Source organism: Miscanthus floridulus, chromosome 12 (genome assembly GCF_019320115.1).
Source record: "Miscanthus floridulus cultivar M001 chromosome 12, ASM1932011v1, whole genome shotgun sequence".
In the NCBI taxonomy this organism is placed as follows: Eukaryota; Viridiplantae; Streptophyta; class Magnoliopsida; order Poales; family Poaceae; genus Miscanthus; species Miscanthus floridulus.
Window position 1 is genome coordinate 73,329,435 of NC_089591.1, and position 64,123 is coordinate 73,393,557.

General features: G+C 45.6%; 3 protein-coding genes, 1 long non-coding RNA gene and 1 pseudogene across 12 annotated transcripts; 3 read left to right on the plus strand and 2 right to left on the minus strand.

Annotated features, from left to right (window-relative positions):
- Nucleotides 1–11,907: 11,907 nt before the first annotated feature.
- On the minus strand, nt 11,908–16,537 carry LOC136496810 (T-complex protein 1 subunit theta-like). The gene is made up of 13 exons (XM_066492567.1): nt 16,239–16,537; nt 15,528–15,790; nt 15,289–15,435; nt 15,026–15,187; nt 14,163–14,240; nt 13,739–13,872; nt 13,473–13,545; nt 13,306–13,383; nt 13,094–13,216; nt 12,883–12,977; nt 12,522–12,731; nt 12,236–12,293; nt 11,908–12,144 (listed from the first exon to the last, which is right to left on the minus strand). Exons 1-13 carry the CDS (start codon nt 16,390–16,392, stop codon nt 12,073–12,075), a joined length of 1,647 nt encoding a protein of 548 aa, XP_066348664.1. The 5' UTR covers nt 16,393–16,537; the 3' UTR covers nt 11,908–12,072.
- Nucleotides 16,538–20,004: 3,467 nt separating this feature from the next.
- LOC136497970 (uncharacterized) lies at nt 20,005–23,876 on the plus strand. Of its 7 annotated transcripts, none has more exons than XR_010769475.1 (8): nt 20,005–20,304; nt 20,621–20,978; nt 21,397–21,472; nt 21,887–22,060; nt 22,148–22,195; nt 22,333–22,426; nt 22,923–22,972; nt 23,636–23,876. It is a non-coding gene; the product is annotated as an uncharacterized lncRNA (long non-coding RNA). The 7 variants fall into 7 exon arrangements; XR_010769478.1 differs by having other exon boundaries at nt 20,621–20,956; XR_010769481.1 differs by having other exon boundaries at nt 20,006–20,304; nt 20,621–20,857.
- Nucleotides 23,877–30,409: 6,533 nt separating this feature from the next.
- On the plus strand, nt 30,410–41,048 carry LOC136497499 (uncharacterized). 3 transcript variants are annotated; one of them, XM_066493322.1, is made up of 20 exons: nt 30,410–30,788; nt 33,931–34,058; nt 34,142–34,245; nt 34,358–34,444; nt 34,537–34,612; nt 34,730–34,804; nt 34,919–34,972; nt 35,267–35,326; nt 35,569–35,685; nt 36,272–36,366; nt 36,487–36,689; nt 36,807–36,904; nt 37,159–37,262; nt 37,326–37,491; nt 37,572–37,694; nt 38,240–38,322; nt 39,119–39,260; nt 39,512–39,541; nt 39,652–39,722; nt 39,821–41,048. In XM_066493322.1, the coding sequence occupies exons 2-20, from the start codon at nt 34,020–34,022 to the stop codon at nt 40,416–40,418; spliced, it is 2,325 nt and encodes a 774-aa protein (XP_066349419.1). In that variant the 5' UTR covers nt 30,410–30,788; nt 33,931–34,019; the 3' UTR covers nt 40,419–41,048. The 3 variants fall into 3 exon arrangements, with proteins under 3 accessions (XP_066349419.1, XP_066349420.1, XP_066349421.1); XM_066493323.1 differs by having other exon boundaries at nt 33,939–34,058; XM_066493324.1 differs by having other exon boundaries at nt 33,994–34,058.
- A 245-nt stretch (nt 41,049–41,293) lies between these two features.
- On the minus strand, nt 41,294–42,388 carry LOC136497500 (protein NOI4-like). Its single transcript, XM_066493325.1, has 3 exons — nt 42,232–42,388; nt 41,678–41,926; nt 41,294–41,566 (listed from the first exon to the last, which is right to left on the minus strand). The coding sequence occupies exons 1-3, from the start codon at nt 42,241–42,243 to the stop codon at nt 41,540–41,542; spliced, it is 288 nt and encodes a 95-aa protein (XP_066349422.1). The 5' UTR covers nt 42,244–42,388; the 3' UTR covers nt 41,294–41,539.
- A 2,676-nt stretch (nt 42,389–45,064) lies between these two features.
- LOC136498603 (disease resistance protein RGA2-like) lies at nt 45,065–52,591 on the plus strand (annotated as a pseudogene).
- The last annotated feature ends 11,532 nt before the right edge of the window (nt 52,592–64,123 follow it).

The window sequence follows — 64,123 nt, forward strand, 5'->3', positions numbered from 1 at the left end:
CTCCTTCGGCTGACAAGACATGTCCAAGAAATTGCACTTCCTTAAGCCAAAAATCACACTTGCTGAACTTGGCATATAGTTGATGTTCTCTCAAACGGGTCAGAACAATTCTGAGATGTTCCGCATGTTCTTTCTTATTCTTGGAATATACTAAAATGTCATCAATAAACACCACTACAAACCTGTCTAGCTCAGGCATGAATACTGAGTTCATTAGATACATGAAATGAGCTGGAGCATTTGTCAAACCAAAAGACATTACCAAGTATTCATATAATCCATATCTTGTGGTAAACGCCGTTTTGGGAATATCTTCAGGCTTTATCTTGATTTGGTGATATCCTGATCTCAAATCTATCTTGGAGAAAACTTTGGCTCCGGCCAATTGATCAAAAAGCAGATCTATCCGAGGTAATGGATATTTATTCTTGATGGTCACTTCATTCAACGGACGATAGTCAACACATAACCTCAGGGTCTCATCTTTCTTTTTCACAAAAATTGCCGGACATCCCCAAGGTGAGGAACTAGGTTGGATAAACCCTTTCTCAATCAATTCTTGTAACTGAGTCTTCAACTCGGCCAATTCCTTAGGTGGCATCCTATAAGCTCTCCGAGAAATCAGAGCTGTTCCAGGTTGTAACTCTATATTGAACTGTACATCCCTATCAGGTGGTAGACCGGGTAAATCTTCAGGAAACACATCCGAAATTCACACACTACCGGAATATCTCTAATCTCTTTAACAGCAGTTGCACAAATCTTGCCCACTGATCTTCTTAGGGTTGGAAGTTGGATAAGAAGTTGAGAATTACTATCAGGCAAATTCACTCGTAAGGTCCTATTCAAAGCATCTATAACAGCCTTATGCTGATACATCCAATTCATTCCCAAAATTACATCTATATCCTGATCCTTAAGGATAATCATGGTAGTGGGAAAAATATGCCCACCCAGGTTTACGGGTACCTGGTATGCCATTTCCTTAGTACATAGACGTCCCCCGGGCGACTGTATAAAGAAACTTTCCTTTGTTGCCCCAATTGAAATTTCATGCTTCACGACAAATGTTCTATTGATGAATGAATGCGATGCGCCAGAATCAAAAAGTATAACTGCAGGGTGATTGGCAACAGGAAACATACCCATCATCACTGGCTCCCCTTCTGGAATTTCTCTAGCTTGAATATAGAACACCCGTCCTATCTTCCTCTCATCTTTGCCCTTCTGAGCATTCTGATTGGGGTTCTTGTTTGGTGCCTGACCCTGTTGTTGATTAGCAGGGGCCTTCTGATAATTTTGATTAGCCTGCCTAGGATATGGACATTCCCTAGAGAAATGACCAGTTCTTCCACAATTGTAACACGGATAGTTGTGACCCTGGGATGTTGGAGCATTGCCACCAGGAAGCATTGGTTGACTGTGAACTCGGATAGGTTATAGCAGGACGGACATTTGACTGTTGCCCAGCTTGGAACTGCGGCGGACTGATAAGGAGGACGATTATGATGTACTGGATGATAAATCACCCTCTGCCTCTTCTGATTTCCACCAAAAGATCCAGACTGGCACACTCTTTTTCTTTTTGAGCTCCTTATGCTGCCGATACTTTGATTCTGAAGCAATTGCAATATTTACTGCCTCATGATAAGTAACATTAGTGCAAGTGGTCATCATAGTCTGCAACTTGGTATTCAGGCCTCTCATAAACCACCTCTTCTTCTTGGCATCAGTATTGACATGTTCGGATGCATATTGGGACAGATGATTAAATCTTCCCACATACTGCATCATGGTTTGATCTCCTTGTTTCAAAGCAAGGAATTCATCTAGCTTCATAGCCATCACTCCTTTAGGGATATAATGGGCTCTGAAGGCAGTACGGAACTCAGCCCAAGTTATTGGAATACCAGCAGGTTGCATAGCCACTAAGTTTGCCCACCAAGCACTTGCTGCTCCTCTAAGTTGTTGGGCGGCAAACGTAGGTTTCTGATACTCCGTGCATGGGATAAGGTCAAATTTCTGCTCCATGGTTCGAAGCCAGTCATCAGCCTCCAATGGTTCATCTGCCTTGGTGAACACTGGGGGTCTTGTGTCTGTGAAATCAACATATGTAGCCTCTTGTCGGTTATGGTGGCGTCCACGGTTTCCGTACATCTGATTCTGATTACTCTGGGCCATCTCATGAAGCAAACGAGAATTTTCAGCCGTCACATTGACAAGTGCAGTTATAGCATCAGCTAAATTGGTTGGAACAGGTGGCAGATCTGGAATACCATCCTCATCTTGTGAAGTTCCAGGAATATACGAACCCCACGTACGACGCATCTGCTCATAACAAACCAAACTTTATTCACATGTCTTTATTGAATTATACCAAAGCTTACTCTAGACACATTACAAAGAGTTTACTAATGTACAAACAAACCCACGAGTACGAGAACAAAACTACTTAACTTAACTAGAGCTACTATTATACAACTCTACTATTTTCCTCAATTTCTTCAAACTTCAGGCTCGGTATCCATTCCGGAATTATTACCGCCTTCATCATCACATTCATCGATCATTACTAATTCTTCAGGATCTTCTTCTTCTTCCTCTCCCGATTCATCATCATCGGCAAGGATGACACCGAGGTCCATGGCATCAGCTTGAGGCTCATGATTCGGATTTAGTAGATTGATAAGCCTATGAACTTCCTCATGTAGATATGTATTATGTTCTTCTAAATCTTCTACATAGAATTCTAGCTCATGAGTTCTAGCTCTAGCTACATTTTCCCTGTGCCAAGCTTCATTTCTTCCCTCCACCGTATGAACTAACATACTTTCGCAGTTCCTATGCGCGGTGGTGAGCTACCTCAATTGACACTGTAATTCTCCTATTTGTATAACATCCAAAGCCCTATCTCTAGTAGATTGTGCTAACTCCATAGAAACCCTCAGTATCTCTGCTTGGGGATCAGGCCTAGTACTGCTACTGCTAGCACCATCATTTCTAGGGGCAAGTTGGTGATGAGGAACTCCTTTGGGTCCGGTGGACTTACGGGGCGTCATCTTGGCACGAGCCATACTGTAGGAAGCCAATTTAATCCAAGTAAGACCATTAGATCAAAATCTAAAAAGTAGCTAAAATGGATTACATTCCTCAAACCAGACTCACTGCTTAACTCTAGACTAAGAGGTGAAGGAAGTAACGAGTGAATTATTCCTAATGCATGAATCATTCTTACGAACAAAAACATCAAAGTTTATAATGCACATAAACAACATTTATTTTTATATAGGGCATAGTATAATTACTACTCCACCACACAAAAACCTTTTTAATCAAATAGGGATTGGTGAGAAAGAAATAAGATAAGTCAGAAGCAATTTGGACTAAATTACCAAGTTAAATTTAGTCATCCAAATCATTTTGAAGTTTTTGTAAAACAATACAACAAAACCTTGTAATGATCTCTCTGATACCATTCTGTGGCAGAACCTCCTAAGTTATAGGGCCCACATGCACCTGTCACTGTCCAGCGACCTTTGACATCTATGCATATGTTTCCATGAACTTAAAAAGACTGTCGGGTGTCCTCGGGGAACCCCGAATCATCCACGATTTCTGAGCAGGATCACGTTACAGAGTCATTGCAGTATTACAACATTTATTCAAATATCAAAACCAGAGTAAAAACAACGGAAGTCTTACGATAACATAGTTTACAAACCAGTTATTTCAAACCTTACAAACTAAGTACTTTAATTATTACAAACCATAGTAGTAGTGGAGTGGCATAATTAATATATACATAACACACAAAATAAACATCCTGCCCAAGGATCACACATTTACTTCTCATCATCAGAACGAACGATAGTCATGCAGCACGATCCAAAACAGATCTGCTCATGAGGCTCACCTGCAACAAGGGATCAACGAACCCTGAGTACAAAAGTACTCAACAAGACTTATCCGAAGTATTAACTGATAAACTCAGTAATGCGGGCTCAGGAATTCAAGGTATAGCTTTAACAATGATCAAAGTTCTTTTGCGTAAAAGCTCTTTTAACAACATTCTTTATATAGAAAACTTCTCAAGAATTATATACAAAGCTGACACGATCCGCACTGAGATCATGAAACTTCATATTCAGCACCTTCACAAGCCTTATTCAAGTTCCGGTTATTAATTCTACGATGATGAACAGTGAGTTGAGTCTCCATAACCGAGGAGCAACGACGATTCGAACCAATTATAAACCCAGCTGGGAATTCCAGACCACACGACATATGCAGGTCCCTGACCTCCATATACCAACCTACCCTCGGATCCTCTAAAACAAGAACAGGTCCGCGCCACCCGAGAACACAGTACTCCACCATTCCAGCCCATGGCCACGTGGGTACACGCTATTTCCGCCATCTCTCCACTCCTAGTGCGCGAGTAGCCATTCTCGTAATAGAATTGCCAAGTTCAGGCTTACCGGAGTATGTGGTTAGTACTACAAATTCTCACCTCATACAATTCAATAACGGACGTGCCTTAATCGACATAGGCGGAAAGAACCCGCTCACAAGACCTCCATGTCTTGTGGCTCACACACACCGAGTCCGCCCGGTCTAGATTTATTACTCCATATTCCCATATCACATGCTAACATAATTAACCAATATTCCATTTAAAACTTGCAGGTGGCAGGTAGTCACCCGACTTTCATCGTTCTACGCATAGCTAAGCAAAACTAGACATATACGAGTTTAAAACTGATAAAATGGTAAATATGGAATAACAAGGGTGGTAATGCACCAATTAGGCTTTTACTTAACCCTTAATCACTTAATGCAGTAACGAAAAGCAAAAGCGAAATTAATTTGTAAAACACAAGGTAGGGTTGTATGCATCCGGGGCTTGCCTTCGTTGACGGAAAAGTCCGATTCCTGTGACGTTACACAAGTATTCGATCCGACCTCAATAGACGGATTAACCTCTTCAACAGCTTGATTAACTACCATGTTTTCACCTTCGTTCACTACACGTAATAACAATGCCATGTTTAACATGATGCAGAATACGAAATATGATGCTCGATGATGGATGCAAAATTAATAATTTGAATACAACTTTCCTTCGCGGTATAGTTGCAAGTCAAACAAACTAAATCTTTTTCGTAACACCTATATCAACTGCCAAGGATCATTAACAACAAATGACCCGAGGTCATCACTCAATCCAAAAGTCCAAACAAAAACCTAAATCATTAAAGGTTACTATTTGCTTTTATGAATTAATTATTTAATTCAAAATTATGAAATAAATCAACTTATTCTGATTGAGCTCAAAATTTTAGTACATATTCATTACATGCTAACTAAGTGGCAAAACAAATTTCATAATTTTTGAATAAATAAATAAGCCTAGAAAAATCATGGAAATCCATTTATGAATAAATTGAGCAATTTTTATCACATTTAAATATTACTGAAAAACATTATTTCATATTTTTCTTAAATACTATACCTCACAGAGAAGTCACTCAAAAATTTTCATAATTTTTGGAGCTCTAAATAAATCTACACAAAAATAACAAAAATAGACACTATTCATTCAAATCTAAAAATAGAAAAATCTATTTGAACGCTGAGTCACTGACAACGGGTCCCACATGTCATCTTCAACCTCCGACGTTGACCACGGCAGTGACGGCTCTGACCGGAGATAACTCACCGACGGTGAGTCCAATGGCGATGGCCAAGGTACCAAAACGTTCACCAAGACTAGGCGCATCTATTGACGTCCCTACTTGATCCGATAACGGTCCTATGCTAGCTCAACGTCGGCCATGGCGGATGCGGTGGCACGGCAGTGCTACGCCAGCGAAACGAAGCCGAAAACGGTGAAACAGAGGGCATGGGAAGGTCCAGTAGCTCACCACGAACACGTTCAAGCAAGAATTAAGGCCGGAGAAGCAACGGTGAAGCGGGGCGGCGTTCACAACGATCACGGCGGTGCGAGCAATGGCGACGGCGGTGTTCCAGTGGCTGTGGTGGACAAAACGAGCAATCAACAAGATATTAAGCACCATGGCATCACGGAGAAGCTGAAACAATGCTTCCCGAGATCAGAAGCTCACCGTAGAGTACTGGCCACAACGGCGCTCGCTCGACGGGGACTCTGCCGGTCGCGAGGAAGAAGAGCGTGGTCAGCGAGTTCCCGGCGAAATCAGCTGACCACAGTTGGCTGGGTGGATGCGCAAGAGAAAGACGGAACTGGAACGGCCTTTACCAAGACGACCACGGCGTTAGGGAGACGGTGCGGGCTCGCCGGAGCTATGGCGGTGGCGTCGGGAAAACAGAGCAAGAGAACGGGGCCAACGGCGACGGCCTGGGCTAAATAGAGCAGCTCAGAAGCGCAAGGAAGCTACGCTGTGGCCTTCACCGCGCCAGCGCGACGCCAAAGACGGCCACGACCACGCCTGGAAGCAAACCGAAGGTCGCCGCCGGTGTAGCTTGAGCGGTGAGTACTGTTCATCGAATTTACAAAATTGCCCTCTAGTTTGAAACTTAAATTACTCCCAAATTTTTGCAACAACTCAAAAATCTCCAAAAATAAAAGTTGTTTAAAATCAAAAGTTCTACAACTTTTCTTTTATAACCATCTCCTAATTCAGTCTAGATTTTGAAATGAACTTTTGAATTTGAATAGGGAAATTTACTGAATTACGCCTTTTTGATTTACTCAAAAATTTTCTAAACAACTTGAAAAACTCCAAAAACAAACTTTGTATAACTTGCCAAGCTCTACACTTTTGCTTTTGGGCCCAACCCCAAAATATGCTTAGATTTTGAAATGGATTTTCAGGGTAGGGTTTAAATGTTGAAAAGCGGGGTTTTCTGGAAAAATTCAAAATCCAAACAAACATTGAACTTGAGTCGAACAATACAATGCAACACATACCACCTAAATATAAACTTGTTTTAGCGTATGCATCTCAAAGTTTCACCAAATGCCAAATGCTTTGCAATGCATATGATGACATGTCAGATTTTAATATTTAAACACCCGAGGTGTTACAGATCGGGATGACACATCCGAACATGTTCGAGGACCGCTGGTGGACTTTACTCCAAAAAATAATTATACGCTAACTTGGCTTAAATAGGTGGGTATTATGCATAGCTATTGTTTATAGAGTCTTATTGTCTGATAGCCAAAATTTGGTTGCGAAAGCCAAGTTTTTTTTTGCTTCTATTTGGTTTGTTGTTAAAATTTGCCAATACCTCACACTTAGCTTGCCAAATTTGGGGCAAATATTTTTTGCCTAACTTTTGGTAACTTTTGATTACCAAATCTTTGGTTTGATAAATTTTGTAGTCCAACCAAGCAAGCCCTAAGAAAGGTGAAGATGAGTCACGTGCTTGTGTGGCTCGAGCCCTATTGCGACGCGCATGGGCTCGGGTTTGGTGGGTTAGACCATGCCATGAGTGGTGCAACACTAGCGGAAGAAGAGTGGTGAAGTGAGGGAGGACTGAAAAGATACATATATACTAGTATAGATTCGAGTTGTTGCTATAGCCTAGTACCCATATGAAAGGTGAACCCCACATTTATGCAGGAAAAAAGATAGCTGAAAAGTAATAGTTGTTGGGCCCCATGCTATTGACGCTTGGGGGAGACCATGCTCTCTCTTTGTTTGAGGGAAGATGGAGGTAATGTTAGTAGACACCAAAAAATAAAGAGATATTGGAGGACTATTTAAGCAAGGAAAAAGTATATAGTCAGCCAGGACTATTCTACGGGAATACGGGAATAGAGGGAGGTATTGAATGAATAGTTGAGATGTTCTCAGGGATTTGGATTTGTGCCACTGTTGTGAGGTGGCTTCGCAATGTTTTAATCAAAAAAATTAGATTAGCATAATTGCCATTTTAAATATGGTCATACCGGTTATTATGCAAATTTACCTTTTATTCATTATTTTTCTTTTTTGTCTATTATCTACATGGAAAACAACCAAAATACCCAAGGTCACAAAGCCAATATTCACCACTCCAATTAGTCCACCGCATCGGCAGCCACCCCACCTTCCGGTATTAGCTCCCATGTCCTATCCACTATCGTTGTTCGCCAACACTCATCTCCTTCCTCTCATCCTCTGCTGACTTGGTTTGTCACTAATTGTCAACTTATTTTCTGACTTTGAGCTAAGTACATAGATTGTTATAATTTATTATTTTCTATAGATATTTTATGTATATTGTACATAATACTTGTATACTATTTTTCTATTGATAGTTTTCTACTTTGTATACTATTTCTTGTATATTCTTTCACCAACAAATATAGGAGATGGATGGACCATTGTCCAATAAAAACCTATAATTTTGTGGATGGCCCACAAAAAATAATTTAGGAGGAGATGTCGCCATTTCATGGGAGATGTTGTTAGAATATTAAACAGTATGCAAAGCCACCCAACCAAACAAGACTCGAGTAGAGGAGACTAGCTTTAAGGCCAGTTTTGGCAAGTCTGTAGCTCCTCATAAAGGACGACTCCTCTTGTGGAGTAGCTTCTCTGGTGGACGCGAAGCCCTTTTAGAAAACGTTTGATTAAAAATGACTCTAGCCTCCGGTGATAGTTTTATTATAATTTGTGCCAAGTTTATGGGGAGCTGGAAGAAACTACATTTTCACGACTCGTCGGAGTCGTCATATGGTAAGGCCGCTCCGAAAAACTTAGCCCGTAAGTCCCATAACCAAACACAATAGACTCGCTTGTGTTAGCCTCTCTATCTCTAGCTAGGCTAATCTTAGCTAGTTTTTTTTTTTGAGACGACAATCTTAGCTAGGTTAGGAATAAGCCATGCAACTAAACAACCTCATATTATAGCATTAGACTTAGTATGTCTGGAAGTTATCTTAACATTTCATAACCTTGTGGTGATCTAGCCATCTGCACTTTTTATGTTGGTTGCCATGCTTTAATGCATGTGCAAAACTTAGTCATAAACTCATCATGCTCAAATTTAAAATGTACGCAAGATTTGTTTAAGTTTTGTTGTCAAGATTCTTTTAACATCTATCAAAATTGTGCAAACGTTTGATAATAAAAAATGGGCAATACCACCCATCGGACGTCAGCCCTTTCGGGGTTCCTTAGAGCAAAATAATAAAAAATATAGTGGCAAATGCGCAAGCAGTACAAACTAATAATCATTCTATAGCTGAATCCACAACATTTCCAACCGAGAAACCTTCCCATTTCCATTACTTTCATAAACTAATAATCATTCTATAGCTGAATCCACTACATTTCCAACCGAGAAACCTTCCCATTTCCATTACTTTCATAACGGAAATACAGAGTTTATGGGAATAACAGAGAGAGTTTAGAAGAATTTAAGCCCTACGCGCCGGCTAGGCTAATGGGATACCCAAGGCTCTGGCTTAGAGTCGGGGGTAACCAGAGGTAGAGGTAGAGTCTACCAACAGGTGTCCAACGTATGACAAAACATCAAGTCCTAATGAACAGGGGCAAACTCAACCTTAAGTTTGATAAAGTACTGGAAAATCACATAATTGAAAAAATTAAGGGGTCAATCAAAATCAAACAGGGGTACAGTTGTACAGACAAATGCGACAAAGTAATTCCCATTGAGCATTGGTTGATGTTGACGTATGCTGCTTTCAGTTCGTAGTGATGGATGGAAATGGTTGGTCCTTCACCAACTACCATCCTAGACTCATTCCATTTGCCAATCTGTCTAGCCACACATACAAGAATGCTCACCGTGCGAGCAAAGGACTGCATTCAACGCTACCCAAAACAATATCCATCGAGACAACTTTTCACTCTTACAGCTAGAACTAAAGTAACACTCTTTACATGAGCTCAGTTGGTGTGACGAAGTGAAGGAACGAACCCTGGAATTAATCATTTGATACATCAGCACTGCAATACACCAGGAAAGAACATGCAAATTCCCCATGCGATATCAGCACGGCTGTGCAACCCTTCCAAACGTGAACTCCGGGCACCCACAACCTTCTACAAAACCAAAGCCTATATAAGATGGAAAAAGTCTACATGACGTGTTCAGGTAGTCTACATAACCCTTAAACTATAAAACCAAATATTATGCACACTAAATTTTGTCAAACCGGGCAAATAAACCCCTAGAGTGGTATTGGAAGGTGGTTTTGCTGACGTGGCAATCCATGCTGGCTGGTTTTGACTACGGGGCTTTCGGACCCACCTGTCAGCCTGGTTGACACGCACCACAGAGCGACGGCGGCGACAGCGGACGCAGAGCAATCTGCAGGGAGCAGAGGCCGCGCGCAGGGAGCGGCGGCATCGGTGGCCGACCCCCGCCTGCTCTTCCTCCCCAAAGCTGGTCCGTGGTGAGGCGCGCCATGGCCTCGTCGTTGGGTGCGAGCACGGTGAGGTCGTAGCCGCCGTAGAGGAGCAGCGTCTGGATGAAGTCCTTGATCTGTCTGTGCCCGTCGAAGTGGTGCTTCCCGGAGCCGGGCCCAGGCCCGGGCGCGGGGCGATGGAGGGTCTGGGCGCCATGGCGTCCCAGATCGGGAGCACGGGGCGCATGGTGCCGGCGCCGGCCCCTGGTGCGGCGAGCTCGACCTCCTCGCGCGGAGAGCGTGGGGTGGGAGGCCGCGGACTAGGAGTCGGAGGGAAGACGCGAGGGGAGGACGGGGTAGAGCAGCCGTCGGCGGCCTAGCGGCAGCGGAGGGGAGCACAAGCGCCTGGTCGCGCTCGCCGTCGCCGCGCGCGTCGCCATGGTCACCACCCGGTCCGCGGGGCCAGCGGTGGCGGGAGGAGATGGAGCGGGAGCTGATGGAACGGACGCCGGCGCCGCTGGCGGCAGCAGACGATGCATGGAGGACTTCTTCGACTGCCACCTCGGCCTGCTCGGCGCGTTGGGCATGACATGGGCTGCGACGCGGTCCCAGTGGCAGCCGCGCCAGCCGCTTCCTACCGCGTGCTCCTCCTCTACAACCGCCGCAGCTTCACGGCGCTCCGGTGCTACTCCTCGGACGCGGGAAGCTGGGGCCCGGAAGCGGAGGTGACAGGCGCCAGGATCGGCAGGGCCCAGCTCGCCGTGGGACTGCACACCGCCGTCGTGCACCGCGGGGTCGTGTTTTGGCCTCGCCTTGCGGTGGGGATTTGCATGGATGCATGCATCGTGGAGCTTGCAAGCTGTGGACCTGCATGGTTTGTTATCTCAGATAATCAGAATGTAGAAGCATTAGTTTACGCGTTGCGTGGTATCCTGTTGTCCTGTTCTTGTGGCTAGTTGTGCGAACTGTTCTTGTGGCTAGTTGTGCGAAGGTTCGGAGGTGTGGGGCATTAGCACAGAGCCGAAACGAGGCGGGGAGAAGGAAGGACGGGAGCAGAGAAGGCGCGGCAATTCGCGAGCTCGCCTCGGCACCAATGGCGACCGGTTACCAGAAAAACCGTCGGGACGTCCTCGCGCACTGGCTCTGCGTGGACTAGGAGGGCGCAACGCACGACCCACGCATCCACGAGGCAATTCAGGAGATCGAGAGGTTCGCCGTCTTCGTGTTGGCTGCTATTCTGCCGACTCCACCGTCTACGACTCCCGTGGAAGGCGTGGCCATGAAGCACGGTGGTGGCCGCGGAGGGATGGAGGAAGTCGGCGCGAGTGCGGCGCGTACGCGAGCGCAGTAGTGTCGCCGTGCGGCACGAGCGCGAGTGCGGCGCGTTGTCGTCGCGCGGCGTCGCTGTCGTGCAGCGCGAGAGCGAGCGGGCAATGGCGTCGGGATTGACCTGATCTAGGCTGACAGGTGAGCCTGGACGCCACAACATCAAAAACACCCAGCGTGGATTGCCATATCAGCTAAACCACCTCCCAATACCACCCATGGGGTTATTTGCCTGGTTTCACAAAGTTTAATGTATATAATACCTGGTTTTATAGTTTAGGGGTTATGTAGAACACCGTGAATACATAAGGGGTTATGTAGACTTTTTCCTAGATAAGATAGGATGTTCTCTGCTCTGAAACCTCGCATACGTGATACAAAGAAAACAATCACAATCAAAACTAATCCTCGTCCATCCCACCACCAGGCTGGGCATCTCTTCTTGGACCTCCTGCCGGCTTGGCCATGATGATCTGAACAGTTCATATTTATTCAAATATTACCATGTGCTCCTATGAAACGCAAGCATCAAAAAGAATTTAGAACGTAAGCTTGGAGTCATACCTGGTCAACCCGTAGCACAGTGCATGCAGCATCGGCAGAGTATTTTAGGGCAAAAAACCTGTACAGCAAAACAGGCAAAGTGAGAAATCTGCTAAGGGATCATCATAAGCAGCTTAAACTGCCACACAAGATGTGCAAACCCATGCCCAATTTGAGGACAAGCGTATGTAGACTAACAATGGTGCAAGCATTTTCCACATCCAATGAGCACATGTTCAATTACCACAAAAGATCGAAAACATTCTTAAACCAGCTTACACATGATGCCTACATCTGATCGACTTACTTTGTGACATAGAGGTCCCATATTTTTAAGGTCGAGATGTCCTTGCAGGCACCTTCCTCCAGGTCAATGCCAACTTTCACATTGCCACTAGCATGCTCAGCATAAAGAGAGGATATTATCTCCATTGCGCTAAGTCCAGCATTTTCTGCCAGGGTTCTTGGAACCATTTCAAAGCTTTCAGCAAATTTTGCAATGGCATACTGGTCCAACCTGTACAATTATTAACAGCAACCAACAAATGATTGAGGGAACATAAATTAACTTTTTTTTACAAAGGGTTAACCCTGCTCATATTGAAAGCAGATGTACTCTTACCCTGTACATGAGAAGTTATTAACTATCATGGTAAAAACAAACTTACCCTGTTTCCTTCAATGAGAACTCCTTCAATCTCTTTGCCAGCTCTATTTCTGTTGCAGCAGCACCAGGAATTATCCTACTGTCCCTGCACATTGACTAGCAGAAACAAAAAAGTGAGAACTCGGATAGATTAGCTAAACAGACATGGATGTTACAATACAATAAAAGAGTTAGGTCACAACTATTTTAGATACCACACAATACAGATATACCTTGTACGTATTGACGCCATCATCAACAGCTCTTTCAAGATCATCTAGTATACTGTCAGTACTGCCTCTCAAGACAACAGTAGCCACTGAATTTCCACCTTCTTCGTTCTTGACGACAGTAACCTTATAAATAAAAAACAAAATAAAATGAATGTTGGCGAGGAAGCATAAAGATAGATCTTCTGTAAAAGCACAAAGGGGGTAGAACATACTCGAGTACCACCAATTTCTTCAACGGAAACAGAGTCTGCATATCCTAGTTCGTCCGCATTGGGTTGGCTAAGTTTCAACTATATTTCAAAAGAAAACAAAAATCCAAAATCAGAATAAGTATGCTACTACAACACAGGAACAAATACATCTAAAAATCAGAACGTACAATTGCAATAGCCCCAGTAGTACGGCAGAATCTTCTCAGTTCAAACTTCGAGCTGATTTTCAGAACCATCAGTCTGCAAACAGAACATCAGTAAGTAACTGCTATCAAAAAGGTCAACAGCCACACACCCATACAGTCCTCAATTTTGGAGAAAATATAACATGATAATGCTCCAGTCTAAAAGGAATTTTCAACAAAGATCAATACTGCACAGAGAATTCAGGTAATATATTCAGTTCAGAACACATGAAAAGCAAAAAACTCACTTGTAACGTTCACAGAAATGTAGTGCCATGTCACCAACTGCAGTTCCACTGACAATAACCTTGGCACCTGAGTCAGCAACAGCTTTGATAAGCTCCTCCACCTTAGCTTCCTCGGTTTTAGCATAATTTTCTAGCTGCAAAAGCATATGTATTATAGATTCCAACATATAATTTTGTAGATTACAGCTTGCAATGCGCTACAGAAGCAAAGAAAAATCATGTGCTCCATTTTTAAGTTCAGCGTATCCATAAGAAATCAATCCACAGATTATGAAAAAGGAATGTACTGTTGGATGCACGTCTACATAACATAAAACACACAAAGCCAACTAAACAGCTTTGCAACACTAAACCTTCATGAGCATAGTAAAAGTAGGGATGACTTTAACAGAAGTAAAAAAAAAATCTCAGAGTAAGAACATACCTGCTCAGCGGAATGAATCAACACGGTTCCCTTTGTTTCAGTTGCTGAGGTATCGACACCACCAGCAAATACTGCAATCTGAATATTGATTGGTTTTAGAATTCAGAAAGAAACACTGCCAGAAAAAAAAAGGGCAGACCCAGTGCCGGAGGCTCCCACATGAGTGGGGTCTGGGGAAGGGATAAACCGAGACAAGCCTTTCCCCCGCAAAATCTGCGGAGAGGTTGCTTCGAACCCATGACCTGGTGACTCAGTGAGACAGCTCTCACCACTGCACCAGGCCTGCCCTTCTAAAGAAACACTGCCAGAAAACATACAGAAAAAGATGGGTACTGTGCTGTAATTGGTTAGGATTCCTGTGCATATTGAATTTCTAGCACCATGTTATAACATATAACCGCCCATTTAATTAAAATCATAGTTCCTACCCATTCATTGCCCTTAGCAGCAGTGTGAACTAGAAAGACAGAAATTAATAAAAATACTGTTCTATGAAGTGTCATTTTTAAGAAACGGAAAAGATTACAATAGCACTGAGCATTACACAAGCAAATGAAATGTGCTGTGCCGTAACCGCTTTAAGTAGGAATTGGTTTGCCAGGGCTTTATGAGTGATGTAATGCTACATAAGCATACATGATTCACTTGACAGTAACAAAATATACAAACAATGAACACATGAGTAACTGATTATCCTTGAGCTTGCAACAGCAAATACTCGTAACCTTGTGAAAATAATATTTAGAGCTCCATCCATTGCCCATTTCATTAAAAAATTCAAAATCAATAAAAAAGAAGGGTATAGAACTTTCACAGGTATAACCAGTGTGCAATGTGAATGAAGAGTAGCCTTTTGAGCTTACTTTTGCCTTCTCCACCCTTTTGATGCTACCAACAGCATCATTTTTCAGAACCATCCCACGGACCACAGAAGAATTGTGCAAACCACCTCCAAGCAGCTTAGCCACTCTAACATTGTCGACATTAAAGTTTGCAGGATTTTTGGGGCAAACTTGAATGCAGGCCTAAAAAACGATACAACAAACCCACTATCAGTTGATATCAGTATGACGCCCGAGGGGAAAAAAAGGCAAAGCTCCCTATAAGCTTGTATGGATTAGCTTACATCAGCCACAAGAGAGCACAGTACATCCTCCTGGCCAAACTGTTTGCTCGCGACAGCGGATCTCATCCTCAACACAACCTCCTCCTTGTTTCTTACGTCCATGTTCTCTGAGCCTTTCTCAACAAGATCCTCCAAGATCTCAATCGTCTGCATACCAAAGACAAAAGCACAAAGAGCCTGCCATTAGATTGCATGTTTGAATGCTACAAAAGCCTATGGGGGTCAGGGGGGCAAGTCACCTTGTTGATGGCTTTGGTGTAGCCAATAATGATCTCACTCGGATGCAAGCCCATCCTGATGAGCTCCTCAGCCTTCCCAAGCAGTTCGCCGGCAAATGATATGGTGAGATTGGCTCCATCCCCAATCTCCTCCTGCTGAGCCCTGCCAGCCAGTACCAGGATCTTAGCAGCCGGGTGCTGAACCTCGAGCTCATTCACGATGGTGGCAGCATCGTTTGTGACAAACAGCTTGTCCAAGTGATTGATAACCATCTTGTTCATTCCTACATAAAGAAAACAAATAGAACTACAACATCAAGCAATCGATCACTGGAAGGTTTCAGCATCTAAGTAAAATTTAGTCAGATGCGATTTACATAATGCAGGAGACTAGTAGTAGTGCAGAATACTAGTAGTACTAGACAAACTAATTGCTCGTGATCCAAACATTGTACAAGGTTAAATGTGATTTCAAACGGCACGCCAGTGTACAAAGCGCCGCACACTACCCAAACATTCATCAGCCTTGTCACCGTATCCCAATAAGCTCCAACAACTAGGCGACTCTTGGCTCCAGATCCCCCTCACTCCCTGCCCACTCCCCCCAACAGCTCGATCCAGCGGCCTCACGCTACGCCACCGAAGACCGAGCACGCTCATCTCGCTCCAGATCCCTCTTCACTCCAGTAGCCACCACCCGAGCCCATAACCCGCACGCGGAGCACGACTCACCGTTGGGGCCGAGGGAGGTGCGCGTGATGGCAGAGAGCTCGCGGCAGGCATCGGTGTTCTTGAGCACAGCCTCCTCGAGCCCGGAGAGGTGGCGGTGGCCCTCCTTGAGCATCGACTGGATCCCGCAGCCCGCCATCGAGCCGAGCCCCACCATCTTCGTCTCTGGCTGGGTGTGGGGGCGGTGGTCTGGCGGCGGGAGACGGCGCCGGCGGCGACGCGTATCTGGGGGAAGTTTTAAACCCTAGTGGGCGCTGCTTTGGGAGTGCGAGTGACGGGATAGGCGAAAGACGAGACGAGGCGGCGCGGTCAGATCGTCTAACTTTGGCTTCCTGAACTTTCCAATGCAGTCGCGTGGAATCTGACCACTCGCTCGGATCGGACGGTGAGCAGATGATATGCGCTGCCCTCCTCTACACGCTGGGCTTTGGCCCAACAAGAGCACGGCCTGTTTCAGTAGAAAAGAACCGCGGCGTTTCTTTTTAGCGCGATTTCTTGCTGTTTTGGCGCGACTCCTCTCGATTTTGGAGAACTCGGTGAAGGACGGGCTCACGGGCCTGCAACGGCGGCGGCGGAGGCGGAGGCGACGACCGTACAGTCGCGCAGGGGAACGAGGGAAGTCTCCTGGCTGGGCTAAGATGGGCCACCTGAAGGCCTGTTAAATTGGTTAGGTCCAATAGTTTTAGTCTCTCACGGTTGGATCTAAAATGGATTCACCTCAAAAAAAAAAAAAGGTTGGATCTAAAATGGATGGCTAGGATGATCAACTCCAGAGGAAAGTTGAGGAAGCCGAAGTTAGACAATCTGATTCCCACACGGTAGAACCGGAGTTGCACGGACCAGTCCATCGGTAAACCCCGGGGGGGGGGGGGGGGGGGGGGGGGGGGGGCAAATTTATTAACTACCTTTTTTGCACAACAAAAACTCAGTCAATTTTAGGATGTACAACTGAATTTGAGAAATTTGCGCTACGTTTCGAAACATTATATTGCTTGACTTCTTCATATTTTCTATTTCTGATATGTTTTATTTTCTTTATTCATTATTTTGGCATATGAAATTACCATAGTGACCTTGCCTCTATCTCTCTTTTTCTCCAATTTTTTTACCTCGCTGCATCCAGCGGGAGAGCGCGGTGGAGGCTATCTATCACTTCGGCAATAAAATGGTCTCCTATCACCTACAGGATGCGAAGAGAGCCAAGAAGCCAATCGACCCGATAATCTTGTCTGTCACGCTAGACACTAGTAGAAACGCCGTACGTGTTTAGAAAAAAAAACATAGTAAGCAATAATTTATATTTACTAGCAAATATGCCTGTGTGTTGTAACCGGAGAAATAAAACCTATTAAACATTTATATAAAATGATAATGGAAATGGTATATTTTTGTTTATGTTTTACCTTTTTTATAATTAAAAGTTATAATTTATTTTATAATGACCATGACATCCATAATATATACAAGTCAATGCCGATAATAATATAATAATGTCCTATTAAGTTTGTATGTATTGAATTAAAATACAATCTTAGTAGATTTTTTCTCATCGCAAAGCACATAAATATTTAAGCGTAAGTATATTATAACTTTTTTTATACTAAATGGCCCCGTTCGCGTGCCCTTAAACCCGACTTGATCCGCTTATTTTTTCATCCGGAACAGTGTTTTTCTCTCACAAATTCCTGTAGCATTCCTCCAAACCATCCAAATTCCTTCAGAATTCAGACAAGCGAACAGGCCCCATGTGTTCGTAAAGGCAGGCCTGGCGCGTGGCTTGTGGCTAGTGAAGATGGGCCAGTCTCCAAGCGCGTTCCACCGCAAGCAGGACTTGTCCGCGCACAACCACTGTAATTAAGCCTGTAACGCTTTCTGCCAAGGCCTAGCCTCAAGGCCAAGGCCGCTACAGGAGCATGGCGTGGTGGCAGCACCTCCCTCCTTATGGTCAAGGGGTGGCAAGACGTGTTGATCTTGCCCACTCGCCGGTTTCGATCTCTCTTCGTGGGACGCTCCGTTGTGACTTCGGCCGAGGTCCATAGGCGAGGCGTGTTTGGCCAGTGCAGGCGCCAAATTTATGGCCATGATGGGTGGATCCATAGCATGGCAGATCACACAAATTTTTGGCCACCCATTGAGTCTGTTCTACGTTCCCGCTACCAATGTCTTTGTTGTGCAGAAGCTGATGGCAAGAGCATGGCTCCGTATGTCTACTGGATCTGGAACTTGCTCTTCTCCAATCTTGTTTCTATTTTTTTTAAGACATCTTTTATGTAGAGATTTATTTTGTATAACTGTCAAGCTAAGTTTTAACTCATCACATGTTCCTTTTATTTGGCAGATTTCTCCCTTTCCTTTTCTTTGCTTCCTTTTTTCATGGTTAGCTTCAACGTACTACAAATTGACTCATATTGAACGTACTTGGGACAAAAAAGCACCTCCCTGAGCTCCGTATGGGACTTAAACTCATGGCAAATTGGCAATCGGAAACCTTGTGGGACCATACATGTCCATGCCAGATACAACTAATAAATAACTAAATTCATAAAAAAAGAAAATAAATTCTTTTCTAATTGCAACACATTTGAAAATATAATTAGTTAAAATCTAAATTTCAAAATAAAAATAATATAAATATTTTGATAGAAAAAGATAAATAATCAAATCCATTTAAAATAATCAGTACACATAATGTAATAGCAAACATGCCACAAAGAATGCAATTTAACTAAATAAAGCACATCATTATTTGTCCATTTAGAGTTATGATAGGAGAAAAGAAAATTAAGCACTAAAAATAAAACAATAATGATACCCTTAGGGCGTCCGTCCTTTCCGGACAGGACCAACCTGCCTGCCCCCGCGTCCCACGTCTCGTGCCGTAGACCCTCGCTCGTGCCTCGCGCGCGCGCCCACATCTCGTGCCTCGTTTATATGGGCGGAAGCAAATTCTGTCTCATGGAGAGCGTGATACGAGAGGCAGTGGATATGGAGCGCTCCTTGGTTGACCAGGACGGTTACCGGCTCCATGTCACCATGTTTGGCCTCAAGCACATTCATAAGAGAGAGCTGCAAACTACTCATTCCGTCCTAAAATAGAAGTCGTTATAGGATGCGTACGGGTTAAACTTTTCTAACTTTAAGTAAGTCTATAGAAAATACGTGTAACATTTATATCTCTAAATAAATTTATTATGAAAGTATATTCAATGATCTACCTAATGATACTAATAATGTATTATAAATATTAATATTTTTTATATATTTGGTCAAAGTTAAAAGTGTTGACTTCTCGAGAAGTGAGAATGACATCTATTTTGGGACGGATGGAGTACGCATCACCAGTTCAGACGCTCCCGTGTAGTATCTAGGCATGAATATTCTTTTGCTCATGAAGCGTTCTAGATGTAGAAGCAGATTTGGTTTGTTGCAGCATGCATGCTCCATTTCGTCATTGTTTGGGTTACTTATTACTGCCCACAAAGGATTGGTGCATGTCGTGGGTTATCAGTGTATCCTAGATTAAGTTAAAGTTATTGGTCCTAAAAGAGAGGTTAGTTAAAAGATATACGGAGTATTTATGTGGATTTTTTTGTGTAGCATGATCTGTTCCTGTCGTACATACATGTTATGTAAGAAGATGCCTATGTTACTAGCTTACTACCAATGGCGGAGCTGAACGTATTGCTGTGGCAAGAATGGCATCATGAGCTGCCAGATAGCTAGCAAGCATGTATGCCACAGACATCTAGTCAGTTAAAATCTAACGATAAGCAGTAATACACAAAACAACGCTTGCAGCCATGCTTGCAGACATCTATCCGCCTCCACTTGAAGACGCGCTCCGCCTGTACCAGCGACGGCACTCCACCCTCCGCGACCCCTCCTCCCTCCCCGACGTTGCGCCGCGCCAGCACGTGTGCCCCAGCCTGGCGAAACCCTAGCGGTGCATCACGTCCGCGCCGCTCTCCCCTGCCGCCTCCAGCCAACGCCTCCTTCGTTTGGCCTCGCCGGTCCAGCAGTCCGTCGCTGTCCACTTCACGCCCGTCGCCGCCACGCCAGATGTCCCAGGGTAGGGACCTCCTTCATTTTCGCCTGCCTTGCCCCTGCTCAAATCGATTCGATTCTGATGAATCCTCATGCTCTGGTCTTCTCGCTATTGCCACCATTGGTTCCATTTACCTGCTATGGACACCTCGCAAAGCAAGAGGTCTAATACATCCATGTACAAAAACCTATTGTGTGATGTGTTTACTCCTACACATTGATGCCTTCTAGGTGTTTGCTGAAATGCCGAGGTGAATATAAAAGAGTCAAGACAAATAATATATATACCAAAATGTCATCTGTTCATGCACAGCCCTTCAACCATCTATGTTTTTGTACAGATGGCACGAAAATAGTCTAATGGCGTATTCCAGTTCTTTTCTTCGGTGTTGCCATGCACAAACCTAACCAGAAGAGCCTGCACAGATAGTTGGGTCACCACAAATGAAGGAAAAATCATTCCTTCTCTTTCTCCCATCTCAAACTGCCACTTCCCAGTGCTTTACAATGATCAGTAGCCGACAATCCAGAACATTTACCATCTTACCTTATCAATTCTACATGTGTTGCCAATGCAGGTACCTTTCCCATCGCTATTTACATTCACTAATTACCTACATGCTGCTCTCTTGCGGACAATCATTGCAGAACCGATCTCAGGAAATGAGATTGTAGAGGTGCTCAAATGATAGCATAAAGGTGTTGTTGTCTTTATTGACGGTTCCATTTCCAGTTATGCAGAAAACATGCCATCTTAAAATTATTCTTCATTACATCACTCTGCAACAGGAAAAAAATGCCATCTCGAGTGTGTCTCACCGATGATTTTCTTGCCTTCTCAGTACCTACCACTTTCATATGCAGAGAGGTCGTGGAAATATCTTATTTGCATGACCATTTTAGGATTGCTAAAATAGATAGGTGATTAAAGTATCTGTCCTGGCCTTCCTGTTGCCACAGTTTCAAAAGGAATCAATTAGCCCTTACATATTTTGGGTGGTTTCCTCATTACTTTGCTTAGCCTTCCTGTCGCCACAGTTTGAAAAGGAATCAATTAGCCCTTACATATTTGGGTGCTTTCCTCATTACTTTGCTTACTATCTCTTTGATTTTTCAGGCTGCAGATTAATTTGGGAATACATACCAGGATGCTGCACTGAATGGATCCATTGAAAAGCTCTACAAACTGAGTGGTAATCATTCTTGATGCTTCAATCAATGTGGTATTGCACCTGCTTCCAGCTTGGGTTTTCCCACGATAATCACAGTGACATGCTTCCTCATGTCCATGGCTCCACATTTTCTTTTACATACATATTAGAGTTAGGTGGTTTTTAACTTCCCTAGGTTTGTTCAACGAGCTCCATGTTTGTGTTAACAAGGAGCCAGTATCCACGAAAACCTTAATACGAAACGACATGTGACCTTACTTAAAAATGTTTTGATGCATTTCTCAGTTTTTCTTCCATCAATGGACCACGAAACAAATCAGGATATTAACCATTATATTTGTTTTTGTTCTCTATTTTAAAATCTCCCGTCTTAATATGTGAGCGATGCTTACAGTTACTGTCCTTACAATGTGTTCCATATTATGTTTTGGACAGGTTGGGAATTCTAGAATCATGGTACTAAAATTGAGATCGTCTTCAATCGCCGTCAGTTTTTTCCAAATTGTAGCAGCACACCAGACATATAGTTGCAAAGGTAATTCACAGTGCATTCATCCTCGCCTTGCACCCATCATGGCAACCGATCTCATCCTTCCCAAGAAACTTCAGGTGCTTAATGCCATATCCATTTCTCAGTCTACCCATTTTCCCTTATCTCCATGTATGCTTATATTATATCTCCCTATCTCCATGTAGCCTGAGAGTTGAAAATGTCAGCGGCCATCGGGCACACAAGAGGTCATGGTAAATGCTATCTCTTTGTTCTGTGTCCTTCAATCACCTACTGAACAATTTACTCTTCTAATTAGTCTACATGTACATCCAAGCTAGCCTGCTAAACACTGAAAAGGCTAAATCCTTTTAATTTATATATTGACCAGGTCCACACCCTATACATAAAACTTTGACAGTAACGGTCTTGAAACACCATGGACTGATGTATCCAGTTTACGTCTTCACCTTATTCTTCTTAAGGTAACTATCAATGCTCTTGCTATCAATTCAGCTGATTACAAACTGCAATAGGAGAAGAAAAAAAGGTCCTCTTCAATTTATATTCCTGCACACTCTTTTTTTTCTATGCTTGCTCTTAGCTATGTATTGGATTTGTCTCGCATGCGTATAATAACCACCCTCCCTTATAAATGGGCTTTACTGTCACTTCTCATGATTGAGATCTTCCAGCTTAGACATATACTGTCTATGCACACTGAGTACAATTTTTTGTTATAATACCATTGCTGGGGTTAGTCTACATATGCACAGCCCAACAATCATGTACCTATTTCAAAAGGTAACCAAATCACCTTTTCATTCAAACATACTTTAGGACGACAAAACATTTACTTTGGTTCTGCTACCTTCAAGCAATCTTTTCCAACGTACTGCTCCATCGCAATTTGTATACGACTGCGCTGCCCTGGGGGCATTTTCGAAACATTAGCTAATGTCGGTCCATTTATCATTGCAGGGGTTAGTCCATATATGCACAGCCCAAACATCATGTGCGCGTTTCAAAAGGTAAGCAAATCACTTTTTCATTCAAACATACTTTAGAAATACAAAAACATTGCTTTGGTTGTACTTAAAGCCGTCTTTTCCAACATGCTTCTCCATCCCAGTTTGTGTAATACTGCACTACCCTGGGAGGCTTTTTGAATGTTTACCTGATGGTATTTTAGTTCAACGAATCCATGTCCTCAAAAGTTATTGCTATTCGTATACCAATTCATGCCTGTACGTTCCTCATCATGCATTTGTCCCTTCTTTCCCTGGTAATTTATTTTTATATTTTCTGCATAGTCACATTGTTTCATGCTACATTCCTATGATTCTGCAGCTGTTAAGTAGAATATGCTCCAGTCATATCACCCTCACCTTATATCATGAGTTCTTGCTTTCAAGGCTACTATCATATTCTGTGGAATAATAAAATCGTATTGCCTTTTGTTCAAATAATTTTGTGATATCTTTGCTTGCCTTTTGTTTAAATGCTTCGTATGCGCACATGTGTAAATGACCAGTCGTGTCCTGAAGACAGTATATATGGATACACCATACGGGCAACAATTTCCTTACGCAATGAAAAATGCTTTCATCTGTGCTTTCGCTAATAATTATATATTTTTTGTGACTGATATTGCTATGTTTAATTAAAACCTTGGTCTCTACATGTCCTTTCAGGACACCGCTTCCAATGGTTGCAGGTTTCAGAAACAGTTTTCCTGTTGCGAACTTATAAATTACATTCCTCTTTGTACCAACCAATGTCGCTCCTGTAAATATCGTATGGACAAAACTGCTGTTATTCCAAACAGATTACTGTCAATCAATTCAGAAGTGTACTAACTTGCAACTAAACCGTTGATCTTTCCTTTTTTTTCATCTTGCTCTGTTGTGCCCGCGGCAACGCCCGGGGACCCTGCTAGTTACCAATCATTGTACTGAACTATTGGTTCGATTTATTTGGCTTCTGTCGTCATCACACTACTGGGGCCATTCTGATTCAATGTTCAACTCATCTGCAGATATATAAGCTCATTTGTAATTTATTTATGTGTTAGCATGCGCAAAAACTCTATGTATAATGCATGCAACACATCTGTATTATTGTTCAAATGAGTAGCTCCTTCATGCGTGCTTTGTGTGTTGGCCAAAATCAAGCAGCAATGGGTTAGTTCTGAACTGAAATGGATCCGTTCCGGTAGTTGGAAAATGGATGATGATGCAGTGTTACTTCTGAAGATTTACTAGCTATACATACACCGCAGAGATGCAGAATACGCCAATAGCCCAATACGGCTGTAGTATCAAGTATGGGTCACATTGTCAGTTGTCACAAGGTTCAGGAACTCGGTTCTTGCTTTTTTGAAACGTATAGTTTTACTCGGAACAAAAAAGAAAAAAAGGAGATCAAAACAACTAAGGTTTCTGCAGATCAAGTAGAAAGAATCATGATGGCTCAACACTAATGTGTTCTACATCGCAGATTCGCATACAGTCAGAGACGAAGAAACAACTTGAAGCAGGGAAAACTGTACTAAAAAATCTTGCTCTACTAATGGCAAAACGAGCAAGAGATCGATCTGCCCCTTTAAATTGAGAGCAACGTTTAGCAAAAAAACAGCCGTTGACAGGAATCTTGTGCTCAAAATCCCTTCAAATGTAGCACATAGTTTATTATTGAGAGAATTATTTATTTGGCACCGAAACAAACCAGTGTTTCGTATTTGGCACTCGAAAATTTGAACTTTCTTATCTGGCATCAAGTTGAAATTTCCTTTCGTAAATGGCACTGCCGTCCATTTAGGGCAGTAACGGTGTCAAGTGACTAACAAAAAGACATAAATACCCTTGTTTGCAGTAGAAACCCATGGTGCCAAATAGGGAAGTTCAAGTATTTTCGTATGGACGATATTGGCCTCAACTACTTCCCTCATCCTAGTCACTGACGTGTAGGCCTCACGCGTGCTCATCGTCAACTGCAGCCTCTTCAACCCGACGCCGTCGCTGGCGTCCATGGTGGTGCACCGCTACAAGATGCGGGAGGACGTCAAGTCGTTCAACCTTGGCAGCATGGGGTGCAGCGCGGGGCTCATCGCCGTGGACCTCGCCAGGGACATGCTGCAGGCGAACCCCGTGGTGCTACGCCGTCGTGGTGAGCACCGAGAACATCACGCTCAACTGGTACTTCGGCAACGACCGCTCCACGCTGCTGTCTAACTGCATCTTCCGCATGGGCGGCGCCGCCGCGCTGCTGTCCAACCGCCGCGCCGACGCCGGGCGCGCCAAGTACCGGCTACTGCACACGGTGCGCACCCACAAAGGCGCCGCGGACGAGTGCTACGGCTGCGTGTACCAGCGCGAGGACGGCACAGGTCGCATCGGCGTGTCGCTGGCGTGCGAGCTCATGGCCGTCGCCGGGGATGCGCTCAAGACGAACATCACCACCCTGGGCCCGCTGGTGCTCCCGCTGTCGGAGCAGCTCAAGTTCCTCAGGTCCCTCTCGCTCGCGGTTATACCTTTGCTCGTCGAGTTCTCCTAATCCGAAAGCAACGGCGGCGCCGCCAGCAGGTTTCCCTTCCCTCATACCGGTACTTATGCCACCCACCATCCACCTCGCAGTTCAAGAGGGCGACGCACAGGCGCACAATGGAGTGGGCATCGATCTGGGCGGTGCTTTAGCGCGGAGGCGGGCCCATCTCTTTGACGACCAGTGATTTCGCCCACACAGCCTTCACCGGCGCACGGGGCGAAGCAGGCCGAAGTCGAGGTGTGCCACAAGGTCGCAGTGGGCAGGTGCGGCAGCGGCCCCCTCTCTTCGACGCCCATGGCCCTCCCCAGATCACATCATCTGCCGGCGCACGGGCAAAGGCGGTCGGAGCCGAGGAGGACCGGGTCGGGGAGAAGGCTTAGCCCACATGTCATCCATCGACACGTACTACGCGTTTGTAGGCGCTAGTTCGACTGCTCGATGGAACGTACTCGTTGCTTTCGGGGCCATGCACTTCTAGCAAACTGATCACTCGACACTGGTAGTGGTGCACTGGTGTTTGCCTCAGTTTGGTCGTGTCAAACTGTTCTGGCTCGTTTCTAATCAGTTTTTTTTAACTTCATATCAAATCTACGACAATATATTTTTAAAATACATTCTGATAATACATCAATATATTTATCTAAATATATGATCAGAGAAAAATCTATTAAAGAGCGAAATGTTCTTCGTCCTTCATCGCTCACTACCGTCAGATGGAGTACAAAAAGTTACAATACCGTATGCAAACATGTTACGAAGTCCGATCTGAAAAACGAATTAAAATATGAAGTGTTTCCATAATCTGCCATTCTCTTACATGCCCAAGTTAAGTGTTCATATATGGTTTGGAATCCAGCCCTAAAGCGAATCAGAACACATGACACGACCATTGATAAATCTTTAAATCTCTCATACGCATGAGTTAGAGCAGCACACACGCAGACATAATACAAAGTTCGATTTCAGACGACTTAAATCTCGAACCACGAGTCGTTCGCATATAACTACGAAATAATAAGCTGAACGTTTCGTCGCTACACATATAGCACCCCGGGGTTCGCCTGCAGCATCTCAATCCGCTAATTAGTTGATGGGTACACACGTACGGAACTGCTGGTGGCTGCAGTTGACTATGAGCACACGTGGGGCCTACACGTCAGTGACTAGGATGAGGAAAGTAGTTGAGGCCAATATCGTCCATACGAAAATACCTGAACTTCCCTATTTGGCACCATACGAAAATACTTGAACTTCCCTATTTGGCACCATGGGTTTCTGCTGCAAATAAGGGTATTTATGTCTTTTTGCCGACCACTTACACCGTTACTGCCCTAAATGGACGGCAGTGCCATATACGAAAGGAAATTTCAACTTGATGCCAGATAAGAAAGTTCAAATTTTCGAGTGCCAAATACGAAACACTGATTTGTTTCAGTGCCAAATAAATAATTCTCCCTTTATTATTAATGGCAAACGGCCAAAAATCATCAAGATATTTGTATCTTTTATTTTGAGAGCAAACATTGAGGAAAAAACACCAGTAATATTTTGCTCATATATGTGTGTCGGGACCAATACTAGGGTACCCGAAGAGGAGGTGCTAATAACCATCGCCATTGATTCATCCGAGCAGTCAAGAGCGCGACTACAGCTCCAACCGACCCCTAGGTGCGCAAGCTCCGCCTCGTCCGGCCTCTGGGGGAGGACTCCGCCTCGCCCGACCCTTGGGTCTACACTTCGCCTCGCCCGGCCTTTGGGGGAGGACTCCGCCTCACCCGACCCAGAGGCCGCGGGCTCCGCCTCGCCCGACCCTTGGGTCTACACCTCGCCTCGCCCGGCCTCTGGAGGAGGACTCCGCCTCGCCCCGACCCCCGAGGCCGCGCGCTCTGCCTCGCCCGACCCTTGGGTCTGCACTCCGCCTCACCCAACCTCTGGGGGAGGACTCCGCCTTGTCCGACCCCAAGACCACGGGCTCTGCCTCGCCCGACGGAGACCCATACCGCCGCCAACCACTCCAGGTCCTAGCGAATGGGCCTGGGTCAAAGCTCTAACACCAGGGAGGTGATCGGCACGCCCCGATGTAACCCGTGGCCGTAACGGGCCATACCTGGGGATTCACATCAGGAACAGCGTCGGGCGTACCGGTGCTGTTATGCCTAACCCTCGTACGGGCACTGACATGCACGTCAGTTCACCATGACGTCTGTCGGGACGGAGTGGAGCGCCACGACCGGGAGACGACACCTGCTCATGGCGCTATTGAAGGACAGGGCCACGACGTGGAGCTGTCCCTGTTGACATCTACAGGGTCGGCATGACCCGCGTGAAGGAAAAGAAGGACCCGACGATCCTGGAGGAATTCTTTTCCTTCTCATTCTTCTTTTTTCCTCGACTGTAACCCGTGCTTTCCCTTGGCCTATAAAAGGGAAAGCAGGGCGTCCCATGAAGAGGACTCGACTCGGATCGATCACATCGCAACAAATCACACCGATTCGAACTCGAACCCTGAACCGATTAGAACACACAAGCACACAGCTGAGAACCGACCAAGCCCTCAGCACCCGTTCGCTCCTCTCACTAGAGACTTGGGATATCTCTCTCTCTCGATCGTTTGTAACACCTACTATGAACTTTCAGTGCCAGTAACATGAGCAGCAGCAACGAACTGGACGTAGGGACATTCTGCCCGAATCAGTATAAACATCGTGTCCTCTTAGCACACCATCCGGGCTAGACGCGCAATATTAAAATTTTACTTGTTGGTGACAACTCGAAACACCGATGATGTGTTTCCAAATGCAGCATAGCAAAAAACAAGAAAAACAAAAAAGGATCCAGACAACCTGAGCAAGAGTTCGATCTGCCCCTTTAAATTGAGAGCAGCGTTCAGCAAAAAAACAGATGTTGACAGGAATATTGTGCTCAAATTCCCTTAAAATGCAGCACAGCTAAAAAAGGTCTATTATTAATGGCAAAAAGCCAAAAACCATCAAGAGATCTGTATATTTTAATATGAGAGCAAATGTTGAGGAAAAACAGCTGGAATTTTTTGCTCATGTGTTTTCAAATGCAGCAAAGCAAAAAACATGAAAAACAAGAAAAGCCTGTAGGCCACCCCAGGGTAAGCATGCTGACCAGGAACGACCCTCTACAGCACACTTGACCGTTAATCGGTGGCCCATAGGTCATGACTTATCCACCAAGCTTAGGGTGCTTGTCTCCATATTAATCGAGGAGGCAGCGGTACGACAGATCCTGTTCAAGTAAGGTCGACCTGTGAGGCTCCATAGCTGAACTTTTAAGCTAGCTTCTACGCAAGTGAGCAACCGAGGTGGTACTAATTGGTGGGAGTGGCCAGCATATTGTGTACTGGGCCGAGCCATTCAGGTATCCTATGTGTGGGCTTCAGGTCGAGCCCATCGATGCTGCAATAACTACCTCTGTTAAGTGTTGATGCCTCACCTGAAAAAAAGAAAGATATGACAAGCTCAGCTGATCCCTAGATGGTTGTAGTTCACATTCACAGAGCTCAATCTTGGGCCCACGTGCAATGCTGGATGTTGCTGCCCCATGGTCGCCGGTGATCTTGACAGCAAGGTTGGCCTGCAGATCTGTGATGATGCTCAGTTTAAGAAATCTTGATGCTCGAAAGCATTTGGGTAATGGCTGCTACAAACTACTAGTAAGTACACACTACACTCACCTTTTAGTCACCAGCAGAAACGTAGTTTCTGTATAGTGTCTCCTTCTGAAATTGCCTTGGCATACTATAATGGTTGCTGCACTGAATTTTGCTTTGCCAGGATTGCAATCTCTCGTTTTCACCTGAAGTTACCATGGCATACTGTAACGTTTTGTGCTTTCACTCAAAATGATCCATCTATGGTCGCTCGACAACACAAGTCATCAACGGTGGTTGCATCAGCAAGACAGCAAGAAGTGAACTTGTGCTTTGTGTCTCGTCTTTTCAGTACTGGTAGGGTGTGTGACTGATTGATCACAATGCAAAGAGAAGTTTTGGTCAGTGTGTTGTTTCTTTATCGTTTTTATGTTTGACTTTGTTTCCTGGGCAAGTGCTGAACATACTGCACAAGTATATATATTGCACATATTCGAGTGGCACTCCAGGCAACTGCAAAATTTTTCCTTAACATACTGATCATAAGGTTTAAATGGACAATTCATATTGTTGGTAGCTTTTGTTACACTAAAAGTAGACGTCGGTGGCATTGGAGGTCTAAATTTTTTTTGACTCAAGGACTGAGTAGGAGCTATATATGTTTTTTTATGATATTATAGATATGGAATTAGGAACATTCTACTCTGTAAAAGGGAAAGGGAACTACAGTTGGAATGTACGACCAGTCGCTGGGGCCTGAGGATTTCTTGGCCCAGCGAGGCGGTGTCTCGCCTCGACCAACCCGGCAGTACCGCACGTACGCTAACCGTGTAACTGTAGCCGGGCGGAATCGTGCTAGATCGAATCTCGGATGCCAGTGCGGCTCTGTAAAGTCCACTGACAAAAGTGTCCCACACTCTCGTGGACCCATGGGCAGTGGGAGAACCACGGGTCAACAGTAGTGCCCGATGGACGCCGGCAGGAGCTATTGGCCCGACCCATGCCACGTCATTATCCCCGGAAAAGCCACTGCTACCGAAATCCTCCTTTTCACGTGACACTTTGACGCGGTCCCCCAAAGGATGTGGCCCACTCAATAGTGTAAGTGTTGTATTTCAAACGACCAGAAACGACCAGGGTACACCGCGTGTAATCGTAGCGTACGTCTTCGCGCAACCCTCCAGCGCCACCGTGGAATTCAAACTACTCTCACTGCCGTACGGGCCCACGAGGCGTGGCCCCCAGTGACAAGAGAGGCAACCGTATATACCCGCACCTGGACGGAGACTCCCACCTCATTCCAGCTCCCCATGTCGCATCGAGACGAAGCCCTTCTCATTAGATTATTCTCCCCAAAGGCTCTCTCCCTGCCTCTCCTCCATCTCCGCCTCGCGATCGAACCCTCGCCCTCTTGGCTCTTGCTTCCCTTCCTCCACCTCCACCTCCGCGCCCTTCCGTCCTCCCACTCCTCATCTCGCGATTGGCAAATTCTAGGGTTTCGCGGCGGCCACCCGGATCCAGCTCGGCTTGGCGAGAGCCTCTAAAGCTTCGGATCGCGAGAGGGCGCTCTCTGCTCACTCGCTGTTCCCCCCTCTCCGCCGCCGCCGCCGCCACGACGACAACGAGCTGCTGTGCGCCTGTGCCTGGGTTCGGAGCCTCCGTCGCTTCTCCGTTGGCCACCGGTGAGGAACTCCGCTCCTTTGTCCAGCTCCCAACTGCTGTTTGCCGTTAGCTCTCTACACTCACTTCGATCGCGTCGTCCTGTGAGCTGTGATTTGATGTATCGAGAGATGAGATAGAGGTTTGCGGCGGAGCTGGGGTGGGCAGCTGGGAGCTAGTTGGGGAGTGATGTCGTTTGTGTTTGTGCGGTTGCTTTTTTGTGTGCGGGTGGGTGGGGGCTGCCGTGTGTTGCTGTGTCAGTCGTCGCTTTAGCTGTCTCGCTTTGCGGATTGGTGCTTTCGGAGCTGGAAGCTCGTAGGATTGCTTTGGCTTATTAGACCGTTCGGACTTTTGAGGCGGGGTAGGCTGGAGGTGTGGGGGTAAACATTGTTTTGCCTTTGCAAGTTCTTTTCCAACTCTGATGTGATCGGGCTCCTCAATTGTTGCTTCGAGTGTAGCTGTATTGAATCTGGAAGCTGACAATGGGGGGATTGCTATTCGGTAGCTGACTGGCTGTTGTACACTTTTGAAGATTTCAGCGCAGGGGATCTCGGGGGCTTTTGTTTAATGCATATTTGTGCTTTCCATTCTATTCCATTCTATGCTGGAAAGATTTTTTGGGGGTAAGGATGCAATTGGAATTTAGTTTTCTGTTGCTTTGGTTGCATTGTTTCTTAAGGTGAATTGATGTTTGTTGAGGCTAGCGATGTTTAATTGGATGACCAATGGTTCCATATTCACTTTTGTCGAGTTTCTTCTGTTTAGGGGTTTGGCTTTTGGGCTTTCAGGGTGTTAAATTAAATGTTTTAAAGTTCTAACTTCTGACAGTGTTTTGGAATTCTTATAAAGTTTGAGATGTATACAATGTCATGCCCTGTTGATGAAGTGGGTGTGGGTTAGTTTGTTGGGTGGGTACTTAATGGTGTGCAGTAGCCAGATAAGAAAGCTTTACGAGTCAAAGTTTGAACACTGTTTCTTAAATGCGTATGTTGCGTTGGATTTGTGGTCACACAAGGATGGACCGAGTTCGGAACGATGATATACGTGATCGTCTAGGGGTAGCACCAATTGAAGAAAAGCTTGTCCAACATCGGTTGAGGTGGTTTGGCCATGTCCAAAGGAGACCTTCAGAGGCACCAGTGCATTGTGGAGTCCTAAGTCGAGATATCAATGTGAGGAGAGGTAGAGGAAGACCGAAGCTGACATGGGGGGAGGCAATAAAAAGAGATTTAAAGGGTTAGAATATATACCTAGAGATCTTTGTTTGGATAGGAGTGCTTGGAAAGCAACTATTGACATGCCTGAACCGTGACTAGGGGCTCATGTTGGGTTTCAACTCTAGCCTACACCAACTTGCTTGGGACTAAAAGGCTTTGTTGTTGTTGTTTGAACACTGTTTCTTAAGCTTTTGAGGTGTTGTAAGCCCAAATGTATACTCATGTTATAGATGAGACTGTGAATGGGGAAGCAGCATTGTGTGGGTAGCATGCCAGATGGTTAATCACAGTGTTTCCAGTTAAAATACAGGACAACAGTTTCTGTAGTACTCGTTTTTCGAGAAGTCAATGAATCTCAAGTTTGACCAAATATACAAAACAATAAACTAATATTTATGATGTGTAATAAGTACCACTAGATAAATAATGAAATATATTTTCGTAATAAATCTATTTAGAGATGCAAATCTTGATAATGTTTTTTGGCAAATTTGGCCATAGGACATTCGGAAAACATGAAATTGGCTGCTGCACACCGCCAACTCCGATATTGGCCGAGTACCATTATGAAATTGGATTCATTTGCTAGAACACACCGCCCCCATTAAAATATAATTTCTGCTGGTTCCGGGAGAGAGAAGCTATGGAAAATGACGTGTTTGCCCTTATCTTCTTCCTCTCGCTCATATGGTGCCGATATGGCGCAGCGGAGCTCGCCCCTGGGTTGCCCGTGCTGGCGGGGAGCTCCACCCCTGGGCTGGCCGCGCCTCCGGGGAGGGCGTGCCCCTACGATGGCTGCGCCGCCGGGGAGGGCCGCCCCTGGGCTGGCCGCGCCTCCGGGGAGTGTGCCAATAGGATGGCCGCGCAGCCGGGAGCTCCGCCCCTGGACTGGCCGCGCCTCCGGGGAGGGCGTGCCCCCTGGGATGGCTGCGCTGCCGGGGAGTGCCGCCCTTGGGCTGGCCGCGCCGCCGGGGAGCACTGCCCCTGGGATGGCCGCGCCGCCGGGGAGCACTGCCCTTGGGCTGGCCGCACCGCCGGGAGCTCCGCCCCTGGGCTGGCCACTCCTCTAGGGAACGCGCTAAGTATGCCCTTCTGGCACCAGTGCACCGGCGGCGACCGACCAGTCCCACTCCCACCACCAGTGAACCGGCGGCAGCCGCCTCTTCTTCGGCTCCGAAGCAGCTCCGCGAGATCTTTCGGCGCTTCGACATGGACGACGACGATAGCCTGACACAATTAGAGATGGTGGTGCTGGTGCAGTAGCTGGACCTGCGCCCCACGGGGGAGGAGGCCCTCGCGCTGCTGGCCGGCATGGATGCGGACGACAATGGCGGATTGGCGCAGGTCATCGGTGAAGCCGTACGTAGGTGCAGAAGAGCACGCAGACGACGTCGGCCTTAGCGGTGGAGACTGCGGGGTGGCGCGAAGGATGGGGAGACGCAGGGGTGTGGGTGAGGGCAGGCACGACAAGGCTTGCCGGCCGGCCATTCACCAGACTTCTTGAAATGGTGTCGCCAGACTTGAGGAAGGGGGCAGAAATGGAAGAAAACCTGCAGTTAGATGAGCCATGGGCAAAATTGTCTATTCTCCCTCCTTTCTCTCTCCCAGATTTGAGAAATGATTATTTTAATGAGTGCGGTGTGTTTCAGCAAACAACCACGATTTCATAATGGTACCTGGCAAATATTGGAGTTGGCGGTGTGAAATAGCCAAATCCAATGAAGTTGGATGTCTTGTAGCAAAATTTCCCATGTTTTTTTTATAAGTCTAGTCAAGCTTGACTTAGTCCAAACCTAGAATGACATTCTTTTTGGGACGGAGGTAGTAGAAAACAGTTTCCAGTGGGTAGTTTATTGGTGTGTAAAAGATATATGTTCTCCATACCAATGCTTCCTTTATTCGTTGATGAAACTTTTCCCTGTGTTATCTCACTATCATCTATTTCAAGGATATCAGCTCATGATGTGGAAATCTGAGCTCTAAATCCGCTTGGGTTGTGATATCGTGACAGTGTGGGTACTGACATAACTGTGCAAGATGTTTTGGCACGTGCCGGGACTCTCCGCTGCATCACCTGTGAGTGCTTGCACTTTGATGTTCGTATTTTTTCTCCTAAGGTACACTTATTTATTAACTGAACATTCCTTTATCTCTTTCAGGTGGATACTATTTTGGACAAGGAAAATTTTAAGTTGGAGGATCTTCTTGATGAGGATGAAATAATTCAGGAGTGCAAAGCACTGAATACCCGCTTAATCAATTTGTACTGTTTCTTTTCTAGAGCACTGTTACATTGTGGTTGTCCTTTCCCTATATTAGTGGTAAACATTATTTTTTTTGGTAATGAACTAATCTGTGTATTCTTGTTAGTGCAGTTTGCGGGACAGGGTTCAAGTGGAACAATTGCTCCGCTATATTGTAGAAGAGGCTCCTGAAGATGCAGAAAAGAAAAGGATATTTAGGTATAGCATGGGTAACTAAGATTATGTAAAACTCATTTTTTGCAATCTTCTAACGTGGAATTTATTCAAAACCATGGAATACCACTGTGCAGATTTCCGTTTATAGCTTGTGAAATATTTACATGTGAAGTGGATGTCATCATGAAGACATTAGTGGAGGATGAAGATGTATGCTTTACTTTTAACCTTGTCATTGTTTTTGAGATGCAATTCTGATACTACTGTTTCTCCCAGTTGTGTGTAAAATTGTCTCTTGCAACTGATGAAGTTGTGATCTCTGTGCAGCTTATGAATTTACTTTTCTCCTTCCTGAAACCTGACCACCCTCATGGGACATTGTCGGCTGGTTACTTTGCCAAGGTACTTTATGCATCTGTTTATTTCTGGAAGAAAAATCTCTAGTTGCACGATCAAAATGGTAATTTGCTGATTCTTGTACTGACATTCTAAATGATCATGTTCTTATTTTTGCAGGTAGTGATTTGCTTGATGATGAGGAAGACACTCCCACTAGTTAGTTATGTGCAGGTTTGTGTACCTCTTTTACCACTTTTTAGCTCTTCTTTTGCTCTTGTAGGTTCTGTTTGATTCACTGATGTCCCTTATTTGTTATTTGTCTTGTTCATGCATTGGTATATCTAATAATGCTTACTTCGTACTATACCTATAATGAAACACCACTAACCCCCTTGGAACATAATGCTTCTGGATGGCTCTCACATCCATGCAATGCTTTTGTATCTCTCCTTACCCTGTGTGTTGTTTCTAAAATGAGCACTTTGAATATGTAATGATTATTCCCAAACTGTCTTGTTTCTACAGGGCCATCCTGAAATAGTTAGCCAACTTATTGATCTTATTGGGATTACTTCTATCATGGAGGTCAGTTTTCTCTAAAACTATACTATAACTGCAAATTGTTACTTTAATCACCGGTAAAGGTGCTGAAAAAAGTATATTGCTTGTGATACTGGCAAATGAGGGCTTGGCCGTGCTAACATTTTGCACAAAGACTTGTCAAAAAAAACATTTTGCACAAAGTGGCTATTTTGAAAACGTACTTTTCCCATACAATGAATTAATGACCCAGTTTATATAGTTTGATTGTTTGTTGGTTTGTACAGGTTTTGATTCGCTTAATCGGTGCGGATGAAGCTATGTATTCAAGCTATGCAGATTCTATGCAATGGTTAGATGACATACAAGTCCTTGAGATGATTGTTGACAAGTTCAGCACATCAGTAAGAACTAAAGATTGTTTTTAGCATCTAACCTTTTCATTTTTCCATTTATCCTGTTCATTGTTTGAAACTACCTTAGTTTGCATCTGTTGACATCTGTGTAAATCAGTAAATGTTGTTGAAACGTTATTTCTCAATTGTCCTCACTGAGCTTATCAGAAAGCAATGCTTCTCTTATCGTGAAAGGCCTTTGCCTGTTCCATTCTGTTGGTTGTGGGTAAAACAGCACTGCTGGTTGACAGTGCTAGGTTGGATTCAAGGGATGATAAAAACCAGCATATTGTATTTAATTGACTTGGCAAAGCATGATAGGCCTTGTACAAAAACTGGGTTTCTTGATGCCCCATTTTTAGAATAACCATTGACTCACATAATGTGGTTATCAATTGCATTAGCTTTGGCTACAACTTTCTAATCCAGATCCTATATGATTAGTCCAATCTCCTCCAGACCTAAGATGTAATGATCCAATTTCTGGTTCACATTGTCATGTTCGTGGAGTAATTGCACTGAATGGATCACATTTTCTTGGGAATTTGTGCCTTTTGCATTCAATGTGATTCTCTTTATTTTACCTATATTGCAGGATTCTCCTGAGGTTCATGCAAATGCTGCTGAAATCCTTTGTGCAGTAACTAGATATGCCCCTCCAGCACTTGCTGCAAAGATTTCCAGTCCAAGGTAATTGTGAGTTGTACTACTGTTTAAATTTATCAAGATTTTTATAGTGTGATGGTTTTGTCTTTTCAACTTGATGTTCAACATAGTTATGGTCATTCTTTTTTTACTTCACATTTACAGCTTTGTCAGGAGATTATTTCAACATGCTTTTGAAGATTCAAGGCCTAAATCGGTGCTGGTCCACTCATTATCAGTGTGCATATCTTTGTTAGATCCTAAGAGACTTGTATCGGCTTCCTACCAGGCTTTCCGTAGTCAGTTGAGCCATGGAACACTTGTCACTGCAAGTCCAGAGACAGTAAATGGCATGCTGGATAGCCTAGGTTGGTGGTTGTTTAATTTGTAAATTCCATGTATCTTTACTTATGGAGTTATCATAGCTACAACCATCTATCTAATGTGCCCTTTGAACATCTATGTTCTTACCTATGATATTTCAGGGGATTTGTTGAAGCTGCTGGATGTTTCATCTGCTGAAAATGTTCTGCCAACGACATACGGAAGCTTACAACCTCCACTCGGGAAACATCGCTTAAAGGTAAGCAGTACTTGTTTTGTTTATTTGCTGATTTTAAATAGTCATGAACTAAACTGCACAGCAACTAGTGCTGGAGAACTTTTCATTTGATGCCACTGTTGGTTTACACACACATCTTTCGTGGAAAATATCAAGGATTGCTTGGTTTATCCAGAGCACTAACACTACCTGTTTCTTTGATTTTTTACTTTATAGAATATCAGGTAATGGTTCTAATTTTTCTTTGTTATTAACGCTGGTTATTTCATTTTCAGATTGTTGAGTTCATCTCCGTTCTACTATCAATTGGTAGTGAAGCTGCCGAAACACGGCTGATTCAACTAGGAGCAATCAAGCACGCTATAGATCTATTTTTTGAGTAAGTTAAATATTGGAATCTGCGTATGAAAACTATTGAGACCCTGACAGATTTTATCATTAGGTACCTGTTTAACAACTTTTTGCACCACCATGTTGAGAATATCATCGGGTCATGTCTGGAGAGTAAGCAGGATCAACTGATTGGCCATGTCCTTGATGAGTGTAAACTTGTTACAAGAATTCTGGAAGCAGAGAAGAACTCTGCTCTGTCGTCAGATTTAACTAAGGTAGTTAAATCAAATTGTCTGTGGTTTACCTTTATCATCTTTTTTTATATTTTTTTTGTTCACTTATATTTTTCTTGCAGCATACATTGTCTTCAGAGGGAAGATCTCCACCAAGGATTGGAATTGTTGGTCATATGACACGGATAGCTAACAAGCTCCTTCAGCTGGCCAATACTAACATCATGGTTCAATCACATTTGCAGGTTTGGGTTCAATGATCATTGTATAGAGAAAAAACTGCAATGTTTACATGTTACTCGGTCTGCCTCACTAATTCACGTGCAATTTTTTATCTGATGATCATTGTACAATGCTCAAAATAAAATAATGTCACGTAAACTTTTTTGCTTATTGTTGCCATCTTGATTCTATAGGTTGTATTGAGCTTCATGTGAAGTCAGAGTTTGAGAAATATCACCCCTGAAGTTCTTTGATGGAAGTTTTGTTCCTAGGAAATCTTGATAGATGCAAGTTAAATTCACCTGCAGTACTGTAGCCTCTGCAATACCCATTGTTTATCATGATTGTGTATGCTGGTAGAATGTACATGTTAAGGTTTTGTACAATACAATCTTGCAGATTTCTGGGGCGCCTTTTGTGCCAATTATTGTGCTTGTTGCCAGCTGTATTATCTTTGTTTGTTCATCTTTGCTGTATAAGTTCATTCCTAAAAGAACTGTTCGCGTGATTTGCTTTTGATGATTCAAGCAACAGCCAATTTTATATAACAGGCTTAATTTGATTGCAGCAAAATTCTGATTGGATTGAGTGGCATGCCAGTACCCTAACGAAGCGTAATGCATTAGAAAATGTTTACCAGTGGGCTTGCGGGTAAGTACATTTTAGCTTTTTAATGGTTTATCTTGTGCATTTTTTTTATTTAACTGCAAAATTGAATTCTCCATGTACTCGCTTGTCGCTATGAATCATAAAATCTGCGACTACGGACAGAAAGTAGTATTAGGCAATGTGATTGCTTTAGAAACATTGCACGTCTGTTAACCACAACTGTGCTGCTTTGATATCCAAAAGCGCATCCTGCATTACTCCTAGACTTTTTGCTAGATTTGGAAGGAACTATAGTGAACAGATGTTTGTGGAGTAACAAGTCCATTACGAACAAGTTATGTCCATGTCCTACAAAAAAAGAGGAGGAAGAAGATGTTCTCACTAGGATGTTTTCTCTTTTTTCGCATGGATGAACAAGAGCTAATTTCTCTAATGTGACGAGGAATCTGAAAATTTCCTTGAATGTCACTGGCATGTGGGTCTGCAATCCATATGTCATTGACACATTAAATGCATATATGATGGATTAGGAAATAATTGCAGTGACATATAAGGAATCACCAATAACAATATTGTGATGTTTGAGAGGTTCCCTCATGTTGCGCTAACGGCTTGGCCCAGATGTGGTTAGACTTCTGCTGTTCTGCCTCTCTAGGATGTTAATGCCAAATCTATCAATTCTTTAATACTTTCAAAGGGCAGTCAATATGTCCTGCATGTTCGCATGAAGTATATGGAGTTGCCACAGACTTCAGTTGCTTTGGCTTTGCTATGTGTAAAGAGATATACTGGGATGAAAGATCATATGCTAAATTTCTGCTTTCTTTTCTGGTTATAGTCGACCAACATCACTGCAGGATCGTGGTAGGGATAGCGATGATGAAGACTTCCGAGATAGGGACTACGATGTGGCTGCACTTGCTAGTAATTTAAGCCAGGCATTTAAATATGGTATTTACAGTAATGAGGATATTGACGAGGTCAGTTTCTCTTGATTAGTGCAGTTGTTTCTAGTTTGTTCTATTAGCACACTTTAGTGCTTTATATATAGGCATATTGATTTACATTAAGAGATTGAATCATTGTTTTTTCTGAGATCCAAAATGCTCAATTACATTAAAAGAATATTTTTATTTTTTATTATGGACCTAAACAGCAAGTTTTGGCTGTAGCTGCAACACATTTTTTAAAATTTATTCAGTAACTTTTTGTTTATATTTGATACATGCAGGCTCAAGCATCACTTGAGCGGGATGATGAGGTATATTCAGATTTACTGTTTAGATTCATTGTATCATTTTGAATTGAACTGAACAGATTGTATTTCCTGACGTTTGATGTTTTCCTTTCTGGTTATTATATCTGCTGCAGGATGTATATTTTGATGATGAATCTGCAGAGGTAGTAATCTCCTCCCTTCGCCTTGGAGACGAGCAAGAAAGGTTTATTCTTATTCTATTTGATTTGACTACTGTTCTTCCTTTTGTAAGCACATTTGATGTTTGCAACAAGAATTGACTAATGAAGATGTCGTTTGCAGTGGCTCGCTCTTTACAAATTCCAATTGGTTTGCATTTGAAGAGGACAAAGCACTGAATGATGGTGTGGTTAGCTCAGAAGCTTCCCCATCTCCAAATTCGGAAATATCCGCACTAAAAGAGGATGATGAAAATGATGAAGTCATTCTTGGCGAGGTTATAGATGACACAAAAGGTTCTGAACCACCTCTACCAGTGTCCAACAAAGATGCAAACGAAGAGTCTGGTCACACTGGCTTGGCAAATGGTACCATTGACAAATTGGAAGATGATATCAGACCACCAACTCCGGATGTAAAAGAGAGTCAACCTGAGTTTGTAGAATGGAAGGAGAAAGAAGCTGAACCTGGTGATGTTGCTGAGAAGGATACTGCAGTTCTTGATATGGAGGTTGAAAGTGAGAAGCAGCTGGATTCCATGGATTGCGATGCCAAGTTAGGAGAGGAAAAGAAGAGTGATGGTATGCTTGGATCTTCAATGTCTGAGACAGAAGCAGCATTGCCTGTTTCATCTGATATTGATTCAATTAAGCACCCTGAACCAGTTGCTGACAGTGCTGTATCAGAGTATCCAATGGGTGAACAAAATCTTGAGAAATGAAATGAACTTGAGGGCAGCAGAGTTTCGCTCACGTGATGGTGGATGGTATATGATGATGGACGTGCAAGAAGCACTTGGAACTGGTCGGACCATTATTGTACAAACAGTTTGAGGATCATATGTGGGTTTTCTGTTCTACACTATTGGAGGAAGGTGGTCCCGGACCATGCATCTTATGGAGCCTCAAAGATTCAACTCGTCTCATGGAGATGCTTAGGTTTGATCTGTAACATAATTTAATGGTGGTTTATTGCTATGTGCCTAGTGTGTGGGCTACAACCGAGACTTAAAATTCTGAAAGTAGTCTTCCTTCTCCATTCTTCAACCACATAGTGGGATTCTGGTTGTCACCCTGGTAAATAACTGATAGGTGAATAGGTGATATCTGGTCTGGCTACATGTCTATTACTGTAGTTGGTGCTATTTGTACTAAAATTTTGGCTCAAATGCAGTCAGTTGATTGTTGTCATATTTAGAACTTGTTTCAAATTTGTGTAAACTAAAGAATATAGCTTCCATTTGTCCCAGGTACTTGGTGCTTAATTCATCTGTTATATAAACGCCCTCTGGTACATCTGGTGCATGTCACAGCATGTGTCAAAGTTTTAGTAGCCATGGACTGCTGCCTTCTGAGTGCTGACTTTGCTGAGGCTGTTGTTTAATCTTTCGATGAATAGCATATGGTTGCCAGCATATATAATAATATATCCGCTGACCTTATAATTTGGCGAAGTCTGTGTTGACTGAATGCACGAAAGAAACACGCATTGCATCAGAGTCTGTGATCGGTGAATGATTAGCGGATGGTTTGCATCGTTGCTTGCCGCTGCCGGCAGGGTGATCGTTAAGTTTTTTGCAAGCACGGTCATAACGAGGCATGAAACAAATGACGCGACGGTTTCATCCTGAACATTTGCAGGTTCAGTTACAAGCCATGTTGCTAACTCGTTTCAACCCCGATGGAACTACTGTTCCTCGGTAGAAATGAGCAAAAGGTAAAAGCAAGGCGACACAGCATGGCTGAAATGTTTTCCCGTCTGTCCCGGCGCTCCCATCCTGGATTACTTCAGGTGCGGCACGATCGTTCTCCTTTCGAGTCAGCAGCAGCAGCGAGCTTTGAATCAGCAGCCACAGAAGGCCCACTTCTTCTGCGATCCAGAGGTCCACGTGTCAGCACACGCAAGATCCACGGTGTATGGTGTGTATATATAACCACGAGCATTGTGTACGTACGTAAGAGTGCAAAGACAGACACGTACCTTGATGCGTTTGGGCGGCGTGCACTGGCTGCTGTCGCCGTATTTGAAGTCAGGCCTGTACCCGCCGTCGCCGCCGGCGCCGCCGCCGTTCCTGAAGGCCGGCGGTATGCCTGCGCGCACGTTCCCGGGGCCGGTGGTCTTCTTGCCGTCGCGGGCTTTCTGGAATATGACGGTGAAGCCCTCGGACGTGGCCGGATTCTTCACGTCCCACTCCCCGAACTTGGGCAGCGGATGCCCGTGCCCCTTGTCCTGCAACGCAACGCCGGCAATACGGCATGCATGCGAGTCAGTCGATAACACTACCGTCCAATTGGGAATTGCTGAATTCATTCACGGCGTCGCGACGCGAGCACATGAAGAAACTGCCGGACCAACCGGCCGGTCCGGCATGGGTACGCAACGCCCGATTTTAGAATGCATGAAATTGAGATGCATCTGAGCGAAGAAACTGGGAATATGGCAATGCATGCATGCGGCCGATCGATAGATCATATAGTACGCCAGACATTAGGAAAAGCAAAGCATGCAGGCCGCAGTGTATAAGAGAAGGATACCGGAGTCGCCATGGCCGTACGTGAGGGAGATATAGCCCGCGCTGACGACGAACAAGACGCCCGGCCGGCCGCCGGGGACGGGGGAGAGAAAGAGAGGCGGAGAAACGACGTGACCAGCAGGAGAAGCGGTGATTAAGAATAGACGGGAGAGGGTGGCCTGGAGTGGGGACGCCGCTATTTATACACAAGGAACCTGCCGGTTTTCCTCCGAGAGAAGAGGCAAGAAGCACGGATAGCATGTCCACGCGGGAACGATTCGAGGTTATTCAGAGGACCGTGTTCGTGCCCGTTCGTTTCCTCCCCGCGTCTCGATACGGTAGCAGTACTCTCGTGTAATTACGCATCGCATGTTGACGTTTTCCTCAAAATTACTCCCGGTACTCAGACGCTATTTGACATGGCTACTCCTAGTGCTCCTCTGCAGCCGGGCACTTAGCAGGAGCACCTTCGCACACCAAAATGACTTCAGCTCCTCTACAATCCACTAGAAAACAACTCCTCCGCAGAAGCTGTTGCAGGAGCCGAAGCCGAGCCGAACAATCAACTGGAAAACAACTCCTCCGCAGATCCATACTCCCTCCATCCAAAAAAAAAAAAACAATTTTCACTTCACTAAAAATCAAACAATTTTAAGTTTGATCAAATTTATACAAAAAATTACTAATATTTAGGATACTGAATAGGTATAATTACGTTGATTATGAAATATATTTTCATAGTAAATCTAATTGTAGACACAAACGTAGATATATTTTTCTATAAATTTGATCAAACTTAAAATTTTGTGACTTATCCAAAACCTAGAATTGCATCCTTTTTGGGACAGAGGGAGTAGGTTTGTGGACACTAGACTAAGTTCACGGACATACAACGTGGCATGTCCATGCTGGAGCGGGAATGATTTGAGTAGAGGACACGTTCTTGCTTAGGGGTTGGGAAATTTCACTGGAACCGATTAACCAAACCAAACCGATTTAACAGAAAAAGTCGATTAACTGAAATTTTCATGAACTATCCGGTGAAGAATTTGATGTTATTCGTTAACCGAAGGCATTAACTGAATCAACCGGTTTAACCAAAATTCTTTCTGAGTCTTATATCAAAGACTAAAATTATGCCAATTTGTATTTGTGAATGTATTTCTATGAGACTTTATTTGTTAGAAGCATTCTTTGTTGCTTTTCCTTTTGTTTTATTATATGATGCATTTCTTGTTAGGTGCTTTTCAATACGATTATGTTGTTGTATTATTTTCTATAGAAGTACAATATGTATTACGGTTAACCGATTAACCGAACCAATTTGACTGAAACTGATTTTGGTTGGTAGTTTTATTTGGCAATAAATTCGGTTAACTTTCGCCAAAACAAAATTCTTGATAACGATTTAACCAGACCGAATTAATCGAATGCCCTGGCCTGTTCGTGCCGGTCTATTTCTTCCTTGTGTCTTGGAAGTAGTGCTCTCGTGTAATTACGCATCGTACATTGACTTTTTCTAATGGATTCAAAATTACTCACTCTATCCCAAAATACATACAAGTGGAACGGGTGAGTTACTAGAGCAGAGACCAACCTAATTCTATAAGACTTTATAAAAAAAACTGATTCTACCAGATTTTATCCAAAAAACCCGATTCTATCGGATGGGGTTCTACTTACAAAGGGTGTTTTCCGCACAATTCATTAAAAATTTTCTCTCTTTAAAATGTAGGCCCATTGGCAACATGTTTTGATGACTAGCCAAAGCTGAAATCTTTACTTTCCTTCAATTATGACTAGCCTATTGTTGGTGTAGGAGTTAGCAAAACAACACTTGCTCAATTTGCATTCAGTTATAGTGATCTAGATGTGAAAGATCTGTTTGATCAAAAGATATGGGTCTCCGCGTCTAACAATTTAGATAACATTAGATAACAATTTTGATAACATTAGACTCACACAAGATATGTTAGGATATGTTCCTCATGAAAGGCGTGAAGGAATATACAACTTGGTTGAGCTTCAGGTCATATTGAAGAGTTGTATGGAATTGAAGAAGTCTCTATTCATTCTCGGTTTGTACGTGTGAAAAAACCCCTGCTAATTTAATCTAATCCCAAGTGTGCTTGTTAGCCATTTGAAACTTAGTACACGAGAGACCAAGTTAAACTCGATTGTCCGTCGAGCACACCCCAAAGGGAAACTCAAAACAATGTACGTTTTCATCAGGATCATAAATGAGAAGAAACTTCAAAATGTCAAAACCATTTCTTTTATTACATGATTACAAGAACAGAATTATTATAAAACAAGTTTCACAAAAATAGCAGAAGATAAACATTTATACAAAAGCAACGGAAGTTAACAATTTTCAATGTTTAAAGTAGAGGTAAATATATGAGAAAAAAACTTCTACGATTGAGACGATAAAGAAATCCTCGTTAAGCCCGTCAGAAGGTATATATACAACATCACTTAGCTCTAGCGTCCACGTGATAACTGCAACGGGAAAGAATTACCCTAGTGGACTGGCTGTCTTGTTCCTGTGGGCCGAACCCCGCAGGCACCGTGCACGGGCACGGCTAGCACCGTAGCACGCCGAAGAGCCAAGCGGTTGAGGTTGAGGCCATGGAGAATGCATGGCCAGGCCCAACACCATGTCGGGCCGGTAGTTGTGAAGAAGTGGCGCCATCACGGCCGGACGAGGCCCGCGGCAGAAGGGCCCGCTCCAGTCCGTGACTCGGTGTGTGTACGACGTGCGGCCGTGCAACTCCCGTACGTCAGCCCACGTCCACGTGCGTTCTTCCTTGCCCTTTTTCGCTGTTTCCCACAATCGCGTTCGCCGGCGCCGGTGCTTGCCGGAGTCTCTCTGTCACTCACTCGGCAGCACAACCAGGTATGAACTCTGCGCAGCTCTACCGATGGCATGCTGCCCGAGTGCCCGAGCGACGAGCCGTTTTCCCGCGTTGTTGCCTTGTTGGCCTCAAGTGCCGGGATAAATGCGTAGGCCGTCCGCTCGGAACGACAGCTTGCCGCGTCCATGCCCGCGTCCGTGGTGCCACGCCGACGCACTTCCGCAGCCCGCATTTGCTCCCGTTCCTGGGTGGGTATGCTATCGAACTCGACCGGTGGCGGTCCCAATCCCAATCCCACCGCTCTGGCGCGGCGCGCCCTTGGCATGTTCGAGGAAATTCCACACCCGAAGCAGAGCAGCGTGTCGTCTCGTCTACCGGTCAACGGTTCTACCACGCGACCTGTCAAGGTGGTGCGAATTCAGTGGAAGTCTTTAATAAGATAAGATGTAGTACTACTGCTACGTACTGCCAGAGTTTTTTTCTCTCCCACCAACGATGTTCTGGATTGACACGCTGCTGCTTCATGCTTGTGTAGTGCAGCCTGAGTGAAGCGACACACCAGCAGTACTGGCAACGGACCATCGGCTCAGCCCCATCCAAAGCCTGTTTACCCAGTAAGTAAGTTCTTCGCGCCTCAGGTGTTTTACCTGTACGATATACGTTCAGGAATTCAAAGCACTCAGTTAGCTAGCCAAAAGGTATTACAACTTGGCTGCTTGTCACTTTAAGCGTCAATGCAGAAAAGATATACTCCTGCCGACCTGTAAATATTCTCCCACTTCATCTCCCATCCGATCAACTTTCGGTGTTGGGCTGTGTGAGACGTGAGTCTTTGGTGGTTTACAAGTCTTCCACTTTGAATTCGTTTCAAAAAAGTCTTCCACTTTGAACATATCAACTTACTTTCGGTATTTTGTATATTTGGTGGTATGCTGTAGCCAGCATAACTTAATTATGACCTCCCCTTCCTTATTTTCTTAGTGGTTCCAACGATGATGACCTGCTCCTTTTCCTCTCAACTTCCTAGTACCACCTTTGACTCCCCTTTAATTTCCTCTCCCAGCCACCCCAATTCCATCTCCGCGCCTCATTTCTCCCCTCACCATTCATCCCGTTTCTTCCTGCATCGTGCAACAACTGCCACTGCCTAAAGCTGACCCAGTCACGAGATGATGCTGGCGGTGGGAGCTGTGGTGGATGCAGCCATCGGATGGCTGGTGCAGGGCATCCTGGGGAACCTCTTTACTGAGAAGCTGGAGGCATGGACTCAAAGAATTGGCCTCGCCGACGATGTGGACAAGCTCAAGTCGGACATGAGATATGTTCAGATGGTAGCTGCTGCTGCCAAAGGGAGGAAGATCGAGAACGAGCCACTGGCTCAGTCCCTGGCTGATCTCAAGGAGCTGTTGTACGACGCTGAGGACGTGATGGATGACCTTGACTATTATCGCCTAAAAGAGCAGGTCCAGAGTGGTATGTGTGTCATATATACTCCTACAACAGGGACTAGTTAATTGTGTATTTTGTTTGCTTCATGAATCATGACTCAGCACTGCAAGATTGGTCTATCTTAGTTTACATTTCCTAACCATGCTAATGCTCCTGTCTATCCCTTCCGCCTTCTCGCAGGCAATACTAGGGGTGGTACCGGTACAACTACTGCATGCAATGCTGCAACTTCATCGACGTGGTCTTCATGTTCCATTCAACAGCATGGAGGCACCTTAATCAGAAATTTGAGTAACTCTATCTCCATGGGTGGCTCTAGGGGTAAACGGAAAAGAGAAGATGACCACACCATTGCTGCCTGCACACACCTCAACCGGAGTGAGTTTTCTCAAAGGATCAAAGACATCCGTGGTAAACTACGAGACCTTGCGCGTGATGTCAGTGACGCTCTGAAAATAGATGGATCGAACCTCCCTGTAGCTTCAAATCTGAGTCAGAGCACACGTGTAACATCATCGTTTCTTGTTGAGCGTAAAGTGTACGGGAGGGATGCAGAGGTGAAATCCATCCTTGAGTTGGTTGCAAGGAGCAGATCCAGCATATCTGTCCTAGCAGTTGTAGGCATGGGAGGGATTGGGAAGACAACTGTGGCCCAGCTTGTGTACAACCATCCTAAGGTAGAAAGTCATTTTCAGAACAAGATATGGGTTTGTGTTTCTGATAACTTTGACGCGCGTAGGGTGACAAGGGAGATATTAGACCGTGTCTCGGAAACAAGGCTACCAGAAACAGACAACCTGGATGGGCTTCAGGAGGACCTAGTTAAACGCATGGAATCCAAGAGGTTTCTAATTGTCTTGGATGATGTCTGGGATGATATGAAGCAGGGCTCTTGGGAAAAACTGTTAGCTCCTTTAAAACGTATTCAGACAACAGGTAATATGATACTTGTGACAACTCGGAAAGTATCTGTTGCAGAAATGACACAGACAGTTGAACCAGTCAAGTTAAGTGCTTTGGAAGGGTATGCTTTATGGCAAATGTTTATATCATGTGCGTTTGGTGATGAGAAATATGAAGAGCATCCAAGTTTGTGCACTATTGGGAAGCAAATAACTAAAAAGCTGAGGGGAAACCCATTAGCAGTAAAAACTGTCGGTGCTCTGTTAAGAAAGAATATTAGCATCGATAATTGGACTAAAATACTAAACAATGAAGAATGGAAATCCCTACAGTATATGGAAGGCATTATGCCTGCATTGAAGCTCAGTTATGATTACCTGCCGGACTCCTTACAGCAGTGCTTTAGGTATTGTTGTCTATTCCCCAAGAACTATCTCTTTGATGCAGTGAAGTTAGTCAGAATGTGGATCTCACAAGGATTTGTGCATGGTAACCACACTGGTAAAAAACTAGAGGATATAGGAAATGCTTATTTGGCTGATTTAGTGAACTCAGGCTTCTTAGTGAACTTAGGTTTCTTTAAGCTGGTTGGAAGGGGCAGGAATTATTCGAATCACTTTGTCATGCACGATCTTATGCATGATTTAGCATGGGAAGTTTCAAGAACTGACTTTGCGACTATCGATGGCACAAAACATAAAGAAATCTTGCCAACTACGCGCCATCTGTCAATATTCACTGGCTTTTCTGCAGACTATGAGCCTAAATTTTCTTGTGACAGTCTAGAGAAAAACTTGCTGCAACTTACATCTGTGAGAAAGCTGAGATCCTTGATTTTAGTTGGTGGTTATGACTTCTCTTTTTTCACATCCTTCCAGCATATGTTTAAAGAAGCGGAAAATTTACGTTTGCTGCAAGTCTCTGCAACTGATGCCCATTTTGATTGTTTCATCAGTAGTTTGGTGAATTGCACGCATATTCGTTATGTAGAGGTGGACCGCATTGGCTCTCCGACTGGAGTTCTTCCGCATGCTTTGATCAAATTTTTCCATCTTGAAGTATTAGATGTTGACCCCTATGTAGGTCTAACTCTTCCCAGTGATATGAGTAACCTTGTCAGCTTGCAGCATCTTGTTGGGGCAGGGGAAGTACTGTCGACCATTGCCAGCGTTGGTAATGTGACCTCTCTTCAAGAGCTTCCTGTATTCAAGGTTCAAAAAGCTAGTGGGTTTGATATAAGACAGCTTAAATTCATGAATCAGCTTGTACAACTTGGAATTTATCAAATTGAAAATGTAAGAAGCAAACAAGAGGCTACTGAAGCAAGACTTATAGATAAAGGGCACCTAGAGGAACTGTGCTTGTTGTGGGATTCTGATAGCACTAGTTTGGAAACTTCAACAGAGACAATAACTGAGGTTCTTGAGGTTCTTAAACCTCATCAAAACCTGAAACATCTCCAGATAAGTGGTTACAGTGGTTCTGTATCTCCAAGTTGGCTCGAAAAGTTTTGGTTCCTTAGGAAGCTTAAGTTGATTAATATCTGCCATGTACAAGAAGTACGAATTCCTTGTTTAGAGGAGTTGGTGCTATCTGGACTACCAAGATTAGAAAAATGTATGGCCACTTGTACGAGGGAATTGGATTTTTATCTACGGGTACTGATAATTGAAAACTGCCATGAACTGAAGGTCTTCACTCCATTTGAAATTCAGAATTTATGCTCTTCTGAAGTTCAACAAAGATCTCAGATGCTGAGCCTGAAAGGCACTGGTTCAGGTAAGGGTAAGCAGCTCTTTCTCTCTTACTCTCTGGGGTGTTTCTTTTTGGTGGGTGGGGGAGGGTTCGGTCGTTTATTTAGGGTTGTTGTTGCTTAATAAAAGCAGACGCCAGTTTTAGTTGGGTTTTTCAGATTTGTATGTTTTTTTAAGGAAGCTATTTGTACCCGATGAGCTCTTAATTTAGCAGTTTGCACACATTCAAATGTTACTTTCCCTTCATAAATGTTCCTCTTTTTTAATCACAACTAAAAAGGTATCAAGGCTCGCAGAGTCTAGGAGCAACATTAGATGTAGCTTTATGTTCAGGTAAGAGGCACCTCAATCATTCATTAATATAGCAAACAAACTGATAACTTGAACTCGTTCTCTTTTTCAGTAGAAGATGGTATCTGTTCTTACCTCTAGTAATTTTTGGTTCACTAGTATATTACAACCTTGATTTTTTTTTCTTTCCATAGGATTTTCTTATGTTGAAGCTGAGCGAAACAAATGGTTATCTGGTCTTCGTGTGCTAAAGATACATGGATGTCCTCGTCTGATGTTGTTACATCCCCTGCCGCCCGCTGAAAATACTCAAGTATCAGTTCAAGCGCTTCTAACATATCCAGCAGTAGAGAGAATGAATTCAAATGATTTGTCGGTCATGTCCTCAAAGGAATTGAGAGTGCTTAATGCCAAGGTTTTGGAGTTCCAAAATCTAACAGACGCTGACATCACTGCACATAGAGCACTGTCCAAATCTGGTGTTTCTTTCATCTGAAGGCTTGAGGCAGCTCCTCAATTTAAGAAAGATGGCAATCGTCAGTTGTGGTAATCTGGTCTCATCATGTATTGTGCCTAATGCTATCTCTGAATCCTGGAAAGCTACAGATCATCCTGCCTTTCCACGTCTCAAACATCTGAGAATCGAATCCTGTGGTGGTATAGCAGGCAGGTGGCTAACTGAAATGCTGCCTCATATGCAGTCCCTTAAGGAACTTGATATAGAGGGCTGTCCCCAGATGAAATCCATATCAATCCATCATCCCAGACAAGAGGTGGAGAGTAGCAGTCTGGCTTGTCAAGCAGTCTTACCAACAAGCTTAGCCCAAGATGAGTTCCTCTTGCACATTCCACTAAATGTCCTTTCAACACTGGAGAAGTTCCGTATTCAGAGGTGCCCAGAAATGCAGTTATATAGCAGCAGCAGGCAGGGGTTTAGAGGGTTCACCTCCCTCACGGAGCTAATCATTACAGGTTGCCCCATGCTGATTTCGTCTGGCAATGAGAGGTTTTCCGTTCCACCATCTGTGCAATATCTTTGTATTGAGTTTCTCCCAAGAAGACTGCAGCCTTACTTTCCAGAGAACCAGAGCTCTCTCAGATTTCTGTCAGTGCGGGAGAGCCCAGACTTGCAGTCTCTACGGCTGCATTGCTGCACGGCTTTGCAGGAGTTCCAGATCCAGAGTTGTCGACAGGTGGCTGCATTGGAGGGCATGCAGTATCTGAGTTCCCTCCGAGTCTTGTCAATTGAGATGAATCCTGAACTATGTGCTTCATGGGTTCGAAGGTGTCAAGACGTGCAACAGCGAAGTGGTCACACCCGTCTTCTTCCTCCGTCGCTTGAGAAACTTAGCATCAGACATCTCCAGGATGGCTTGGCGCCCTATTTACTGGCCCACGGAACGTTCCTCTTCACGCTGGTGGTAGAGGATAGTCCGAACCTGACATCTTTGCAGCTGGGTTCCCTAGCAGCACTAAGAAACCTGCAGATTCAGGATTGTGGTTCCCTCACATCTCTGCAAGGCGTCCTCCCCAAACTAGAAGTGTGTTTCTGTGACAGCCAAAACTTGACTTCCCTGCAGCTCGGTGCGCTCACAGCATTGGAAGACTTGACAGTCTATAGTTGTGACTGGCTCACTTCACTGGAAACCTTGGCATCACTCGGGAACCTTGCTGATTTGGCAATATACGAGTGCCGCAGCATAGCCCCATTGCTGGAGCTTTTGTCACGACAGCCTGAAGGTTTTAGTGTATTCCCCCGACTGGAGAGGCTCTATGTCGATGACTTATCTGCCCTCGCCATGACTTTCTTCAAACACCTCACCTCTCTCCGTTACCTAAGAGTAACTTATGATTCAAACAAAAACAGTGTCCGCTTCACGGATGAACAAGAAAAGGCGCTTCAGCTCCTCACGTCTCTGCAGTGTCTTGCAATTTTGGGTTTTCTGGATCTTAAAGAGCTCCCTGCTGTGCTGCATAGTCTTCACTCCCTCAAAAGGCTAGACGTAAGGGGTTGTCCACGCATCTCAAGGCTACCTGAAAAGGGCCTTCCACCATCGCTGGATGTGCTGGAGATCAACGACTGCAGTATGGAGCTTCAGGAGCAGTGCAGGATGCTAGCAACAGGGAAGCTAAGGGTCCAAATTTATAATTATCATCGTTGAACTGCTGCTGGATATCTCTGTTGTACACGCATTTCTTCCTGTACAACAAAGCTGTACCGTGAGCCTTTTTCTGCTCTTCAGGTATGCACTACCATAGATCATGTTACGGTGTTACCTTTGCAATTTGTTTGATAGGATATACCCTCATTGCCCTATTGCTAAATTAAGCATTCATCCTGCTTTCTGCAGGAATTTGGAGACCATCCCATGAGTGATGAACGGACCAGTGCGATGGTGACTTCGGTTCAATCGATTCACATCTCGTTGGATGTCGTGCATGCATGAATTTAGATGCTGTCACCCCGTGATGTATTGGTGTGATTTCTGGTCTGTATGTCCCCGCTGCTTCATGGTTAATTGCCATTGCCGGAACCAGAATATCAGTTCTTATTACTTGCTTCTCTGCCAGTGGAAGCAGAACCAGTGTACCCTTACGCGGAAAGACATGGACATCACATTAACACTTAACACCGTTGCTGAATTGAAGACGGTCTTCCTTCAGGTGAGTTCAGGAGCTAGAACAAAATAAAGGCTGAGGCCCGGTAACTCGGTCCCAGTTCCAAGGGCGACCTCTCGGCCGCCGTCATCGACGCTGATGACGTGGTTGAGATCGTCTCCGCCCTTCATATGGCATGGGCAACGCGCCCGAGTCAATGTTTTCTTGATTGGGTACACCTAGACCCACACAATCCACAATACTCAGAGCATATTTTTTTTTTTTGAGTGGATACTCAGAGCATAGTTGAGAGGGAGAAGACTTTTTCAGCTGAACAAAGGCCTTAGGCCTGCTAATTTGCTCTGCCTATTTGGCCACTATTTAGAAGGCCCAGTTCCAAACAAATCCAATAGGTCGTCGGGTAAAACGATTGTTCGACAGTACTGGACGTCCGGCTGGTTAGTAATGTTACGGAAGTCATAGCACACCTCGCATTATCGCTTCTTGTTACGGTTGATATGCCACTGATTCCCACGACTTTTCTTGCAGCTGTGCATGACTCTTGAGTCTTGATTAACCCAAGCGGCATGCGCACTTTCCCCTTAGCTTCCTATGAGTAGGAGTAGGACCGCAAGACCCAGCAAGAGTGCATTATTGCCGATCTCTTCCCCAGTTCCCCTTGCCACCCGCACCTATGCTTCTGCAAACTCCGTTCCCTTCCCATCCTTTGTCATTCGCATCCAACCTGTTCACACACGAACACGTCACCGTGTGCCCCCGGTGATGAGCGCGATACGTAGGACACGTCGCCGGAGGTGTCTCGCCGGAAGCGCGATATGCAAGACAGCCGATGAGGTCTCTTGATACCCAAAACCCCACACGTCCGGGAGGGACCCCGTCAGGGAGTGCGGCGGCTATGAGCTGCCCTAACCGGCCTGACCGCTCTAGAGCTTCGCCATCATTGAAGCGATGAACATCGTCGACAACGAAGAACGAGAAGAAATAGTAGATTGAAAAACATGATAAAAGAAAATAGTAGATATATATTAATAGGTTCGATTATGTGTTGTCAATCAGCCGTCACCCTTTATATTTATAGGGCGGGCTGGTCTTCCCTATGAGTACATGGATATCTCTAGAATTACAACAGACAAGGTTAGCCATCGATCCATCAAATCCATCTTGTAGGCGTGTATTGCTCTTGAAACATTATTATAAGATAGATAGTTATATATATCGGGAAACCAGGAGAGGCCAGACAATCCAACCGAGAGTCTCTCTTAATTCTCTAATCTTTGGCGCAGATCAATCGTGACAGAGGACACTCGGGCCAGTGGCACGAGACAGTCAACGACAGGCTCAACGGTCACATTAACCTACAATGCACTCGGACCATGTTGATCAAAATATGCGCTCAGCCATCCAAGCCGAGTGACTAAACACTTGGACAAATTTGTGTATCAAACACATGCCCCCTTGTTTTTTTGGCAAAGCTTGCGAGCGAAAAAAATAAGAATCATTTGCTCTAAACTAAGGACGATGTCAACACACCCATCGGCCATAATTATAATTGTTCTAAGGGCGATAACAATTTATCGGCCATATATTTGTTCTAAGGGTGATAATAAAATATCTGCCATATTTATAGCAGCCAATATGTTTCTTTGAGCATGCCATTGTAGCCGAAATAAAATTCTAGTTGACACACAACTATTGTAATCCATCAAATATTTCGGCTATTTTATAATATATGCAAGCATACTAAAAAAAACAATGTTGATACGTCAATGGCTGATCATTCATAATATGTCTTTTTTGGTAAAGCCCAATTAGGATATTGAAATTCATGAAAAGGCATCCAAGGACTATACCAAAAGCATTGATTATAATCAAATATACCTGGACAAGAAGACCACGGTTCACACAATGGCGGTATAGATGATGAAGTCCGATGAGACGATTGCCAATGATGCTGATATGGACCCTGTCCTGGTAGAGATTTATTCCTCGACTTTACTGAACCATGTTGGGTTAGCTCTCCTCTTCCCCTTTTAAATGCAGCTGCAACCAAATTGCCTTGGCATTCGGCCCTTTTAAATCTTGTATTGCTCCTGTCCTTACACTCGGCCGAAGCACATGTATGCAGCATGGTTGTACCTCTTGTATGCAGTTTGCTAGCAACTTTTGGAGCCATAGCATGAACACCAAAGCCAACCTCTAGTTCATCATTCTGTTGATTAGTTGTGCTACCCGATCGTGCTTGAGTTATAACTTTGGGGGATGGTGCAAAGACTAAGTTTTGGCACCATAATTGGCTAGATGGACAAGCTCCTAGGTACCTAGCCCCGAACTTGTTTCGCCTTGTTTCAAGGAGAAACCGAACGGTGCAACAAGAGCTCCGGAACAACAATTGGATGCGCTCGCTAGGAAGGAAAATCACCTCGGCTGTCCACATAGAGGAGTTTGTGTCCCTTTGGATACGAATATAGGATGTGCACCTACAACAGGGCGTCCAGGACACCATCATCTGGCGATGGACCAAGGATGGGATTTACTCCACCCGCTCAGCTTATAGAATTCAATTCAAAGGCTCGCTCGTCCCCTTCCGTACGGAAATGATTTGGAAAGCGCACGTGGAGAACAGATGCAAGATCTTCGCCTGGATTTTAGTGCAAGATAAAATTCTTACGGCGCAAAACCTACAAAAGAGAGGGTGGCCACACCAATAACAATGCGTGCTGTGCGACAGTCCCTTAGAAACCGGCCTCCACCTATGCCTATGTTGCCCTTTTGCTAAGGCGGTTTGGGATCAAATCCTCTCGTGGGAAAACTTCACTCAACTGCAACAGCAGCCCCAGGCAGACCCCATCCATATCAGGGCATGGTGGGAAGAGGCGGCAAGAAAAGTGCCAAGATCTGAGCGTAGACGACTTAACGGGGTAGTAATCTACACCTTTTGGAATATTTGGAAAGAGAGAAATAGGAGAATTTTCAACAACAAGATAGAAACGGTGCTGCAAGTAGCCGCAAGGATAAAGGAAGACATAGACCAAAGGAAGAGAGCACTCGCTTATGTTTAGCTGTTGTTCCCCCTTTGGGGCGTGTGTTTCCCTCCTTTACATGCTTGGGGGGGTTTGAAACCCTCATCTGGAGTGTCCTTGCTTGTACATAAACTATCTTTCCCTATCTTAATTGAAAGGCAGAGCTCCTGCCATTGCGTTAAAAAAAATGGATTCAACAACACATGCATTGATGGACTGCCAACCTTGTCTTGAATTTGAATGCTCTTCTTGGGAACCCATACCATCTTCTTCTTCTTTAGCTCCTGCTCACTAAGCCTATGTAGTTTCTTCTTTTGCCAACTTGATAAGCCGAGTGAGCATCTCGGCTGTGGTTTTGATCTGACCAGCGGCAATTCTCTCTTAATCTTGGGCAATTCCAACTTTCCTTGCTCAGATTTGGCAACATCATTATCATCAATTGATTGCTTTACCTCTTTGCCATCAATAGCCGATGTCTCCAACACCTTAATCGGCTTTTTATCATTTGAAATCAGATCTGAACTTGCATCCTTGCGACCATCTTTTTTGACACGGTAAACTTGCTTGATTACCGTTTTCTTCTCCTCTCGAGCTCCAAACCAATTCTTTTGATAGAAACGGCTTTTGACCTTTGACTGTCCTTCAAGTGTTGGCTTTCTTGGAGCTACATATTCTACATAATATGGTCTAAAATACGATGGAAGTTGTGCCCTTGAATCATACCAGTCCCATGATGGATGTGAAGAAAAATCAGCATATGGGGGTATCCATGACGTCGGCATTGGCGGCCCAAAATGATGATATGGAGCTGTTGTACTAAACTCCTCCCTTCGCCAATCCCGGGTTTCGATCTTGCGCCTTGGGGGTGATCTTGACTTCTTTGCATTACTTGGCCGATAAGCACGCTTCTCTTCACTCTCCTTCTGGTATTTAGCTAGTAGCTGCTCAAAAGTGACCTTTGATTTCTTTCCCTTGTGCTTATCACGGCCTTAGCTTTCTTTGATCTTGTGCGCATCAATCTTAGCATCTCCTTGCTGCCCCCCAGTGCTTGATGTCTCTGTTGTAACTTTGAAAGAATCTACGCCTTCAAGAGTGTTTTCAATGTGCACATTCTGAAAAATATTTTCAGCTTCATTTGAAGGCTTCAGTCCATCATCTCCTGTAATCACCTTCTCACCTTTGAATGAATCGGCTTGGAGTAGCCGATGCAATATATTGTTTCCATCAAGACCAATTAAATTTAATTGGTCATTCACATGTGTTTCAGCAAAAGACAATCGTCCCTTATCAATGGCCGATTGTACTATTTGGCGAAACATGTTGCAATCTTTAATACTATGTTTGAATGAATTATGCAACTTAAAAAAAAATGCCCTTGCATTGATGGCAATACATGGTGATCAGAAATTCTAATAAATTTATTTTCTACTAAAACATCAAGTATACGATCACACATGCTCAAATCAAAGGTGTATTTTTTTCTATTTAGCCGATCTTGCTGTGAGAACGGCCTTAGAGCTGAGCAAACAAATGATTCAGATTTGACATCCATATATTCAGCTATGCATTGTCTTTTGCAACTTGCAACCGATGTTCCTTGATAGGACTCTATACTAGCATCGGTTTCTACAACATCTTTTATCCTCGGCTTTATATCTTTGAAACCAAAATAATTACAGCACCTATGTCTTATTTTAGACCAAATATAAACTGAGAATAAAAGCACAAAAGCTACCCATGTAGATATAAAATTTGAATAAATCATTGGGAAAAGCTTTAACTGTAATAAATTAGCATTATCGGCCTCTCTAGATGGCATAATATGTTGACCGATGTGCTTTGTAATAATCTGATTGCTAGCAAGTAAATCACCTTTCTCAATCGGTCTTTAAAATACTTGTAACATGTACCTTTTCAATTATGTTGGAGAAGCATGACGGTTGTATGACTTGAATTATATCTTGCTCTGCACTCTCATGAACCTCCAACTCTTTCTCTTCTTGTTCGAGATCCCGTGCAACATCATCTTGGTACTGCCCCTTAGCTGAACATGGTTCGGCTACATGTTATCGTTCTTCATAAGCCGAACTTGATTTAGCTATGGGCTGCTGATCTTGACAATCACCAACTTCTTTAGCACGGTACTCGTATGGTAGGATGTAGGCTCCTTTAATCCCAGAAAAATTAAGCACGGCTGTCTTGTTACGCTTGCTGCGTTTTTGCTCGACCATGCTTGTTTCTTTTTATTCAATAATAGATTCGGCATATGCGCTATTTGGTTCGGCTCTTTCCATAGCCAAACTAGTCTTGTCATCCGAATCACTCTTTTCTTTGCCAATTTTATCTACTGGCAATTCTTTTTCTTCTTGCTCTATTCTAGCCCGTATTGTGCCATAATCTATCTTGTTCCCCTTACTTGCTTCTTCAAAGAAAATAGCAGTAATCCTATTCATTCCGGCTAGAAGCTTTTCATGTGCAACTTCATCCCATTCTATCTGGGATTGCCCCCCCAAGACTTTCTGACTCTTTCGGCAATGAAACATGAGTGCTGCCGAAACTTTGCAAGAATAATATGCTACACTAGTATTGCTGAAATTTCTTGCATTCCGCTATGATCATAAGTTAAATATGAAGCCGAATTGTGAGCATCAACATGTGCATATTGTCAAGGGCCTCAAACCCTCGGGTAGCTGGCCCTCGACTACGAAGTTCGTAGTCTCCTGCCGTGTCTTCCAGGGATGGAGGTTTTACCCCTCACGATCTGCTGGGCTTGGGTTGAAGAAGGTAGAGAGAAGTAGATTGATTTGATATTGCTTAATGTCTCACGTACGGGTTACAATGAATATATATATGGCCGGTGGCCTGAATCTAAAATAGGAAACAGACTCCTTTAATCTAGGAACTAATAATAGAATCCAACTCTAACTAATAATAGAATCCAACTCTATCTTTCCTGGCTAGCCACGAGCGTCGATTGAGCCAGCCTCGCTCCTGGCCGCGATCACAGCGCGATCTGCGCGTTCGGCGGCTCGGCGTACGTCGCGGGCCCGCTTCCTCCTAATGTAGGTGCGTCCCCACATGACATCTCTCCCCCCCTCGAGGGCCAGCTCGTCCTCGAGCTGGAACGCTGAATAGCGCGCGCGGAAAGTGTCAAGATCCTCCCAAGTAGCTGAAGCTGCAGTCTCCCCCTTCCAATGAACGAGCACCTGCTGAACTCCCCGGGCCAGGCGCGCGCGCGTCACACGCTCGGGCTCGGGCTCGACCGCGCCGTGATGAATGGCCGGCAGGACGGGTGGTGCAGCCGGAGTAGGTCCGACATACTTCTTGAGAAGACTGACGTGGAACACATCATGAAGCTTGGCGCGTGGAGGCAACTCGAGACGGACGGCGACGGGGTTGATCATCTCGACGACCCGATACGGCCCGAAGAAGCGGGGCTTCAACTTGCCCTTGGTGACCTGAGGCAGCGAAGCTGGAGCGCGATGACGAAGGCGAAGGAGCACAAAGTCGCCCACAACATATGAAACTGGACGATGATCCTTGTCGTAGTATTTCTTCTGGAGGGCCTGTGCTTGCTCCAGGCGGTAGTGGACATCTGCCAAGAACTCCTCACGTTCCGCCATGGTGCGGGCGACAGTGGCCACACGAGTCTCGCCCGGCTCATAGGACCGGATGGTGGGCGGATCATGACCATAGACCACCCTGAAAGGCGTGTCCCGCAACGATGTTTGGTAGGCAGTGTTGTAAACGTACTCCGCCCAAGGGAGCCATCGGACCCACTGTCGAGGACGATCGCCGGTGAAGCAGCGAAGATACATGACGATGACGCGGTTGGCCGCCTCTGTCTGCCCGTCGGCCTGAGGGTGGAAAACGGTCGTCATATGTAACTTAGTACCCATGAGTCGCATGAGTTCCTTCCAGAACGCGGAGGTGAATATCGGGTCGCGGTCGGACACCATGGACTGCGGTACGCCGTGCAGCCTGACGATGTCGGTGAAGAAAGCTTGCGCGACGGATTCGGCGGTGTAGGGGTGGGCCATTGGAATGAAGTGGCAATATTTGCTGAATCTGTCCACCACAGTGAGGATCACGGACTTCCCACGGACGCACGGCAAAGCCTCCACGAAGTCCAGACCAATGTCAGTCCAAACACCCTGCGGCACCGGCAGGGGCAGCAGCAGTCCGGCCGGATGGAGATGCTTGGACTTGTAGCGCTGGCACGTATCGCACGCGCGCACGAAATCCTGCACGAGGCGGCGCATGTTGGGAAAGTGGACGTCGCGGCGAAGACGATGAAGCGTGCGCTGCACTCCCTCATGCCCGTCGTCGTGAATAGCCGCCATGATCTCCTGGACGAGCGGGGACGCAGGCGGAAGGTAGAGGCGGCCACGGAACTGGAGTACGCCGTCCATGACCTTCCACGGCTCGCCACGAGTACCTGCGCGAATTTCATCATGAATGGCCACTAAGGCCGGGTCAGCAGCTTGAGCTTGACGGAGACGCTCGACGAAGTCAAACCGTGGCGCCGAGATTGCCAGTACGGCCCCCGTGTCCGTGTCGCGGCGTGAGAGTGCGTCAGCCACCGTGTTCGCCGCGCCGGGCTTGTATTCCACCGTGAAGTCAAAGCCCAACAGCTTTCCCACCCAATGGTGTTGTGGGATCATCGAGAGCCGCTGGTCCAGCAGGTACTTGAGGCTATAATGATCAGTCTTGACGACGAAACGGCGTCCCCACAAATAGGGCCTCCAATGACGAACGGCGTGGACGAGGCCGATCAGTTCCCTCTCATAGGCAGCGAGAGAGCGGTGTCGCGGGGCGACGGGTCTGCTGAAGTAGGCGATGGGGTGGCCCTCCTGGATGAGGACGGCGCCAAACCCATGCGTCGAGGCGTCACACTCGACGACGAAGCCCTTGTCGAAGTCGGGCATAGCCAACACAGGGGCGGACGTGACCGCGGCCTTGAGATCGGCGAAGGCGGAGGCCGCGGTGTCAGTCCACGAGAAGCCATCCTTTTTGAGGAGGGCTGTCAGAGGCGCGGCGACGGCCCCGTAGTTGGCGACGAACTTCCGGTAGTAGCCCGCCAAGCCGAGGAAGCCTCGCACGGCACGAGCGGACCGGGGTACCGGCCAGTCATGGATGGCCTGCACCTTGGCCGGATCCATAGCCACGCCCGCTTCGGAGATGATGTGGCCGAGGTACGCCACAGCCGTGACACCGAACGCGCACTTGGACCGCTTGACGAAGAGGCGATGGAGACGAAGGAGGGCGAGGACGGTGCGAAGATGACGAAGATGATCGGCCCATGTCCTGCTGTAGATAAGTATATCGTCAAAGAAAACCAAGACAAACCGGCGCAGGTAGGGGCGGAGCACGTCGTTCATGAGCGCCTGAAATGTCGCCGGGGCGTTGCACAGCCCGAACGGCATCACAAGGAACTCGTAGAGCCCATCGTGAGTGCGGAACGCCGTCTTGTGTATGTCCTCCGCCCGCATGCGGACTTGGTGATAGCCTGATCGCAGGTCCAGCTTGCTGAAGAACCGCGAGCCGTGCAGCTCATCGAGCAGTTCATCCACCACCGGAATGGGGAACGCGTCCTTAATGGTGAGGGCGTTGAGGGCGCGATAGTCCACGCAGAAGCGCCACGTCCCGTCGGCCTTCTTGACGAGGAGGACCGGCGACGAGAACGCCGAAGTGCTGCGGCGAACGACGCCCTGCTCCATCATAGCGGCACACTGCCGCTCCAACTCATCCTTGTGGGACGCCGGGTAGCGGTAAGGGCGAACCGTGACCGGCTGCGCGTCGGGCTTCAAGATAATGGCGTGCTCACGGCCTCTTGGCGGGGGCAGGCCGACTGGTTCGGCGAAGACATCCGAGAACGCGGAGAGCAGCTCGTCGAGGAGGGAGGGAGTGGCCGTGGCGGACTGGACGCACTGGCTCGTCCGCCGAAGGCACGCCCGTCCAGCAGACCTCGCGCCCATGGCGCTGGAAGGACAGGGTGCGGGCAGTGAGATCCCACACGATCGGCCCCAATGTCTCCATCCAGATCGTCCCCAGAACCATGTCGTAGGCCGCCAGTGGCATCATATACAGGTCGACGTTGAAGCGTGCACCCTGGATGATGATCGGCGCCTGCCGCAGCACTCTAGGGCAGGAGATGCGCTCCCCGTTGGCCACCGTGGCCGTGAGACGTGGTCGTTGTTGCGGTGGCAGGCCGGTCCGGAGTGCAGCAGCCTCCAAGATGAAATTATGCGTCGATCCGGTGTCGAGGAGGGCCGTGAGGACCTCGGAGCCCAGCTGGACCCGGACTTGGATGGTCTTGCCAATGCGGACGCCCGCCACGGCGTGCAAAGAGAACACCGGCGCGTCCGCCCCAGCGGGGCCGTCGTCACTGCCCTCGGCATCGGCGTCGTCGTCTTCTTCGATGCTGTCGAGGACGAAGAGCTTTTTGTAGACCCGGTTGTGGCCCCGCCCGTACTTCTCATCGCAGTTATAGCATAGGCCGAGGCGGCGCCGTTCCTCCTGTTCCGCCTGGGTGAGACACTTCACCGGACGCCCCTCGATGGTGACCGTAGGCGTGGGTGCCTTGGGCGCCGTTGGCTGGGGTGCGGCCTGGCGCGGCGGTGGTGCCGGCAGGATGGCGCGAGGGGCAGCCTTGGCCGACGTGGGCTGGTACTGCTCCATGAGCTCCATCTGCCGAGCGAGACTCATTGCTGCCGCAAGGGAATGCGGGTTCTGGACCTGTACGGCGAGGCTGAGCGGAGGGAGGAGCCCGCCGGTGAAGAGTTGGACGCGCTGGATCTCGTCCAGTCGGCCGGCTCGGGGCAGGAGCGCCTGAAAACGTTCCTGGTACTCCTCGACGGTCCCCGTGCGACGGCAGTCCGCCAGCTCGAAGAGAGGCGCAGAACGTAGCGGCGGTCCGTACCGCAGGTTGATCAATTCCTTGAAACGGCGCCAAAGACGGTGTGCCTTCGTCCGTCTGGACCTGGATGTACCACATCTGGGCGCCGTCGACGAGGTTATACGACGCCATCCACGTCTTCTCTTCCTCCATGATCCGCTGCTGGAAGAAGTACGACTCGCATCGGTTGATGAACGCGAGCGGGTCGGACTTGCCGTCAAAACGCGGAAAGTCCATCTTCTGATGCTTGGGCGGCCGGTCCTGGAAGTGTTCCCCGGACGGGGCCTTGCTGCCTGATGAGGCCGAACGATCGGCCGAGAGTGCCGCGATCGCGTTAGCCTGAGCCTCCATCGTCTTGGCATTAGCCTGCGTGGTAGCTTGCAGGGACGCGACGGCTTCAGCAAGCTTCTCCACGGTGGACTTGAGAGCAGCGAGATCACCCATGGCTGCCGTGCACGAACCAGTGGACAACGAGGCGGGTGAGATTGGAACGGCGGGTGCGGGTGGTGGGGTGGCGGCGGCTGCAGAGGTCTGGCGTGGCGGGGACGAAGACCGGGAATGAGCGGATCGCCGGGAACGTGATACCAGGTTGTCAAGGGCCTCAAACCCTCGGGTAGCTGGCCCTCGACTACGAAGTTCGTAGTCTCCTGCCGTGTCTTCCAGGGACGGAGGTTTTACCCCTCACGATCTGCTGGGCTTGGGTTGAAGAAGGTAGAGAGAAGTAGATTGATTTGATATTGCTTAATGTCTCACGTACGGGTTACAATGAATATATATATGGCCGGTGGCCTGAATCTAAAATAGGAAACAGACTCCTTTAATCTAGGAACTAATAATAGAATCCAACTCTAACTAATAATAGAATCCAACTCTATCTTTCCTGGCTAGCCACGAGCGTCGATTGAGCCAGCCTTGCTCCTGGCCGCGATCACCGTGCGATCTGCGCGTTCGGCGGCTCGGCGTACGTCGCGGGCCCGCTTCCTCCTAATGTAGGTGGGTCCCCACATGACACATATGGTGCTGAAAAATTAGTAACATGAGCTGTAGCATATGGTGATTGAGAATAAGTAGCCGGATAAGTTCTAGACACGTGGCCAATTCTCCCATCCATCGGCATATTTTGAGATGAACTCACATATTGGGGATTAGTTGCCGATGAATAATAAGCTGAAACATCCCTTTGCATGCTATTAAAATTTTCATCATGAGATGTTTGATAATAATTAACTGAACTCATCATGTTGCTCATAGGCATATGAATTTGCGGGGTTGCCGATGCATGCGAGTTCAGAGACATATGTTGCCTATCGCTAGCATCATAATTAGTTGAAGCATGTAAATTATTTGCATATGTTGCCTATCGCTAGCATCATAATTACTTGAAGCATGTAAATTATTTTGCATCAGCTTTTGCATATAATCAGATTCATAATTGAAAACCTGACGCCTAGCCGATACACCATGCTTATCAAAAAATCTAGCAACATCAACATATGAATTATTTGCATCTACATAATTAAATTGGGTACTCATACCACCGTTGTAGATTGCAAATCCTTGATGACGACCTCTTCGCAGCAGCAACTATCACGGAGACCGTCGAAACTTCGTTCCCCAGCAGAGTCACCAAAAAGTGTGTTCGCACATGAACACGCCACCGTGTGCCCCCGGCGATGAGCGCGATACATATGACACGTCGCCGGAAGAGCCTCGCCGGAAGCGCGATACGCAAGACTGCCGAAGAGGTCTCTTGATACCCGAAACCCCACACGCCCGGGAGGGAGCCCGTCAGGGAGTGCGGCGGCTATGGGCTGCCCTAGCCGGCCTGACCGCTCTAGAGCTTTGCCACCATTGAAGCGATGAACATCGTCGACAATGAAGAACGAGAAGAAATAGTAGATTGGAAAACATGATAAAAGAAAATAGTAGATATGCATTGATAGGTTCGATTATGTGTTGTCAATCGGCCGTCACCCTTTATATTTATAGGGCGGCTGGTCTTTCCTGTGAGTACATGGATATCTCTAGAATTACAACCAGACAAGGTTTCCCTGTGCTAGCAGCCGTATCAATTTGTGAGTCCGAGTAGAACACGACAGCGTATATGTGTATTATGTCCGAG

What these genes read in the sequence shown, in the direction of transcription:
- LOC136497499 (XM_066493322.1), top strand. Translation starts at nt 34,020, where the DNA reads ATGTTTTGGCACGTGCCGGGACTCTCCGCTGCATCACCT. An exon ending in GACTCTCCGCTGCATCACCT is followed by an intron (nt 34,059 to 34,141) that starts GTGAGTGCTTGC and finishes TATCTCTTTCAG; the next exon opens with GTGGATACTATTTTGGACAA. An exon ending in TGTCGTCAGATTTAACTAAG is followed by an intron (nt 37,492 to 37,571) that starts GTAGTTAAATCA and finishes TTTTTCTTGCAG; the next exon opens with CATACATTGTCTTCAGAGGG.
- LOC136496810 (XM_066492567.1), bottom strand. Translation starts at nt 16,392, where the DNA reads ATGGTGGGGCTCGGCTCGATGGCGGGCTGCGGGATCCAGTCGATGCTC. An exon ending in ACACCAAAGCCATCAACAAG is followed by an intron (nt 15,436 to 15,527) that starts GTGACTTGCCCC and finishes TTTGGTATGCAG; the next exon opens with ACGATTGAGATCTTGGAGGA. An exon ending in TGGGACCTCTATGTCACAAA is followed by an intron (nt 12,294 to 12,521) that starts GTAAGTCGATCA and finishes TTTGCTGTACAG; the next exon opens with GTTTTTTGCCCTAAAATACT.
- LOC136497500 (XM_066493325.1), bottom strand. An exon ending in CGCCGCCCAAACGCATCAAG is followed by an intron (nt 41,567 to 41,677) that starts GTACGTGTCTGT and finishes TCTGGATCGCAG; the next exon opens with AAGAAGTGGGCCTTCTGTGG.